The sequence below is a fragment of the Cervus canadensis genome, chromosome 1 (genome assembly GCF_019320065.1).
Source record: "Cervus canadensis isolate Bull #8, Minnesota chromosome 1, ASM1932006v1, whole genome shotgun sequence".
Taxonomy (NCBI): domain Eukaryota; kingdom Metazoa; phylum Chordata; class Mammalia; order Artiodactyla; family Cervidae; genus Cervus; species Cervus canadensis.
The window spans coordinates 41,957,790-42,029,337 of record NC_057386.1 but is presented as its reverse complement, the minus strand read 5'-3'; the positions used below and the strand labels follow the sequence as shown (position 1 = coordinate 42,029,337).

The 71,548-nt window shown below is 44.7% G+C and overlaps 1 protein-coding gene, 1 long non-coding RNA gene and 1 other non-coding gene across 4 annotated transcripts; 1 reads left to right on the top strand and 2 right to left on the bottom strand.

Annotated features, from left to right (window-relative positions):
• Positions 1–12,287: 12,287 nt before the first annotated feature.
• TRNAG-CCC lies at positions 12,288–12,360 on the bottom strand. The gene has a single exon. It is a non-coding gene; the product is annotated as a tRNA-Gly (tRNA).
• Positions 12,361–17,407: 5,047 nt separating this feature from the next.
• LOC122448810 lies at positions 17,408–28,814 on the top strand. Of its 2 annotated transcripts, XR_006271767.1 has the most exons (4): positions 17,408–17,581; positions 21,884–21,989; positions 26,158–26,862; positions 28,507–28,814. It is a non-coding gene; the product is annotated as an uncharacterized LOC122448810 (long non-coding RNA). The 2 variants fall into 2 exon arrangements; XR_006271765.1 differs by lacking the exon at positions 28,507–28,814 and having other exon boundaries at positions 26,158–27,604.
• Positions 28,815–57,410: 28,596 nt separating this feature from the next.
• Positions 57,411–59,192, bottom strand: LOC122448790 (ADP-ribosylation factor 1). Its single transcript, XM_043480407.1, has one exon. It carries the CDS (start codon positions 59,102–59,104, stop codon positions 58,559–58,561), a length of 546 nt encoding a protein of 181 aa, XP_043336342.1. The 5' UTR covers positions 59,105–59,192; the 3' UTR covers positions 57,411–58,558.
• Between the last annotated feature and the right edge of the window lie 12,356 nt (positions 59,193–71,548).

Below are 71,548 nucleotides of genomic sequence, written 5' to 3'. Positions count from 1 at the left end.
CCCCCCAGGCTGATCTGAACTTCCTGTTTCCCAGAGAGTTAGAGCCCTGGCTCCTTTTGTTGGCTCAGCCTCTGGGTGGAGGCACATGGCTTCAGCCTTGTCCTGGACCCTGAGCCCCACAGGGCCCTCTGGCTCCTGGGGGTCAAGGAGGTTAGACATCCCTTTCTCTTGCCAAGCCAGGTGGCACTGGAATTTTCCACCGTGGAAGAGGCAGTGCATTGTCTCTCCACGCCTCCCAGAACCAGGAATCCTTACAGAGAGCTTTAAGGGCTTTACTGGAGGCCTTTTGGCAGATTAGCACCAGCATTGTCAGTTCTGGCAGGAGGACGTGACATCTGTGCTGGCCGCGGGCCAGGCCACATGGATGTCTGTGCGCAGCACCAGCTGAGCCGGCCCGGGCCTCAGGTGTGCGGTGAGCGCAGGCCGCAGAGCTGGGCAGCCCACCTCCTCCTGCTGTCTGCCACCTTCCTGCCAGGTGCTTCCTTTTCGATAGTGGCTGCACCAGAGATGATGATGCCCTGCGCCCCAGGCTCGGAGGCTCTGGGTTTTTCCTTGTTGTGGGAAGGCACCACACAGCGTTGTGGTTCCCAACACGGGTTCTGGGCCTTTCCTGACGGTCCAGTGGTTAAGACTCCAAGCTTCTGCTGCAGGGGGCACAGGTTCAACTCCTGGTCGGGGAACTAAAATCCCGCATACCCTGCAGAGCTGCACCCTCCCCCCCACCTCCACCCCCCGCAAAAAAAGAATCCCGGTTCTCTCTCTTACCAGCTGTACTGATGACTTAACCTCCCCCAGCCACTATTTCCTCATTTTATAAAATGAAGGCACCACCTACATCTGCAAGGTTATTAAATGAAAGAATGTGTGTAATGCACTAGCACCCTCCCTTGCACACACCCTGAACCCTGAGAACTGCTTTGGGTCTTTGTTGTGACGTGGTAGAAAGAACTGGATTGGAAGCTAGAATAACCTGGGTTTGAGTCCTGGTGTTGGTTGTGCCATCTAGCCAGCCTGAGCCTCACTTTTCCACATCTGCATGGTAATAAGAATTTCTTCATTGAATTCATGGAACCGAAAATGTAAAGAGCTTGGCAGAAAGTTGTTGCTTAATAAATATCAGTGACTTGTTATGTGAGATGAAGGAATTTTATTTTCAGTTAATGGAACTAGAGACATGGTGACTTAGAGAGTAATTATTTCCTGTGGAACAGCCAAGACTTCAAATTTTTAAGTGTTTATAAACATATACTATTTAAAAATATACTATAAACATTTTGGAAAAGAGAAAAGGAGAAAAATACCAAGAATTCCCCCAGGAGTCCACCACCTGAACACAAGCACTGTGAGCATGCTGGTGTAAAGCTCTTCTGGGATTTTTCCATGTGCATTTTATGAAGTGGTTGTAAATTGTAGGATATACACTTTTCTGTATTCTTTTTGTTTATTCAACACTGTATCATAAATTTCCCCCATGTTGCTACATGTTATTCATCATTATAATTTCTTATGGTTGCATACCACTCTTAATTAAGACCTTTATGTGTAAACTTCACCAGTATTTCAGGTTTTTTTTTTTTCTTTAAGATTCCGAAAGTCAAATTACTGGATGATGGGGCCTAAACACTTTTTATAGCTTCAGATTCATATAGCCAGGTTGTTTTGGTGTGGTATCAATTTGCCTACAGTAAAAAAAAAAAAAAAAAGTGGTATCAATTTGCCTGCAGTTAATGTCTGATAAAATTCATCCATCTCCATATCCACTGATATTGGGTATTATAAATACAGTTTGCTCATGACTGATTTATGAACTAGGTCTTGTGTTTATTGGTAGCAGTTGCCAAGCTGGAAAAGTGAAAAGGAGTTAAGAAACCACAACAAACTTCTTTAATGCAGAATCATGGAATTGAAAAGTTAATACTTCTTGTCTCACCTGATTTTACCTGCTGCATTTGGATTATGAAGATGGATGGATACTATATTTTAATTTAACATAGTTTTTTTAAAGTTTATTTTTTTCTTTTGTAAGAGTAAAATGTGATTATTAAATACATTTTGGAAGCTACAGAAAAAGTTGAAAGATAAGTCAGTCACTCTTAGTTTGAAGGGTAACATTTTAGGACAGTATTTTCTTCTAATTTTTTTCTGACCATTTTTCTCTTTTCACATAACTGAATATACTATATGAATAATTTTAATTTATTTTTTTGCTTGTTACAATATAGATATTTATATAACTAAATATATGTAGACATCCTTTTTATAGCTTATGTATTTTATTGTTTTTATTGTCTTTTATTTTGAAATGGGCATACATACTTATGATTTAAAAATTTTTGAATAGTGCAGGGTGTACAATAAAAAATCTCTTTCCCACCCTTGACCTCAGGTATTCTTTCCAGAGGAAACATTGTCACAATTTTCTTGTATATCCAGAGAAATTTTATGCTTATTCAAATATAAACAGGCTTTTCAACACAAAAGGTAGAATACCAGTTATATTGGTTTGCACCTGCTTTCTTGTCTGTTTCACTTAATGTATCTTGGAAATCATCTCACAAAAGCACATATGATCTTGACATGGTCTTTTTAACGGCTGATAAAATATATTGCCTGGATGTACCACAGTGTATTATCTAGTCTCCTATTGAAGACTATTCTTTTCTTTTGTTCCTATAAACAGTGTTTCAAGCAGTAGTGCTGCCCTTCACGCACATGTGTCAGTAGCATCTGTAGGATAAATTTGTAGAGGAGAAATTTTCCTAGGGCAGCTGATGTATTTTAAAATGTGCACCATTAAATTTTGATCGACACCATCAGATTGCCTTCTACAGGGCTTGTACTGAACTAAACTCTACCCGACAAGATATAAAATTTCCTGTTTCTCCATACTACTTCCAGCACAGTGTCCACAATGTTTTTGACCTTTGACAAACTGAAAGGTAAAAATAGTATTTCATTTTTAATACAAATTTTTCTTACGAGAAAGACTAATCTTTCCAAGCCACTTATATTTTGTTCTCTGTGGACTGACTAGACTTTACTTTTTTAAAAAATTAGGTGTTTTATTTTTGACTGTGCTGGAGTGTTGCTTTCTCTGGTTGCGACGAGGAGGGGCTCCTGTCTAATTGCAGCGCTTAGGCTTCTCATTAGGGTGGCTGCTCTTGTTGCAAAGCGTAGGCTCTAGGTTCGAGGGATTCATTAGTTGTTGCTTATGGGTTTAGCTGTCCCGCAGCATGTGGGATCTTCCTGGACCAGGGATGGAACTGGTGTCCTTTGTATTTCAAGGTAGATTCTTAACCACTGGACCACCAGGGAAGCCCTAGACTTCTTTTTTTAGTTACTGAAAAATATCCCATGGGGAGGATTCCCCATAATGTATCTTACTATTCTTTTATGTTGTTTATAAACTTTCACTGTTATAAATAATGAGCATAGTGGACATCTTTTTTGGTCTAAAACATATTCAGCACTTTGTATTGTTTTCTTGGAGTGGCTTCTCAGAAATGAAATTTGTGGATTCAAGGGTATTGGCATTTTAGAGACAGGATTGCCAAACTGCTCTTGGAAAGGCTTATAGTAGCTTACAACCCACCAACAACATACACATGTGCCCAATTCACTTTTCCATTGCCAGCCTTGGCTCATTGTATTTAAAGGGATCCCCCAGGATGCAGCTTCTGCAGACTGACTTTGTGCTCTATACCAGTGTTAACCTAACCTTTAAAACCAACAGACTTTCCTCCTTTGCGTCACAGCCCCCAATCCTTCCTGTCCAACTGAGGCTCAACTTTGTTCTGAGAGGACTCACAGTTCTGCATCAGAGATGCCAATGTGTATTTTCCTTTCTCTGTAAAAACCCTACGGCCAAATTTATGTGAATCACTGTACAAGAAAAACATTCCTGTTGTTCCAAGAAGCGCTCAAATGCTTCTCTCCTGGATTAGCAATCAGAATAGGTTACCTATGGCCCCAAAGGTGTGGGGCAGCGCAGGATGCCAGGCTCTGTCTGGTGGGGGTGGGTGCCGTCTGATTCATTTCTGCTGGGATGTGGCAAAGTCAGTAAGCATGACCCTGGGAAAGGTGCTCTGTGTGCTGGGTTGCATCAGCTCAGGTGTCACCTGGATGGGTAAACATTTTTTTTTAACTTTTGATTTTGTATTGGGGTATAGCTGTTTAACAAACAATGTGATGATAGTTTCAGATGAACAGCAAAGGGACTCAGCCACACATATACAGGTATCCATTCTCCCCTAGAGGCTTCCAGGTGGCGCTAGTGGTAAAGAACCTGCAGGAGACATAAGAGACATGGGTTTGATCCCTGGATTGGGAAGATCCCCTGGAGAACGGAAAGGCAACCCGCTCCAGTATTCTTGCCTGGGAAATCCCATGGACAAAGGAGGCTGGCGGGCTACAGTCCATGGGGTTGCACAGAGTTGGACAATGAAGTGACTTAGCTCAGTACAGCATTCTCTCCCAAACTCCCCTCGCATCCAGGCTGCCACATAACATTGAGCAGAGCTCCCTGTGCTATACAGTAGGTCCTTGTTGGTTATCCATTTAAAATATAGCATGGAGTAGACATTTGTTTTTATCTGCTCAATATCTCTTTCCTCTTCTGGTAGTAGGGACTTCTCTTGCTCTTGCAAACAATAGTGTGAAGACCTAGTTCTGGCCTAGAGGAATCTTCTTTCTTCTTGGCCAGACTCAGGAGCAGACCCTTGACCCAAGAAACACCAGTCACAGCCCTTCCTGGAATTTGACTTATGGATGGTGAGAGAAAGACACTTCGCTTTCCTATGAAGTTTGCTGGATAGGTTGGGATGATTTAGGGTTATGGCTGCTGGTGGTCCTCTTTCCTTCCATGTGGAAAATTCTGTCTGAAATAGAAGTCTGGGAATGTGGAATGAAGGAAAGACCACAGAGATGAGGCAGGAAAGGTGGAAAGAGACTGTCTTCATGCCAGCTATTTGAGTGCTTGCCTGAACTGGATGACTCAGCCTTTGTCATTTATATTTATAAATGATTTATATTGAAACAAAAGCAGAATACTATTTTTACCTTTTGGTTTGTCAGAGATCAAAGACATGGGAAAGACTGCTGGTGACGGTTATGGGGAAACAGGCTCTTTTATATGTTATTGGGTAGAGTTTAATTTGGTACAAGTCCTGTAGAAGGCAATCTGGTGTCTATCAAAATTTAAAGTGTACATTTGAAAGAACATCAGTTGCCCTAGCAAAATGTCATTGCTAAGAACAGATCCTTCTGATATTACTGACACATATGCATGTAGGGCACACTTAAAATGCAAAAACTCCCTGGTGATCCAGTGGTTATACTCTGCACTTTCCCTGCCTGGGGCATGGGATCGACCCCTGGTCAGGAACTAAGATCCCCGCATGCCACGTGGTGTGGCCAAAAAAAAAAAAAAGAAGCAAAAACTCTAGTTCATCTGGAGAGGCCAGAGAACTTGCCCCTGAGAGGTGAGTGCAGGGAGGCCAAATGTTGGTTCTCGAGGCAAATACTAGGGGTCAGATTGAAACATTTCAAATGTTTGAAATGATAGGCAAGGTAGGGATCAGTGGCTGGGAATATGATAAGCAAGTCATTGTATTTATGTTGTATATACACACAATGGGATATTATTCAGCCATTAAAAAGAGTGAGATGATGCTATTTGCAGCAGCATGGATGGGCCTGGAGATTATTCTACTACATGAAGTCAGACAAATACCATATGATGTCACTTATATGTGGAATCTAAAAAAATGAGACAAATGAGCTTATTTGTAAAACAGACGTAGACTCACAGATTTAGAGAATGAATTTATAGTTACTAGGGGGAAAGGGTGAGAGGGAGGGGTAGATTAAGAGTTTGGGATTGCCATGTACACACTGTCTTATTGAAAATAGATAACCAACAAGAACTTACTGTAAAGAAAATAAATCAGAAAAGGAACCGAAGATGAGGAAAAGGTCTTTGAAATAAATAAAAATTGACGTAGAAGAGTATTAGAGTCTAACCATTTGTGACTGGAAACAAGGATGTTGTCATATTTTTAAACAAGACATAGATGGAGAAAAGTCTTATGTAAACTCTAATCTATACCGGTAAAGCCAGACTCGGAGACTCACTGATTTGTAACTGCCATAATTTAAGATTGTCTTTGCCAATCCAAAGCACATATTAATAAAAAGGAGAACAGATTGGATCATTAAAGAGATTCAAAATGCTTTAGATGTAAAATAACTGATATGATTGAGGCTATTTAGAAAAATACTAATGTGAACAATCTAATCTGGAAGAAAAATTATATAAACATTATCTGGTTGTCTTTGTCTTTTGGAGCCAGTCCCTCAGTGGTTGTTGCTGTAATAATACATACCTGTCTTTGGGATGGGACAGGGGAGGCCCCCTGGTGCTGCCATGTCTCAGGCCCTATGGGTACCAGTCTATGCTGGGCCCCTTTTTCCCCAGAACCTCTGCTCTCATCTCCCTGCCCACTGGCCTTGTGTTCCCAGCTGGCATCAAGGGCCTCTTGTCCCACTGGGTCAGAGGGGACAAGCACAGAAGGTCTATCCTGGTCAGGTGGGTACCCCAGAAGAGCTTCCTTTTCCCATGATCCTGATCCATCCACTTCTCCACTCTTTTGGATTAATGAAGTACGGGTCAGTTGGACCCTCAGGAGTCAACCTTTGTTCACGCTCAGGACTTGTGAGAGATGTGAGCAAATCCATCTCTTCGAAAGTCAGTGTCCCTGCTGGCTCATTGGCAAAGAACCCACCTGCCAATGCAGGAGACTCGGATTCAGTTTCTGCTTCGGGAAAATGCCCTGGAGAAGGAAATGGCAACCCACTCCAGTATTCTTTCCTGGGAGACCCCCATGGACAGAGGAGACTGCCAGGCTACAGTTCATGGGGTCTCAAAAGAGTCAGACACGACTTAGTGATTGAGCACGCAAGGCTTTAGAAAAGGAGAGCTCAAGAAAGCAATTACAACTGTTTTAAAAGTTCTTGAGTAACTAACTGTGATGAACAATAGGGATGCTTGTCAACTTCTGAGGAAAAAGTGGATTAAACTAGGACCAAAGGGTGAATGTGGGGGAAAAAAAAAGAAGCAAGTCAGAAAATGCAAAGCCAGAGAAGATAACGGAGTTGACTGCATTCATCCGGGCATAAGATGATCTTGAGCTATGCTGACAGTAGACACAGTGAAGAAGAAAGCAAGACTTACAGGGACTTCCCTGGTGGTCCAGTGGTTAAGAATCTGCCTTCCAATGCAGAGGACCCAGGTTTGATACCTGATCAGGGAACTAAGATCTCACACGTTGCCTAGGAACTAGAGAGCCTGGACATTCTAGAGCCTGTGTGTTCCACAACAAGAAAAGCCTGCATGTGCTACAGTGAAGACCTAGCGCAGCCAAAATAAAAGTAAATAAATAAAATTAATAAAAGAAAAAGAAAGTATTATTTAAAAATTCAGCAGTAGTTTTTTTTTTTTTTTTTTAAAGTGAGTATTGCAAAGAAAGAGTGGACAGGACTTGGTGGCTGGCTGGTTAACTATATTAGCCTGCTTGGGCTGTCATAACAAAATACCACAGACTTGGTGGCTTTAACAATGCACACCTATCTCCTCAGAGCTCTGGAGGTGGAAGTCCAAGATCAAGGAGCTGGTGGTATTAGTTTCTGGTGAGGTCTCTCTTCTTAATTTGTAGATGGTGACTTCCTGCTCTGTGCTCACATGGCCTTTACTTTATGTGCACAGAGAGGACTCTGGTGTTTTTCCTCTCCTTACAAGGTCAGCAGTCCTATTGGATCAGGGCCCCACCCTTCTAACTTTATCTAACCTTAATTGTATTTACCTCCTTAAAGGCCCTGTCTCCAAATATAGCTATACTGGGGGTTAGGGCTTCAACCTACAAATTTTAGGTAGGCATTTGTTTTTGTTTGTGCCTAGTCACAAACCCTTTGGACTGTAGTGCCCCCCCCCCCCCCGCCCCCAGGCTTCTCTTTCCATGGGATTCTCCAGGCAAGAATACTGGAGTGGGTTGCCATTTCCTCCTCCAGAGGATCTTCCCAACCCAGGGGTTGAGCCTGCATCTCCTGTACGTCCATCATTGCAGGTGGATTCTTTACCTGCTGAGCCACCGGGGAAGTCCAATGGTGGGGTGGGTACACAATTCATTCCATAACACTAATGAACTAAAAATAGGATTTTGGGATAGGCTAATTCACTTAATTTGTTTGGGTATTTTTTGGGGGGGGGCTTTAAAGAGAGATTTGTATTCTTGTGTACATGTGAATTTAAAAATTCTGGTCTTTTCACTTATCCTTACAAGCATTCCTTTATTGCTATGTAGTGTTCATAACTCATTTTTCAAGATTATGTCTCATTCCTGATAGTACCTTCTTATTATTCCTGGTCTTTATCTTAACTAGTTTCCCTTGGCTAGATAAACAGCTGCAAGCCCTACCCACAATCCAATATTAAGCTAACTTGGTTGCTACTTATTCATGCTGTTTCTATGTCCGCCCCCCCCCACCCCCCACCCCCCCGCCGAATCTGATATGTCCCTCACTGTACTTCTAGCATGATCTGTCACTCTTAACCGCTGGACCATGAGGGAAGTTCCTATACGTCCCTCCTGATCATCTAGTTTTATCCAAGTTGGGTTATCAGAACACTTCCGTGTGCATATTTGACTGCCACTAGACCATGACTATGGTTTTTCCAGTGGTTACGTATGGACGTGAGAGTTGGACTGTGAAGAAAGCTGAGCGCCGAAAAATTGATGCTTTTGAACTGTGGTGTTGGAGAAGACTCGAGAGTCTCTTGGACTGCAAGGAGATCCAACCAGTCCATCCTAAAGGAGATAAGTCCTGGGTGATCATTGGAAGGACTGATGCTGAAGCTCAAACTCTAGTACTTTGGCCACCTCATGCGAAGAATTGACTCAATGGAAAAGACCCTGATGCTGGGAGGGATTGGGGGCAGGAGGAGAAGGGGACGACAGAGGATGAGATGGCTGGATGGCATCACCAACTCGATGGACATGAGTTTGAGTAAACTCCAGGAGTTGGTGATGGGCAGGGAGGCCTGGCATGCTGCGATTCATGGGGTCGCAAAGAGTTGGACACGACTGAGCAACTGAACTGAACTGAACTGAACTGAACTGAGACCATGACTCATTTCTATAGCTTCTTCACTGGCTCATGGCCCGATGTGTAGACCCAGGCACACATCCAAGTTTCTCCAGATTCAAATCCTGGCTCTGTCATGTCCAAATTCTAGGGTCCAAATGTCCAAATGTCATGTCCAAATGTCCAGGGTCCATGACCCTGGATGAGTCATTTAACCACCAGCCTCTGTTTCCTCAGACATAAAATTGAGAAAATAATAGTATTATATCTAGTTCAACTGACTATCCTTTATAACATGTATTACGCATGATTTTGTGTAAAAGTCGCTTCACCAGGTCCCAGGACATAAGTGCTTGATAAATTTTAGCCATTTTGATGATGGTGACCATGACTAGCACTCTGGAAATGTTTGTTGAATGAATTGCAGCTTTGCTCATGCACAGACAGAAAGGGGCAATGGCTTTTCTTTCTCCTCTTGTGATCCCCAGCCTCCTGTCTAGAACTTCTTACCACACATGCCTGTCTCCCAGCCCTGACTCAACATAGCCCCAGAGTGAGAAGCTTTGAAATGCTTAAGTTTCCCTCTTGGCAGCTTGAATAGGTTTGCCCTGAAGGTGCTCTAGCTTCCTCCCAAGAACCAACTTCATGGGGTTTGACTGACGTTTCCAAGTACAACATGTCCTGACTCACCTGGGTTGGCACCTGCTGAGGGAGTCTATAGGAGCCAGAAATGTGTTCCTTGCCCATAGCCAGGACCTCTGCAATGCCTTCAGGCCTGCCCCTAATGTCAGAGGATCCCATGACAAGAAGACAAAATACCAAGGCTCAAATACCCTCTGTCCAAATATTTAAAAGTTGTGAATCAGGCTAACAAAGTGCTAAATGTATTCCATCCTCCTACCCTGACAAATGCACCCTCCTAATAGCAAGGTCAAAAAATAGATATGCATACCTATGCATAAAAATACATGGACAACGATGTAATTACTATTATTGAAATTTGCAAAACAGTAGATATGACTGAATTTAACTGTAATTGTTTCTGTCTGGATGCTCTGTAGTTTGGCCAGAGATGTTTGAGTGAATATAATAAAATATTTAAAATTAAAATTGTTTTTATATATGTTTCCCAAGAATTGATTTTGAGCTTTTAGAAGAAAAATATATTAAAATGAAAAAGTAGCCACAACCCCCCATTTATTTAGATCTTTAGTGTTTTCCAAAAGTTTCATTATTTTCTCTGTAAAGCATTTACATAGTTTTTGTTAGATTTATTCATTTCATTTAATATTTTTGGCATGATTATCTTGTTAATAATTACCTTTTCATTTGTTACTGATAGTAGAAAGTCATTGACTTTTGTATATTAACTTTTTATTCATTCACCTTGCTAAACTTTTATTACTATTATTAATCATTTCTCTATAGATTTTTGTGTTTTCTGCATAGCAATAATATATAAGAATAATAAATGTTTGATTCATTTTTTCCAATCCTTATACCTTTAGTTCTCTTCTCTTACTCCAATATAATGTTGAATTCAGATATTAGCAGGTATTCTCTTTTTGTCTTTTTTTTTTTTTGTCTTTTTGTCTTTAAAGAGAAAACATTCAGTGTTTCACAGTAAATAGGATTTTTGTTGTCAACTTTAGGAGGTTGAGGAGATTCTACTAGCTTTCTAAGGCTTTTTAAAATATTTTTTTTTAAATCATGAATGAATATTTAAACTTATCAAAACTTTCCGTTTACTGAGATGATCATATTTTTTTCCTTTAAATCTTTGAATTATATGAATTGGCCTTTTAACATTAAATAGTCTTGGATTCCTGCAAAAACAAACTTGGTCAAGCTTGTTTTATACATTGCTGGAACTAGCTTGGTAATTTTTAAAGAAGAGTTTTGTGTCTGTGTTCATCTGTGAAATTGTCTTGTAAGTTTTGTGCAGTGTTCTTATCAGTTTTGGTATTAATTTTGTTATAAGTCTTATTTATTTTTGGCTGTGCTGGGTCTTCGATGCTCTGCGGGCTTTTCTGAGTCGCAGTGAGTGGGACTCCTCTCTAGTTGCGGTGCATGGGCTTCTCATTGCGGTGGCTCCTCTTGTTGTAGAGCACAGGCTCTAGCATGTGCAGGATTTCGTGGTTTGTGGCTCCCGGGGCTCTAGAGCATGGGCTCAATAGTTGTGGCGTAAGGGCTTAGTTGCTCCTTGCTATGTGGGATCTTCCCAGGTCAGGGATCGAACCGTGTCTCCTGAATTGGCAGGCAGATTGTTTAGCACTGAGCCACCAGGGAAACCCTGGTGTGAATTATAATACCAAAAAAAAAAAAAAAAATCCAGAAGTGTTTCTTCATTTACTATAATTTAAAGAATTAATATTGGAGTTTAAATATTGGAGTTATTTGATCCTTGAATGATAGAAGTTAGTAGTAAAACCATCTGAACCTGTTTTTTTTTTTGTTTTGAGATGTTAATCTACTATTATGATTTCTTCAGTGGTTATAGGGTTATTCAGATTTTAAATTTCTTCTTCTTGAGTCAGCTCGTTTTCTTAGGAATTTGTACATTTGCTTTTAAGTTTTCAAATTTATTAGCATAAAATTGTGCATAATATTCTCCATCTTTTCAATCTATGTGGCACCTGCAGTTATATGCTATTTTTCATTCCTAATATTATGCCTTATGTTATTTTTTTCTTGATTTATGTTGCCAGAGGTTTGTTAGTGTTATTAATCTTTTAAAATAGCATAATTTTTGTTTTGTTGATTCTTCGGTATATATTTATTTTATTTTTCATCATTCTGTGTTCTTATTTGTATTATTCCCTTTCTTACAACTTTCTTTGGGTTTGTTCTACTATTAGTTTTCCAGTCTTTTTTAAAAAACTTATTATGTAATAAAAACGTAAAAGTGTACATTCCTACTACCACCGTAATGCTTTAGGTTAAAAAAAAAGTTTTTTTTGTTTTTTTTTTTTCTTTTTTTTTTTAAAAAAAAAAAAAAGTTTTAACATGTAGTATTATTGTTACTGTAGAGTTCTAAGTATTTTTAAAATTCCTGGTTTATTTTATTTAAAAAATTGTTTATCTATTTGGCTGTACTGGGTCTTTAGTTGCGTCATGAGAACTCTTAGTTGTGGAATGTGGGATCTAGTTTCCCTGACCAGGGATTGAACCTGGGTCCCCTGCATTGGGAATGCAGAGTCTTGGCCACTGGACCACCAGGGAGGTCCTTCCACTGATTTATTATTTAACCCATGACTTTTGAAAATGTGCTCCTTAATTTCCAAACACATTTCCCCCCTAGTTTTGTAACTGATTTCAAATTTAATTATATCATTAGAAAAAGTGACAGGAAGCCAAACGTTTGAAATTTGTTAAGGTTTGAATATAATTAAATTTCCTAAGTGTTCCATGTATTTCTGAAAATACTTAAGTAAACCTTTTATTATGTTTTTCCAGTGTTTTTACAATGTTAAAATAATTTTGGTGAGTTCTTCACTTGAGTTCACAACCATGTCCCTAGTGGAAAGGTTTTCAGTTATTTGTTGGGTCAGTGGAGTTGCTTCTGGGGCTTTAGGAGGGCTGTATCTGCTATAGCCTCCACTTAGCGAGGGCTCCCTGCCAAGCACTTTGCATGGTTTCTCTTTCAGGCCTCATAATACCATCAGGAGGTAGGAAATATGACTCCTATTTTAAAGCTAAGGAAATTGAGGTTCGGATGAAAGCAAATCACATCCTTAAGGCTGTACTGAGACTCGAACCTGGGTGTGTCCAGTCCTAGACTTGTATTCTGCTGTCCTGGTGTGAATCAAACTGAATAGGAGGCCATAGTTCCACTTCATTTTCCCCAGGGTACCCTGTCCTGGGCTCCTTGCAGAGGGTCTCAGCCATCAACTAGGTTGTCCTTGTGTTCAGGGTCTGGGGCTACCTCAACATTCTTTTTGGATTTTAACCCAAAACAGAGCCTTGGGTATGTTATAGACCCTCATCCTGAGGAGAACCCACGTGCATGCGTGTACTTGTACACATACATGCACACATGTGCCAATGACCCGGTGACAGTATAAAGGGATCATAGAGGGCCATCAGCCTTCTCTCTTCCTACTCTCCTTCAGCCCTCCACATCCACCAGAGAATGGATGCTTCCTACTCTGGGAGAAGCACGGCTAAGCATCACAAGAGAAATCATAGTGATTATCTTGCTCTGGGCCAAGGCGATTTCCGGAAGTCACTTTTGGGACTTGTCCCAACAGTATGATTACAACTAGGTCTAAAAAAAAAATTCCTGTAAAGAAGAAAAGAAAGGGGATTATGAATTTTTTCTTTACTTTCAAATCTTTCTGTGATGTGGTTTTCTTGTGTTTATAATTAAAAGTGATGAAAAATACAATGAATTGCAGAAAGTGTGTGTTGCTTTTCTACCTGAGAAACTCCTGCAGGCAGCTCAGCTTTGCTTCCTGTAAGTAGTAACACTGCATCGACAAAAGAGTTTTTTTTGGGTGGGTTGTAGTTATTTTGTTTCATTATTTTAAAATTCATTTATTTTTAGCTATGCTGGGTCTTTGTTGCTGTGCTTGGGCTTTCTTTAGTTGCAGGGAGCAGAGGGCTACCCTTCCTTGTGGTGTGTGGGCTTCTCATTGCCGTGACCTCTCTTGTTGCAGAGCACAGGTTCTAGGGTGTGTGGGCTTCAGCAGTTGTGGTAGATGGGCTTAGTTGCTCCACGGCATGTGAAATCTTCCTGGACCAGGGATTGAACCCATGTCTTCTGCATCAGCAGGCAGACCCCTATCCACACTGTTCCTCTGGGGGAAGTTTAACACAGTTTTAAAAATTCTTTTTTTATTGTGGTGAAATCTACAAAACCATTGTAACATTTTTAAGTGTTCAATTCAGTGGCATTAAGTACATTCGCACTGTTGTGCAACCATCACCACCATCCATTTCCCAAACTTTTTCTCATCCCAAACTGAAGCTCAGTACTCATTAAATACTAACTCCCCATTCTCTCCTCCCTCCAGCCCTTGGTAACCTCTATTCTACTTTTGGTCCTTATGAACTTGACTATTCCAGGTACTTCATATAAGTGGAATCATACAGTATGTACCCTTTTGTATCTGGCTTATTTCACTTAGCATGATGTCTTCAAAGTTCACCTGTGTTACAGTGTGCATTGGAATTTCCTTCTTTTTTTTTTTTAAAGCCTGAATAATATTCAATAGTATGAATATGCCACCCTTTGTTTATCCATTCATCTGTCAGTGAACTTTTGGATTGTTTCTACCTTCCAGCTATTGAGAATAATGCTGCTCTATGAATACATGGATGTACAAATACATGTTTGAGTCTCTACTTTCAATTCTTTGGCCTGTATACCTAGAAGAGCAATTGCTACCAAGGCGGTTTTTAGAACTCCTTTTTGGGACTTTCCCAGAAATTATTTTGGATTTCCTAAGCTATGGCCACTTTTTGTCCTTTGAATGTGATTTTTTAGAAATTGCTAGCAGTTGTATTGCTTTGTTGTTTGGTTGCCCAGTTGTGTTTGACTGTTTTGCGACCCCATGGTCTGTATGTAGCTCGCCGGGATCCTCTGTTCATGGGATTTCCCAGGCAAGAATACTGGAGAAATTAGCCATTTCCTACTCCAGGGGATCTTCCCGATCCAAGGATGGAACCCGTGTCTCCTGCAAGTCTTCTGCATTGGTGGGCATATCCTTTACCTCTGAGCTATTAGGGAAGCCACTAGCAGTTTTGAAAGCCTTAAAAATCAATTTAAAAATGTTTTATTAAAGCAAAGCTGAGAAGTAAGGACATGAATCTCCCTTTCCTGATGAAAGGTCTGCCCGGAGTATAGAAGAGTAGTCCCAGGGCCAGGATTCAAGCTCAAATCTGTCTGAGCTCAAAGCCATGCTTGGTCAAATACCATGTTCTCTTTGTTGAAAGCAATTTGTTGGGCTATCAAATTGGGAAATGCCATTTTGGATCAAAAAGGTATGATATGAAGACTGATTTTAAAATGTTCATTATAAAGGTTTTCCATCAAGGACTGGGGTGGAGTAAGTGGGAGGGAGGCTCTAAAGGGAGGAGATATAGTTCCTCTGTTCATGGAAGTCTCCAGGCAAGAATACTGGAGTGGGTAGCTGTTGTTTTCTCCAGGGACATATATATTAGTGAGTGAAAGTTGTTCAGTCGTGTCCGACTCTTTGTGATACCATGGACTGTAGTCCATGGAATTCTCCAGGCCAGATTACTGGAGTGGGTAGCTGTTCCCTTCTCCAGGGCATCTTCCCAACCCAGGGATCCAACCCAGGTCTCCCGCATAGCAGGCAGATTCTTTACCAGCTGAGCCACCAGGGAAGCCTGATAAATAAGACTGGTAAATATATAATTATGACTGATTCTAGTTGTATGGCAGAAACCAACACTACATTGTAAAGCAATAATCCTCTAATTAAAAAAAATTAATTGAAAAATGTTTTCCAATCAAGAAGAAAATAAATAATCAAGGTCTAAAATTTGGAACGTAGAGAAAAGCAGAAAGAAAAGTTACCCAGGGCCCTACCACTGACTGTCAATCAATTGTATACCTCTGTACAACGTTTAATTGCATTTTTCCTACAGTGCAGTTTACTTGATCTTGCCAGGCCGGGAAAAGACAGGCATTTAGTAACCTTGGCGAATGCCGAGCCTTTCATTTATAAAGGTTTATACTGTCAGGAGATGGGAGGGGGCGCGGCCGCCGCAGATCCGCAGCGCTCGGATCTCCCTTCAAGAAAGAACTTGTGTTCCTTTCAGCTGCGAAGAACGCGGTTAGCTGATCGCCTCCAGCAGCAGCTCCTCAGCCAGCTTCAGGCTCCTCCCCGACAGCCCCCAAACCAATGTCTGAGCGTGGTGGAGTTGCCAGCACCTACCATGCCCCTTGGCAGACCCTTCAATAGGCAACTTTTTCTCCTCCCATTGCGTTGCCCAAGACTTTGCGTGATCTGCGCTGTGGTCTGAGAAGATCCCGGCCTTTTTTTCTTTCTCTCTGTCTTTTGTTACACAAGATAGGGTCTGCATGGCCTCTGGAAAGCTTTCCCTGCTCCGTCTTGCCTCCTCACCCTTTATCTTTCACAGTTATGGCTCTCCAACAAATCTTTCACTTCTAACTCCAGCCTGTACCTGTGTGTTTTTTTGTGTGCTCAGTCGCTAAGCCGTGTCAGATTCTTTGCGACCCCACTGACTGTAGCCCACCAGGCTCCTTTGTCCATGGACTTTCAAGGCAAGAATACTGAAGTGGGTTGCCATTTCCTTCTCCAGGGGATCTTCCCCACCCAGGGATCAAACCCTCGTCTCCTGCATCTCCTCCTGCATTAGCAGGCGGATTTACGACTGTGCCACCTGGGAAGCCCAGCTCTGGGTCTGCTAATTCCAGTCCATCATCTGCTTCCTGGAGGACCCAGATGGACAGAGGTGGTGACTACTGATGAAAAGGTCTATGCCTGTTTCTGAACTTTTATTCCTTTTTTGGAAAGCTAAGCATAGAATTTCTACACCAGGCAATGTTCAACATACCATCAATTCTGGGCTTTACTCAGTTCAGTTCAGTTCAGTTGCTCAGTCGTGTCCGACTCTTTGTGACCCCCATGGACTACAGCACTCCTGGCCTCCCTGTCCATCACCAACTCCCAGAGTTTACCCAAACTCATGCCCATTGAGTCGGTGATGCCACCCAACCATCTCATCCTCTGGGCTTTATATAGAGCATGAAAGGTTTTTTGTTTTTTTTTTTAAGTAAGAATTGAGTTTTCGACCAGTGGCCAGAGCCCCCGGAGGCCTGGGCCCGAAGTCTGAGTTCAGTGCCCCCGGAGGCCTGGGAGCCATGATTCTGGAACCTTCGGACCTGCTGTCGGAGCGAAAGGGGCCAGGACTTAGGGCTCAGGCTCTGAGGGCGGTGCTTCTCGGGTTGAGGGGCGGGGATTAGGGAGGAGCCTATGCTGGTGGGGGCGGGGCCTGGGTGGAGGAGGAGCCTGAGGAGGGGTTTGGGTGGAACAGCTGAACCAGAGATGGGTCCAAGGAGAGGAACCTGGGGTTGAGTTTGTCCAATGAGCAACGAGGGAGCAGAAGGCGGGGCCTCAGAAATTCTAGAACCAGTGAAGCTGGGTGGAAGATGGGGAAGATGACACTGAAAGACAGGGGTGTGGGTTTATGGTTGGGGCCCTGCCGTTGGGGTGGGGGGATAAGAAAAAAGTTTCCTGAGTATTTTCCTCAATCAAATCTTATGTCTTAGTATTTTAAGAAGCACAAAATGGTGGACTAATGGTAAGAACTCTGAGAAACCATAGAAGAAAGACTAATGAAAGAAAGCAACGTGGAGAGCAGATTCTATGGTAACAAAGATGACAGATTAAGACCGACACAAGAAGGGGATGATTAGGAACAAGGCAGCTGCTTTCCAGAAGTCCTGACGGTGAGTAATCAATAAAGTCTGATGAATGTAGAAGAACAGAACATAGTAAAAATGTGTTATAGTTGAGTGTTTTGCAATGCAAGTGAGTGTGAATTAAGCACTAAACACATAAAATGAATATATGAAAGTAGTGGTATCTGTTGTAACTCACGCCACTGCAGGAGCTTTTAAGAGTCGCTAATAAAATAATAATGCATTTTATTTATCTGACTCTGGAAACACAACAGACCATTTCCAGGCGGCCATGCAGCTCTCCTCCCATGGTCAGGCAGGCCAGATACAGAGCTGGAGTTATAACCTTCCTTTTCATGTAGCCTGGTGAGCAGCTCTTGCAATAAGCTGTGTCTCGGTGGTAAAGAATCTGCCTGCCAATGTGGGAGATGCAGGAGATGAACGTTGGATTCATGGGTTGGGAAGATCCCCTGGAGTAGGAAATGGCAACCTACTCCTGCATTCTTGCCTGGAGAATCCCATGGACAGAGGAGCCTGGTGGGCTACAGCCCATGGGGTCACTAAGAGTTGGACACAGTTAACACCCATGCAGGCTGATGGAGGCATGTACCTCGTGTCTGCGGCTCTGAAGTCTTGCCCGTGACACCTGCAGCTGCCCTCTGGGAAGCAGGGGCTCTGTTCTGCTCTTGTCATGAATGCCCAGCGCTTGTGTCTAGGGCCTCAGCGATATTCTCCTCACTGGTCCTTTTACTTCCTTGATACAAAAAACCGTGTTCATGCTCCCTCCTTCTCCTGCACCCCAGTTAGCCCAAGAACTGCATCTTTGCCTGGCTTAGGGGTTCTCATGCCTGACCATTGAACATAGAACATCTGGAGGTGGGGCCAGGTGGCAGCATTTTAAAAAAACTGCCCATGTGATAACAATGTGTGGCCAAAGTTAAGAATCTCTGGCTTAGCTAAACCCATTTCCTTGATGGAAGGAGATAGGAGGGTACCCTTCCTACAGATTTTGCCCCAGGCCCATTCACTGGCCACATCACTGCCCTTGAAGACAGAGCCAGGTCACCCTCATCTTGCCCCGCTATCTTGTCCTCGATGAAATAAAATTAATTTTTTTTTTGGTGGAAGATCCTTAGATTTCGTACTTTCTGCATTCCCATGTGTGTGTGTGCTAAGTCGCTTCAGTCATGTTCCACTCTTTGCTGTCGCTCTGGACTGTAGCCCTCCAGACTCCTCTGTCCATGGAATTTTCCCAGCAAGAATACTGAAGTGGGTTGCTTTCCCCTCCTCTAGGGGATCTTCCCAGTGGATTCTTTACCACTAGCATCACCTGGGTCATGGGCCTCCCATGGTAAAGAATGGTAAAGAATTCAGCTCAGATGGTAAAGAATTCTACAGCGCAGGAAACTCGAGTTTGATCCCTGTTTTGGGAAGATTCCCCTGGAGAAGGGAATGGCAGCCCACTCCAGTATTCTTACCTGGAGAATTGCATGGACAGAGGAGCCTGGCAGGCTACAGTCTGTGGTATCGCAAAGAGAGGGACACGACTGAGTGTGACTAACTCACTTTTTTACTTCCAGCTGGGTTGTAGTAGGGGGTTAAGAGAGCAGTGTAGGTAGAGGGCGGCTGCAGCGGCTCAGTTTCAAACTAGGGAGTGAACTTCTACACTTTTCCAGCCTGGAGTTCCTTCCAGGCAGAGATGCCAGGGAGGAACATCCAGTGAGACCATTTGGATGAGCACACGCACAGTCGACTCATCTCACAGACTTGGATCAAACTCTGTGGCAGAAGCAACAGCTACAGCCTGGACCAATAGGTTCCCTTGAGTGTGTAGTTCAAGTTAATTTTTTTTTTTAAGAGTCTGATGGGTGTTTTTCAGACCCTTGTATATTTATTTATGTAGGCTGCTCTGGTTCTTCGTTGCTGTGCTTAGGCTTTCTCTAGTGGCAGCGAGCAGGGGCTCCTCTCTAGTTGCGGTGCGCTGGCTTCTCTTGTTGCAGAGCACAGACCCAAAGGCTTGTGGGCTCCGTAGTTGCAGCTTGAGGGCTCACCAGTGCAGACTCAGTAGTTGTGGCGCAGGGGCATGTGGGCTTTTTCAAGACCAGGTATCGAACCGGTGACCCCAACATTGCAAGGCAGTTTCTTAACTGCTGGATCACCAGGGAAGCCCCAGGTTAATTCTTTATAATGCACGGTTCAGATGATATCTCTCTTGACCTCCAGTTGTGGCACAAACTCCTCTCAAACTCCTCCCAGAACTTTCCTTAGTGTAGTACCAGCTGGACTCTATGTGGCCCCGTCTGGGTTGACTGCTTTCTTTGTATGTGGCTTTTCTCATTATAATATCAGACTGTAGAGTGAGGGCTTGTTGCCAGGGCTACTGGATATAGGGCATATGCTGTTTTAGCCTGACCTTATTTAGTTACACTTCCCCTTTGTTCCAGCCTCTTCCAGGCCCCTTGCTATTGTGGTCCCCCCAAAACAGGCTGATGTTTCTCTTTTTATAATCACTGCTTCTCCACAGGTTCTTCTGGATGTTTGCCCTGAGTTCACTTTCTATTTCTGTTGACTGATACCGTCTTCCTCCTCCAGTATGAATTACTGCCTCTGAGCAATGAGGTCACCCATCACCCACCTCCCAGGTTATTGCGAGGAGTAATTGAGATAACGTGTGTAAGCACCAGGCACATTGTAAACACTTATACAAATTAGCTGTAATTATGTAAACAACAGTCATCCTGTGTGGTATGAGCTCTGATAGCAGGAAGTACGAAGTATACCAGGAATTGTTCAGTACACTGAGAAATGTTAAACAGTGGCTGGTGACAACTGCTGTGTGTCTGGGAGTCCGGCACCCCCACCCATTCCCTTTATTTACTTATTCACTAAACGTTCGTTGAGATCAGCAGTGGTCATTTGATATATTCACAGCTGCCTAGTGTCTTTTTTTTTTTTTAATTGTGGCCAAATACATATAAGATTTACCATCTTAACCATTTTTAAGCATGAGTTCAGTGGTATCAAGTACATTCACATTATTGTGTAACCATCGCCACCAGCCATCCACAGAACTCTTTTCATCTAGTGCTGCCCAGTGTCCTTGTGTATCTGGGGAAATTCCTCCTCTGTCTTCCCAGTGAGGAAGTCAGAAGCCACACTCCCACCTGCCCTGGGACTGGGATGCAGGCCTGTGACCCGGCTCCACCTGTCAGATGCATCCATGCGGACCTTGCTTCAGATGGGAGCCACAGGAAGAAGCAGGCTTGGGTGAGGCTGCCATGTTTGCTGGTGTGGATGGCAGCACAGGTGCCCAGCTTTTGGTGGTGGCGGCTGCCATGATGGTGCGTCCCAGAGGTGGCAAAGTCAAGCTCCTGATGCAGAAGTGAAAACAGTGCTGGCTATGGTAGTGACTGCAGCTGGGCTGGTTCCTGAAGCTTATAGAGCTTGGCATGGCTGGTAGTTTCCTTTTGGGCCGTGGTTTTGGGTGTTACTTCTAGGTGTTTCGTCTCAAATCTCCTCCTGAATAAATTTTCTTTTTTTGTTTAGTCAGCTGGGTAGTAGAACCATACCAGTCCCCAGCAACCTCAGTCTTGAATGGCATCATGAGGTGGACGTTAACAGTCTGGCCCAGGTTCCTTTTACAGTCTCTTCTCCAGCTCTCTCACACGGTAAAGTGTCTACCTACAATGCAGGAGACCTGGGTTCAATCCTTGGGTTGGGAAGATCTCCTGGAGGAGGAAATGGCAACCCATTCCAGTATTCTTGCCCGAAAAATCCCATGGACGGACGAACCTGGTAGGCTACAGTCCATGGGGTTGCAAAGAGTTGGACATGACTGAGCGACTTCACTTTCTTTCTCCAGCTCTCAGTGAAGACCAGGCCTCAGTTTCTCATCTTCTGCGAGTATTGCCTGAATAAGACCACAGAGCTTCCTAAGGATAAATTTTTTTTTCTTTGTACAGGATAGTGACATCCTTGACTAGTGCAAGAAGCTTTTCTCTCCCACTCTGCAGGGTACCACTTACTCACACAGATGACCTTTCCCTGCATCTCATGGATTCATCTGGTTCCTCGGAGCCACAGCTGTCTCTACCATCTCCATAGCTACAGGAATGTTTGCTTTATGTCTTCACAACTGTGAGACATACAGTGTAGATTTGTCATCAAATAAAAGGCTGTCTTCCCTAGAGGCAAATTCAACTCTGGTGACATGGAGACCTGCTTGAAGCTTTGAAAATATAGGCTCCTTCCTGTTCTTAGCTTCTGCCTCTCCTATTGAAATTTCAAGGATCTTGGGACTTGTAGCTAACATTTAATCTCAGAGTATCCCTGTGTTTTTCTCTGTTACAGGTTGAATTGTCTTCCCCAAGATTCAGATGTTGAAGTCCCAACTCAGAGTGGATATTTGAAGACAGGGTCTTTAAAGAGGCGATTAAGTTAATATGAGGTCACACAGGTGAGCCCTACGCCCTGTAATTGTTCTGATAAGACGAGGTGATCAGGACACAGACACATACAGAGGGAAGAGCTTGTGAAGACACAGGGAGAAGATTCCCATCCACAAGCCAAGCAGAGAGGCTTCAGAAGGAAGTTAACCCTGCTAACAGCTTGATCTGGGACTTCCAGCCTCTGCAATTGTAAGAAAACAAATTTCTGTTGTTTAAGCTACCCAGGCTGTGGTGCTTTGTTACATCAGCTGGAGCAGACTAATACCCCTCCCCCTCAGCAAGCTTTGCCTGAAGCCTTGCCATTCCTTTTCTTAAAGTTTGGGTTTTTTATTTAAATGTCTTTGCCCATTTTTAAAATTGCCTCAGGAGGGGCATTGAAGGGCAGTGAGGACAGAAGGAACACCATTCTAGCCAGCCACTCTGGCCACAGATTAATGCGTGTGCGCTCAGGCTCTCGGTCTTGTCTGACTCTCTGTGACCCCATGAACTGTAGTCTGCCAGGCTCCTCTGTCCATAGGGTTCTCCAGGCAAAAATACTGGAATGGATTGCCATCTCCTCCTCCAGGGGATCTTTTCAACCCAGGGAACAAACCTGTATCTCCTGCATTGTGGTCAGATTCTCTACCTGAGCCACCAGGGAATCCCCAGCCAAGAATGAAGCAGAGATATTCTTCTCTTTCACGTCTGATTTCACTAAATCAACTTAAAGCTACCCTGTCCAGTGTGGGTGCCACTAAGCCACATGTGGCTCTTCTTGGGCACCTGAAATGTGGTTTGTCCGAATTGGGACGAAATTCCCAATGTAAGTGTGAAAGTGTGTATGTAAGTGTGAAATACATAAAGATTTAGCTGAAAAAAATGCAAAAATCTAATTAGTAATTTTTACATAGATTACATATTAAAATATATTTTGGATCAATTGCATTAAATATAGCTATAAAATAAATTTCTCCTGTTTCTTTTTACTTTGAAAGTGGTTACTAGAAAATTCAAGATTACATAGTTAGCTCATATCATATTCCATGCATAACCTGCAGAGGAGCCTGGTGTGCTATATACAGTCCATGGGTTTGCAAAGAATCAGACACGGCTTAGCGACTGAACAACAATAACAAATTGTATTTCTAATGGATAATGCTGCTCTAAAGAGGGTCTGGGCCTTGCCACCCAGCTACTAGCCAGCTCTCTTGTGTTTAATCAGCAGTCACAACATACTTAGGCCATAAAGTAAAGATGAGGCTTGGCCTGGGCCCTTGAGAAGAATCTCAGTCTCTAACCCTGGTTGCAGAAACACCCTAGTGAGTGCCCAGTTTGTATTCTTATCCTCATTGAATGATGACCTCTAAGTCCGGACCTTTATACTTTTGTCCTTTTGCGTGGTGGTGATCATTAGCTACTTTCAGACCTCTAACCCCTGCTCCATGGCTGGTAATGTCCATCTTAACTTCTCTTTCCCTTGGCTCAGGATTTCCTAGAACAGACATTTAAAAAAAAGTTAAAATATAGTTGATTTATAATGTTGTGTTAATTACTTCTGTATAGTAAAGCGACTCATTTATACACATATATACGTTCTTTTTCATATTTTCTATTATGATTTCTCACAGGATATTGAATATAATTCCCCACACTATACAGTAGGACCTTGTTGCTTATCCATTCTATATATACTAGTTTACATCTGCTAATCGCAAATTCCCAATCCATCCTTCTCCTACCCCACTCCCCCTTGGCAATCACCAGTCTCTTCTCTATGCCCACGGTTGTGTTTCTGTTTCATATATAGGTTTATTTGTGTTATGTTGTAGATTCCACATATAAATGATATCATGTGGTGTTTGTCTCTTTTTGACTTACTTCACTTAGTAGGATAATCTCTAGTTGCATCCCTGTTGCTACAAACGGCATTATTTCATTCTGTTTTATGGCTGAGTAGTATTCCATTGTCGGAGAAGGCGATGGCACCCCACTCCAGTACTCTTGCTGGAAAATCCCATGGACGGAGGAGCCTGGTAGGCTGCAGTCCATGGGATCGCGAAGAGTCGGGCATGACTGAGAGACTCCACTTTCACTTTTCACTTTTATGCATTGGAGAAGGAAATGGAAACCCACTCCAGTCTTCTTGCCTGGAGAATCCCAGGGATGGGGTCGCACAGAGTTGGACACGACTGAAGTGACTTAGCAGTAGCAGCATCAGCAGCAGTATTCCATTGTATATACATGCCACATCTTCTTTATCCATTCATCTGTTGATGGACATTTGAATTGTTTCCATCTTTTGGCTACTATTAATAGTGCTGCTATGAAGATAGGGGTGTGTGTATCTTTTTGAATTATAGTTTTGTTTACATATATGCCCAGGAGTGGGATTGCTGGATCATGTGATAATTTTATTTTTAGTTTTCTAAGGAACCATCATACTGTTTTCCACAGTGGGCGCACCAACTTAAATTCCCACCAACAGCGTAGGAGGCAAGAACAGACTTCTCATGCCCTCTCCCCAGGCTCTGCTGAGTGTCTGCTGACACTCATGGCCCTCCCTGTCTGCCTCCACGAGACTTCACCCAGAACTGATCGTGGGGATCTGGCTACAGGTTGCCTGGTCTTCGTTGAGCTCTTGTTCAGAGCACTTGACACTGGCCTCAGCCCTTGGGATCAGGAGAGAAGGCCAGGAAAAATGAAATCCCCTTCCTCGAAGGAACCACACTTCATTTTGAATTCATCTCTTGGACAAACCAATGCAGAGTCCAGCCTCCCCAACTAGACCCGGTGTGACCAACTTCTGACCTTGCCTGTGAAGTTCTTCCAAACTGTTGTTCAACACAGATAACTCAGCTTTCACGTGATGCATTTTTGAGGCCCAGGGGAAATGTTGCAAGTACTGGGAATGTGTGAACTGAGGAAATCGAATTAATTAAGAAATATAAATCTAGAAAATGTGGAAATAGCAGATAAAGGGAGGCCAGACTCTTCTGGTGGCCCCTCCGGAGAGCCTGACAATACGGGAGGCCTTGTGTCCCTTCAGATTCCTGTCTGTGACTTTCCAGCCCCCAGACACTCTGCTCTGAGGCTCTGGGTCATGACGTTTCATCTCTAGACCTTCCTAAACACGTCTTCCTATTCCTGCCTTTGTACCTTTGCTTACACCATTTTTTCTTCCCAGGATGCCTGACCATCCCACGTCTGCTCATTGAAATATACAAGTCTGTCCTTTCCATCTGAGTTCAAATACTACTTCTCCTTGAAATATTTACTCAGGATTAATAGCTGGAAATGATGTGTCCCTTTTGGGGACACCTTGTTTCTGATTACCTAATGTCCCTTCCCTTCGGCTTTATGTCATGGTTTTTGTTTTCCACATTTCTTCTAAGACTGGCGGTGGGGTGGGGGGCAGTCCTGGGGGTTAGAATTGTGCTCTATCGCTCTCTCTGTCTTCAGTTGGGCCAAGCACTCTGTCTGGCCCTGATGCCTGCATCTTTGTTATTTTAAAAAAATATTTAACTGTACTGGGTCTTAGTTGCAGCATGTGGGATCTAGTTCCCTGACCAGGGATTGAACCTTGGTGCTCTGCATTGGAAGCATGGACTCTTAGCCACTGGACCACTAGGGAACCACTGATTTTCGTTACAGTTATCTCCATCCTAGCAATTCCTGCTCTGTTTTATGTGTATGTGTCTCTCTGCCTTGATAAACTATAAATATCCATTGAATGTTTACCAGCTACAAGCTACCAGGGTGGCAGATAAGCCAGCCAGAGTCCCAGTCCTTTTGGTGAGCTCAGACTAGGGGTGCAGACAAGTCATGGGTAGCATTGTTGTAAATGGGCTGGCAGATGTGTGTCCAGGGATCGGGGTGGAACAAAGGGCAGAGGTCAGTCTGCTCTTCAGCAGAATTAGCTCAGAGCAGGTCTGGAAGCATAAGGAGAGTCAGGGGAGGGTTGGATTCTTGGGGGAGGAACTGGAGATAGTCTGCAGGGTGAGACAGACCACTCCACATAGCTTGGGAAAAAAAAAAAGTGGGGATGGCTGTCTTATCAGCTTGTATCCCAGTCCTTGCTGCAGAGCAGATGTGTAGAAAGGGTTGATGCCCTGGTGGTCTGACCGACTGAATGAATGAACTCAGGGTTCTTGTGGGTGGGGAACCACACTCATTTATCTCTGTTGTTTTTCTTTTTAGTGAAGGACGGAGGAGCCTGGCATGCTACAGTCCGTGGGGAGTCGGGCACGATTTGGAAACTGAACAGCAACAGATGAGTCTCAGTCTCACACACACTGGAGGATGCACTGCTTTAGCCCAGTGGGTCTCAACCCTAGCTGCTTCATAGAATCACCTGGGAGCTTTTCAAAGGCCTGGGGCAGGGCCTCTTATCCATTCTTCTTAAGAACACTTAGGATAATACTGGTATGTACTTTGGATGGAGAGCTGCTCTGAGGACCTCTGATTATGGCCCTCTGGTACCTAGTTGGTATGTCACCCCTGGTGAGATTCTCAGCATCCCTCACGTCACCTCTTGTGGGTCAGTGTTTCTCACATCTTGCTGTGCATTTAGTCACCTGTGTGTGGGGGTGAGTTTAAACTTTCAATACCCAACTGCCCACCAAGATCGACTAAATCAGAAGCTAACTGGGAGAGGAAGGGAGTGGAGAAGCTGAAACTGATTGTTTTAAAGTCTTCTTTAAAAAAAAAAATTATTTTTGGCTGTGCTGGGCTGTGTGTGGGTTTTCTCTAGTTGTGGACGGTGGGGGCTCCTCTCTAGTTGCGGTGTGAAAGCTTCTCATTGCAGTGACTTCTCTCGTTGTTAAGGCCCCTGGAACTCGTGTGGACAGGAAGCCCAGCAGTACTGATGCACTTAGAGCTGAAGCAGTCATAAACCTCTGGTTGGTATGTGGAAGGACAGAATTTTTTGCAGCCTCAGCTCTGAGAGTCAGGATTGAGCACACCTGCCAGGTTCAGTAAACCTGTGTTTCTGCCTTTAAAAATGGCTGCATGAGCCCTTCTTGTCAGATGCTCTCCCTGGGCCATCATTTCATTATTTATTCAGTATTTTCATAACTGAGCCATCAGCCCAACTGTAAAAGTGCCAAGGAGAAAACTTTGTTTTTAATGATTATGCATCTCTTTGGCTTTGTTACCATAATTTCTGGGGGAGCAACAATTACCTTGTGTCTGGCTGATCTGCCTCTGAGTGCAGCGTCCTTCCAGTTGGTTTAAAAAGACCATCATTCTCTGGGACCGTTGCCTACTGCATGCTAATGTGTGGCCTCCAGCTGGGACTTGGGAATCTCAGGCAGGATGTCCGGTTTAGGAATTGCTTCATCTATGCATGTGTGTATTTGGTGAATCTTTGAGGATCTTCTGTGTGCCCGGCCCTGTGCTGGGAGCTGGAGATGGTGTGGCAAGTTGCCTCTTGGGAAATATGTTCAAAAGCTAAAGAACTGAGAAATAAGTGATTAATCCTGGGGGGTGTGTGTGTCAGCCTGGACAGCCTTCTCTAAGGAGGTGACATTTGCCCTGGTTTCTTTTTTTGAATTTTATTTTTGGCAGCAATGGGTCTTTGTTGCTGCACATAGGCTTTCTCTAGTTGCGGTGAGTGGGGGCTACTCTTCATTGTCACATGTAGGCTTTTCACTGCGGTGGCTTCTTGTTGCAGAGCATGGGCTCCAGGCTCACGGGCTTCAGTAGTTGGGGCACACAGATTTAGTTGCTCTGTAGCATATGGGATCTTTCCAGAGCAGATATTGAACATGTGTCTCCTATATTGGCAGGTAGATTCTTAACCGCAGGACCAGGGCAGTCCTGCTGTGGGTTTTAAAAAGTAAATAGGAGTCTTGCTGAAAAGGTTGTATGGCCTTGTGTGTGCTTAGTCGCTCAGTCGCGTCTGACTCTTTGCAGCCCCCTGGACTGTAGCCCACCAAGATCCTCTGCCCATGGGGATTCTCCAGGCAAGAATACTGGAATGGGTTGCTATGCCCTCCTCCAGGGGATCTTCCCAACCCAGGGATCGAACCCAGGTCTTCCGTATTGCAGGCAGATCCTTTGCCATCTGAACCACCAGGAAAGCCCTGTATGGCCTTAGGGGCAGGCTTCAACCTGGCCAAATGGTTAGAATCCCAAGCTACATTCCAGACCGTCAAATAAGAACCTTTGGGGGGTGAGACCCAGGTGTCAGTAATTTTTAAAGCTCCCCAAATGGTTTCAAAGTGCAGACAAGGTTGGAAGCCATGCATTAAGGCAGCAGTCCCTAAACTTTTTGGCACCAGGGACTGGTTTCATGGAAGACAGTTTTTTCATGGATTGGAGTGGGGGATGGTTTCGGGATGATTCAGGCACATTACATTTGTTGTGCACTTTATTTCTAATCTAATGCCACTGCTGATCTGACAGGAGGTACCAGTCCATGGCCCAGAGGTTGGGAACCCCTTCATTAAGAAGATGGATTGGAGGCCACCTAGAAATTAAAAAGAGAATTAACATAGTCTTGAAGTTCACCCTCCACAGGTTATCAGTTCAGAAACTTCTCTCCAGCTCTTCCCAAGTGTTCCAGAGAAGTGAGAGGATGGGGGCCTTGGAGGCAGACAGATGGTATGCTGACTGCTGTAACACAACGGGGTGATTGTCAGTCATTTATTCCTGCAGTTGAAAATTCTGTAAGTATTTACTGATTGCTTACTTTGTGTTAGGTTCTGGGAAGCCAGCAGGGAATAAGATGAAGTTCTTCACCTTAGGGAGCTCATTGCCTGGTAGGGGAGAAGGACAGACACATTTCTTAATACAGTGTTAAGAGTTAGGGACAGGAAGTTTGGGGAGCCCTTGATAGGAGTACCTAGTGCAGACTCATGGGGTTAAGGAGAGTTTCCCAGAGGAAATGGCCTTAAGGAGAGATCTGAAAATTTTGGCAAGGGGAAAAGGAGGAGGGAAGAGATGGAGCCAGAGGTTAAGGAAGCTGCATGTGCAAAAAGCCAGAGGCAAGAATGAATATGGTACATTCAGGGGATTTGCAGGTATTCACTCTGGCTGGAGTATGGAATGTCATGTGGGAGAGGGATGAGAGAGAAGCTGAAAAAAATAGGTTGGGGCCAGATTATAAGAGGTCTTACTAGCTGAATTGTGGAGTCTGTCTGATGTCCTGGTGGTGATGGGGAGCTACTGAAGGGTTTGCCTATGAGACGTGTGTGTTGCAGGAGGGCTCACAGGGATCTTTGTGAGAGGTGATAGTGGTCTGAACTCTGGTGGTGTCAGTGAGGATGGGGAGAGACAGAGTCAGAGGATGCTTTGATCTCTGGAGTCCTCTCTCTGGATAGCTCTGTCCTCTCTGGTCCTCTGTCCTGTGAAATCTAGCCGCCTTGGTCTCCTCAACTCAAGGAACCTGCCTGGCTCTCCTTGGGACCCCCTCCCTGTTACTGCAGCCTGAAAACTACTTGGGGATCACTGTCCTTTGTTACTAATGTCCAGTGTCTTGAATTTTTTTTTTTTCTTTATGTCTGGTTTTTGTTTGCTTCAGGCAAGAGGTACATCTAATCTCTATTAGGCCATCTTGGCTGGAAGCAAAAGTCAGTTTTATTTTTTTTCTCTCCAAATATTATTTAAGAAAGTTTTAAAAATTTCTGTATGACAAGATCCTTTTGTTTTCTGTTGTTATACTCCATTTATAGTTATTATAAAATATTGGCTTTGTTTCCTGTGCTGTACAATATATTTATGTAGCTTATTTAATTTAGACGTAGTAGTTTGTACCTCTTAATCACCTACCCCTCTCGTGTCCTTCCCCCTTCCCTCTCTGCCCTGGTAACTACTGGTTTGTTCTTTATGTCTTTATATATGGTTGGGGAATCTGCATGCCCTGTGGTGTGCCGAAGAAAAACCAAGCCAAACAAACAAAAACATGGCGTGCATGCTTCTTTTTTTTTTAAATTATGAAAATGTAACACATTTACAGGAGACTTGGGAAATACAGGACAAAGTTGCATATAATTCCACTATATACATATATTACAATTATTTTTTTAGGTAGATAAATTAAGATTTTTAGTTGGAGTTTCAATGTCAAACTCTCAAAAATTAATAGAATTAATATACGAGAAGTAGAAGGATATAGTAGACCTGAAAAGCGCCACGAACCAATTCAACATAATTAAGATTTATACGTTTTCACACAACAGTAGGATACAAATTTTGTTCAAGTTCCCAAAGACTATAAACTTGGAGACACTGGAGCATATCCAGGGACTTAAGACTAGGTGCAAAAATCTGATGGTCTAAAGGTATTGAAATCATACAGAGTCTGTTCTCCTATCACTGTGGAATTATGTTAGCAATTTAATATCAGGAGATATTTGAAAGTAACCCACATATTTTCAAGTGTAGTGTGACATTTACCAAGAGAAGTCTTTGACTTAGCCATTGAAAGCTTCAGTGCATGTACCTTTTTGAATTAGTATTTTCATTTTTTTTAGATATATTATCCAGGAGTGGAACTGCTGGGCCATATGATAGTTCTGTTTTTAGTTTTTTGAAAAAGCCCCACACTCTTTTCCACAGTGGCTGCACCAATTTACATTCCCATCAACAGTATACGAGAGTTCCCTTTTCTCCACATCCTCGCCAACATTTGTTATTTGTGGTCTTTTTGATGCTAGCCATTCTGACAGGTGACATCTCATTGTGGTTTTAATTTACATTTCTCTGCTGATTAATGGCATTGAGCATCTTTCCATGTGCCTGTTGGCCATATGTATGTCTTCTTTAGAAAGAACATTATTCCTTAAAATGTGGGGATATATGTTATCTATCATTCTGCTTTTAGTCTTTAACTGAAAAATTGAGACAACACGAGAGTTCTATGTAACTTCCTATTATAGCTGTAGAGCGAAGCAAATTGTGCTTCCAGCCCTATCTGAGGCAGGAGGAGATTGGATACTAAGAGTTGGTACTAGTCATCTAGAGAGAAATAACCCAGGAAAGTGGCTTCCCTCGTGGCTCAGATGGTAAAGAATCTGCCTGTAGTGCAGGAGACCCAGGTTCGACCCCTGGGTCAGGAAGATTCCCTGGAGAAGGGAGTGGCAACCCCACTCCAGTATTCTTGCCTGGAGAGTCCACAGAACGAGCCCCCATGCACTGTTGGTTTTGGTGTGAGAAGCTGCCTGGGAGCGGACAAACTGCAGTGAGGACCAGAGAAGGGACGGATGCCTGGGGTGGAGGGTGGGGCTGGGCAGGCTGGTGGTTCCGGTTAGGAAGGGCAGGGTGAGGGCTGGCTCTCCACGAGACATGTGTGCGTCCTGTTCCGCAGGGTAAAGCCCAGGGCTGCCGTTTCCTCCTGGCATCCCAAGTGGCCACCCCATTGCTTTTGCCAGTGAAACGTGAAGCAATTCCAGGCTGGAGCTTTATTTATTTGTTTATTTAAATTATTTATTTTTGGCTACACTGAGTCATCATTGCCGCACACGGGCTTGCTCTAGTTGTGGCAAGCGGGGGGCTTCTCATTGCGCTGGCTTCTCTTGGTGTGGGGCACTGGCTCTAAAGCGTGGCTCAGTTGCTGGGGCATGTGGGCTGAGTTGCCCTGCAACATGTGGAATCTTCTTGGACCAGGGATCTGACCCACATCCCCTGCCTTGGCAGGCAGATTCTTAACCACTGGACCACCAGGGAAGTCCCAGTCTGGAGTTTTTTTTTAAGGATGAGTGTGGCTTCTCTCCTTGGTCCTTTCTTGGATGGAAGAAGAGGATGCCGAGGCAGAATCTCCAGACGGCAGGAAGTTCTTTCCAAGGAGGAAAGGCGCCTGCCAACCAAGAATACCTATCTCGGTCTGTTACTTGAGCAAAAAGTAGACTTCTATTACAATAAGTCACTGATGGTTTGGGATTATTAAGAGTTACCCTAATTAATATGGAAGACTTCACGGAAGAGGCAACATTTGAACTGGGCCCTGAATAACATGTAGGATTTGACACTGAATCTGCTGGAGCCTTGATCTTGGACTTGCCAGCGTCTAGAACTATGAGAAATACATTTCTGTTGTTTAAGTCATACAGTCTATGGTATTTTTGTTATAGCAGCCCGTATGGACTGAGTACTTTTTAACCTTATTGTACAGATAGAGAAACTGAGGCTCAGCTCATGATTTAGATCAAAATAGTTTATTGGATATTTCCTGGGGAGATTTGGCTTTGATTTTTAGTTCAGGAAAAAAAAAAAGGATTTTCATTTCAGGATTCAGAGAATCAGCTTGGTTCTTTCTTTTTTTAAAAGTAATTTTACTTAATTATTTCTTTTTGGCAGTGCTGGGTCTTCGTTGCTGCTCGAGCTGCTCATTGTGGAGGCTTCTCTTGTTGTGAAGCACAGTTGTTGCAGTTTCTGGGCTCTGGAGTACAGGGTCAGTAGTTGTGGCTTAGTTGCCCCGTGGTATGTGGGATCTTTCCGGACCAGGGATCAAACCTGCGTCTCCTGCATTGGCAGGCAGATTCTTTACCTCTGAGCCACCAGGAAAGCCCCTTGATTCTTTCTTGTTTGGGGTCCAAAACTTAGTTTGAATTCTTGGCTCTAGGAGTCTCTGATTCTTCATAGGTATTTAAATAAGGTAAATACCTTCATAGGTATTTAAAAGCCATAGAATGGTTGTGATGGCTGTACTCGGGCATCCAGAGGTGGTGAGCTCTTACTCTGACCTGTGGTTCTGGCAGGTAATAGCTTGTGTCCGCTGAGATGGATGATGGCTGTGGGGTGTCAAAGCTGAGCGATGACTAATGTTAAAGTGGATATGGGTAAACAGAAATAAATTTGCTTGGACTCCCTTTTATCAGGCATGATCCCGGGCAGGGTGATGGTCTGCAGACATAGGCAGACCGAGCCCCAGCTGGTGCTGGGTGGCTGGCAGCTGAGTCTTTGCTCTTTCCAGTCCCAGGGCGAGGGCTGTGCCAGGCGAGGGTTCCTTGGCCAGCCCCAGTTAGGCACCTCCAAAGGTCTGACTCAGAAAGTGGGGATAAATGCCAGAGGCGGAGCTGGGCACAGGCCTGGGCAAAAAACCTGTGAGGCTGAGTGTTTATAACAGTGAGAAACTGGAAATGACCCAAATGCCCAACGGTCAGAGGGGAGAGAAAGGGTGAAAGTGTTCTAGCACATACCCTGTGTCTGTGCAATCGCAAGGCTCCTGGTCTCTAATTTATGGATGAAAAACATAGCTGGGGGAGGGGGGCGATGGGACCTCTCCAAAAGTCGGTCGAGCCCTCTTTCTAATGCAGCTTTGGCTCAAACACATCTCCAAAGGGGCTCACCCTGCTCTCCTTCATCAGCCAGGACTGCCCTGAGAATCTCCAGGGTATTTTATTTAATCTCCAACCACCTCTAGAGAGGTGAATTTTTAACACCCTCCCCCCCATTTTAGGAGAAACTGAGGCTTACTTTTTAGGGAGATGTTGAGGTTCAAAGATAAGAAGTGATAAGTGATTAATGTCGTGTATGAGGAGGGCATGGCAAACCACTCCAGTGTTCTTGCCTGGAGCCTGGGCCGGCTACAGTCCATGGGGCCGCAAAGAGTCAGACACGACTAAAGCGACTTAGTCTAAACACGACTAAAACAACATGCATGTGTGAAGTGGCAGAGCCAGAATTTAAACTTAAATTTTGTAAAACTCCCAACCCTGGGTCTGGCACCAGAATGTATAGGTTCAGATCCTAGCTTTTCCACTGACTAGTTGTGTGTACCTAGGGAAATTCCTAAATCTCTTACAAATGGGGGTGATAAAAATTCTTTCCTTTCTGGGCTGTTGGGAGGACTTAAAGGAGTTAAGTAAACAGTCTGTGCCGGGCACACTCAATAAATGTTGGCTGTTGTTCTTTTTATCATCACTGGGGCTACCACTTCCCTAAGACACATGACTCTAGGAATAATCTTTAACATTGATGGAAACAGACCAGGATTGAATGCCTCCTTGTCTTGGACGCCTTGGGCCAGTGTGGTAACAACAGCCTTTGCATATTCCACACAGGGAGAAGTATCTAGAATAAAACTGCAGAACAGGACAGTGGAGACTGTTTACCCAGGCCAAGGTTGACTTCTGGAGCAGCACAAAGGTGAGATGAGGATGTTTGTTGGTGAAGTGACTGGTTCACATAGGTGTTGCGTCATCTGTGAAAGAAATGAAAGGGAAGTTGGCCTTGACCTGGTGGGTCTTGAGAAGGAGCTCTGCTTGTGGTTTAAAATCATGTCTCGTTTTTCTTCTGTTGCGTTGTGCTCCTTGTGGCTGATTTGATGAGGTCCTACTGAGAGGCGGGGAAATGGATTAGGTAGTTGAGCCCTGCATCCTTTCTCCTCCATTTCCCTAGTGCTTCAAAAGAATAACCCATTTCATGGAATAGGAGTTTCAGATGCAGATTACAGACTCCGTATTGTAGACTACCAATAAGTGCATCCTTAGCTTGACGCTGGTATAAGGCTGTCACTCTGATTGCAAAGCCTGGAGCTGCCACCCCGGTCAGGGGGGCCCCACTTCCCCCCAACTCCTCTAAAATTTCCCTGGTGACAGGAAATTACGATGCATGTAGACACAACTAGCGTGTACCAGTGTCCAGTGTCCTCCCCTCTGGGCACTCAGAAGACTATGTATCAGTTGGGTGGGGCCGTGTGGTTCTGGCCAATGGGCTGTGAGAGGGAAGGACACGTGTCCTTCTTGGGGGAGGCATCCATCGGCAGGTGCATGGCAGCTGAGGAGACCGTGTGGCCTGTGGAGAAGCTCCAGAGTAGGGCAGCCTCCTTGCTTGATTCCCGAGTGCCTGAAGGGAGCAGGGCCCTGCCACTCCCCAGGCCTCATGGGTTACGAACGTGAGTGAGAAAGAAACTTGTGTGAAGCCATTGTGATTTTGGGGGTGTTTCGATAGCCTAACTCAGCCCACAATCAATGCAGGGTCCCTGCCCTGGAGGACAGCCTACGGTGCTCCAGCCATGTCCAGCCCAAGCATGCTTCTCCAAGGTGTGGCGGGACTGAGACACTGTGCATTTTGCTAGGCCCATGCCTCTGGGTTTCTGCTTTGTGTCTCCCCTGTGTGTCATACCTGGCGTTTGTCCTTGCCCTCTACTCTCTAGAGAAGCAATAGCATTACCTTTCTTTGTTTTTTCCTTCCCCCCAAAATTATTATTATTTTTTTGGCTGTAGTTCGCAGCTTGCAACACCTTAGTGTGGCATGTGGGATCCCCAACCAGTGATTGAACCCATACCCTGCACAGCAGAAATGCGGAGTCTTAACCACTGGGAAGTCGTTAAAAATTAATTTTTTATTTTTTATCAAGGTAACATGAGTATGTGGTTAAAAAATTAAAATTGGAAAGTATCACACCCAGTGCCAGAATCCAACTCTCTAGAGTCAAACATCGTAAACTCTAAGTCTTCCTTTGGGCATTTTCTACTGTATTTTTAAAAAAGCTGTTTATAATGCTGTTTCTTCGCCCCCCCCCACCCCCGCAGGTTTATTGTGATCTATTGACATACATCGCTTTATAAGTTTCAAGTGTACACCACGATGGTTTGACTTACATGTATTATGAAATATATTCTCAATTAAAATTTTTTTTCAACATTATCTACTGACCTCCTACTTAAATAGATTTTGCTCCCCTTTTTCAGCCTGGCAGCTCCCTCTCCAACCACCGCTCTCTTCATGTTCTTAATTCAGTTATATTGTGATTTTTGGTTGAACCAATATCTGATGTTTGCCTTACTGTGACTGTGTAAATACTTTCCATGATTGAGTTACACAAGGTGCAATTATTACATCTTATTTCTTATATGATATGGATATATCTATAGATATATCTATTGTAGAAACAATGTTATGTGTTCATCCCCTGTTTCCTTTTCCCAGGAAAACAGGAGATGACATCTCCCAGCCTCCTTTGTGGTTCAGCTGGGACCATGTGACTAAGTTCTGGCCAATGGAAATGCAAGGGGAGGTGATACAGTCCTTATCAGTCCTAGACCTTCTCCACTCCCTGACCCTCCCCTCCAGGAAGCTGGAGTGAAGGGCACTGAAGTGGTGACATTGCAAGGTGGAAGGAGGCTGGGTTCCGGAGTCACCACCTGGAGGAGAGCTGCCAACCAGTTTTAGCCTGTGACATGGATGAGATATAAACCTTTGTGTGTTAAGCCACTGAGATTTTAAGATGTGTCTGTTATGGCAGCTCCCATTTAATACCTAATACTCCCAGCTTTTTAAAAAAATTGTTCTCCAGTTTGCTTAATATCCTTTCAATCATCCTAATTCATCCCCAAACTCTCCCACAGAATGGTAAACCTCCTCTCAGTAAGGGTGAGCTCCCGGTCTCTTCAGCTGTGCTCTCTGCCCTTCCCCTCCCCACCCCTCAACTAACCCTTTGCCTAGCTGGTGGAACTTCAGGCTTTTCTCTGCCTCACACAGAGGCAGGAGGCTGGTTGGAAGGGGATACCGGTTAGATTTAAGGAGAGGTGGCCTCACGTAATGGTTAAGACGGCAAGCATTTCCAATTTAGTAGCTCTATGACTTTGGGTAATTTTCTTATCTTAGCATCCTCATCTGAAAAATAGGGATAATAATGACCTCAACTCCAGAGAACTGTTGTGTGGATTAAAGAATATATTTTTGTAAAGTGCTCTCAGCACTGTTTCTGGCATATTGCATGTGCTGGTAAATGTTAGTTATTATTAAGTTGAAAAAGTCATGGGGAATGGCTGCACTTCCCAAGCACTAGGGAATTTAACCTGGGAGTGAGTTTTCTGCCTTGTTTCTAACCATAGGCCAGCTGCTCCCCAACGCTAGAGACCAGGGGAAGAAGGACCGACTTGGGGAGGTCTGTCCCAGGGTGTGACCGCAGCAGCCTCCCCAGGGACGGGGGCCACTGGCCAGGACTCTTCCTTTATCTCCTCTGTGTGGGCTGAGCTGGCCTGAGCTGGGACCCTCTGAAGGTCCTTGATTCCCCCATTTCAGGTATTCCCTCCCTTCGCCCTCGGGTTGGGGATGGTGTTTCTCAGTCTGCTTCCTTCAAGTGGGAAGTGAAAGTGTTAGTCGCTCAGTCCTGTCTGACTCTTTGGGACACCGCGGTGACTGTAGCCCACCAGGCTCCTCCGTCCATGGAATTCTCCTGGCAAGGCGCCAGGGAAGCCTTTGAGTGGAGATGCGTGTCAGTCAGCTTAATAGCAGTTATTTGTTGAGTACCTATTACATGCCAGGTACTGTGCTAGACAATGGATTGTTAGAGTTAACAAATAGACTTTGGCATTAAAGAGTTTATAATCAAGTGGGAGAGGCAGATGGTGAACAAATGAATATATCATTATACACTATAGGCTGGGCTGGAGTGGAAAACCTTGAGTCCTGGGAGGGAGTATCAGGGTGACTGGTTTCACCTGGGGGACAGTGAGCTGTCGCTGTCATCAGGGAAACTTACGCAGAGTCTCACAGACCACAGGAGTTTTGGATTTTATTTTAATTGAAAAGCAGAGGAGCCCCTGACTGGTTTAGATCAGGGGACCAACGTGATTAGATTTGTGTTTTGAAGAGGTCACTTTATCAACCACTTGCTCTCTGCCTCAACTGTCATGGGAAACCATGGTTGGAAGAGCAGAGAGGGGAAGGGAAGGACCATGAAGGATGAGACCTTAGTAATCTGACTGCGGTCCGTTTCAGTTGCTACATCTCTTGGTCCCATCCTGGATAGGGGGTGTCACCATGACAACCTGTGTCTGAACGTTTCGGGCTTTAACAAATGATGTATCAGCTGTCATCCAAGCAGATCTGTGTCAACGCAAATACAAATGTCTTCCCCAGCAAACCTCCTCTCCCCATACATCTGGAGGCATTTCTGATTTTGAAGCTTAGCTGATTTCTGTTCATGACAGAACTACAGTGTGTGAGGACAAGCAATAATTAGGCCTTGAAACTGCTTTTCCACTTAGCACCCAGAAAAATGGCCACACCAGACTGAACCAAGCCCAACATGGTCCTGGGATAAGCAAAGCCAGAAGTTCAAAGCCAAAGGCCCTTGGTTAGTCAATCTAGTTCTCTTTTATCAGAGGTAAGAAACACCTTTGTCAGTAAGGTGTTGGTAAGAATCAACTTCCCAGACCAACTTCCAGCCCCTACAGGGTTCATGGTCCCTTCTTGGAGTTTCCATTATACTGTGAACCCATCTGTATTATGGTATTTATCACACTTCATTCACCAAATATTAAATGTCCAATGGTCAGATATTGTGCCAGGTGCTAGAGATGGAGTGTTGAACAAGACAAGACCCCTTTCACATAGACTTCTATTATAGTTGAAATATTAATAGATGGACAGTAGTCCAGTCAACAAAGTGCTAAGATCACTGCAGACAGTAATAGGTTCTCAAACAAGTAGAGGTAGCGTTAGTGGTAGCTCCTAATCTGGTTAGTAGTGAGAGACTCTTGCTCTTTCTTGGATATGCTACCTTCATTCCACATCAAGGCTTTTTCTACTTGCTGTTCCCTCTCTGGAAATTTCTCCTGCACTTTCCCATGGTGGCTTCCTTCAGCTCATTTTTGGCCTCAACTCAAAAGTCAATCCCTCCAGAAGGGCCCCTCTGAGTACCCTAACCTACCCTTATTTTTGCCTTTCATTGTTTGTGACCTGACTCTGCCCACTAGAAGTACAAGTTCTCCTGAGGACAGGTTCTTTGATTTGTGGGCTGTTGTTTTTCAGCTGTGGTTTGGTCAGGAAAATAAACACTATTCTATGGATTCCACTTTTGAAGGGTTTTAATCCATGGAATTGGAGACTCACAATTATTGGAAGGGTGATGGGAGTTAAGATGGGGTGGGAAGCCACAGGTGGGGAGAGGAAATGTGGATGGTTTTCAAGAGCTCTCCAAGAGGCCACTGTGAATTTTGAGAAATACTGGAATTGGTTGTCAATGACTTCAGTCTGTTGCAACAAGGAAAGTAGTTCAAGAGTCTTTCCAGAAGCTGCTGTGAATCTTAAAGAACTTCCAGGAAGCCGCTGCTGGCTAGCACACTTCCCTACAAGTAGGTTTCCCTGGTGGCTCAGATGGTAAAGAATCTGCCCACAATGTAGGAGACCTGGGTTCAATCCCTGGGTCAGGAAGATCCACTGGATAAAGGAATGGCAACCCACTCCAGTATTCTTACTTGGAGAATTTCATGCACAGAGGAGCCTGATGGGCTAAAGTCCCTGGGGTCCCAGAGAATTGGAAAGGACTGAGTGACTAACACCTGGAAGTTGCTACAAGCTTCACATCCACCACTCTGAATCTGTCTCATTGACAGCCTCGGACCCAGAAACATACAGGGGAGGCGATTACAAGCTTCACATCCACCACTTTGAATCTGTCTCATTGACAGCCTCGAACCCAGAAACATACAGGGGAGGAGAGTCTGGGAAATATGGTTCTTGTCTTTCCCTTTGTAGAGCAGGCTACAGAAGGAGATGGCAATTATGCCAAGTTGAAAACATACAATCCAACATGCCGTTGTATCACCAGTATCTAGAACAGCTCTTGACATATAGCAGGTGCTTTGGTGGTAGTTAAATGACTGCAAGAATCATTCCTGGTCCTTGGTGGGGTCAAAATTTGAACCCTCAACTATCTGACTCCAAAGCCCATGCAATCTCATTCCAATACCAGCTGGACAAACTATGACCTTGACCCTGGAGCTCAGGCTGGAACTGCTGACAAATAAGTCCCAGACAGGGTCTGTGCCCCACGTATGCCCACAGCGCTGTGCATATTAGGGACAGGAGCAGTGAGGGAGGCTGGAGAGCCCAGGCAGGTTTGAGAGGGTAGGCTGAGAAACGGATCTCTAACCCACTGTGATCGGTGCTCGGAAACTTCCTAGAGGTGGTGCATTGTAGAGTGCACCGGGTTGAGGGAGAGATACTGGGGCTGCTCTGGGGTGGCCATCCCTGGCAGCCAAGGAGATAGCTTAGACCTTGAGAGCCTGAGCATTTGGCCAGGAGTAACCTTGCCAATGGACTTCCCCGGTGGCTCAGTGGTGAAGAATCCGCCTATACTGCAGGAGCCACAGGAGACGTGGGTTCGATCCTTGGGTTGGGAAGATCTCCTGGAGGAGGGCATGGCAACCCACTCCAGTATTCTTGCCTGGAGAATGCCATGGACAAAGGAGTCTGGCAGCCTACAGTCCATAGGGTTGCAAACAGTCAGACACAACTGAAGCGACTTAGCGCACACACACGCTCGTGTGCAAACTTCCTGACGTTAAAAAAAATTTGAGAGTCTCTCATTTTACCTTTTAAACTTATGTGACTTTCTCATGCTCTCCTATAATGTGTATGATTGCTTTGATATGAAAATAAGGCTGTTCTGCCCCAATCTGGAGTCACACTGATGTTCCAGATGGTGTGTTGGGTTTAGTGGGGGTTAAGGGTGGAAGCTGCAGGTGTACCAGGCCCCAGGACCAGCTACTGCGGGGCCTGGTGCAAAATGAAAATGCAAATGCGGGCCCCTTGTTCAAAAACTAGAATTTCAAGACTGCACCAGCAGAGCATTAAATCAAGCGTGGGGCCCTTCTGAGCATGAACCCTGTGGAGCTGGTGACAAATTACTATACACTAAATGGCTTAAAACAATACAAATTAACCTTCTCACGGTTCTGGAGCCCAGAAAGCTGAAATGGTCTCACTGAGCTAGATTCAGTTTGTTTCTCCCTTCCTCCTGAGACTTTAGCGGAGGATGGGTTTCCTTGCTGCCTCTAGCCTGTGGAAGCCTCTTGCATGCCTTGGTTTGTGACCCCTTCCTTGCATCACTCCAATTTCTTGCTTCTGTTTGTGGTCACACCTCCTACTTGCTCTGTCGTCAAGTCTTTGCTACTCTCTTATATGAGGACTGCATTTGGAGTCCATGCTGGATAATGATGATCTCAAAATTCTTAATCACATCTGCAAAGTCTCTTGTGCCAGTGGTCCCCAACCTTTTTGGCCCAGGGACCAGTTTCATGGAAGACAATTTTTCTGTGGGCCCAGGGAGAGGGGACATGGTTTTGAGATGATTCAAGCACAGTACATTTATTGTGTACTTTATTTCTATTATTATTACATCAGTAGAATATTATTTTATAAGTATATTTATGTTATACAATTATCTAAATATATTTTTATATTATGTAAATATTATATATATATTTGTTGTTGTTGTTCAGTTGCTAAGTCATGTCCAATTCTTTGCAACCCCATGGACTGCAGCATGTCATTCACTATCTCCCTGAGTTTGTGCAAGCTTGTGTCCGTTGAATCGGTGATGCCATCCAACCATCTCATCCTCTGTCGCCCGTTTCTCCTCTTGCCCTCAGTCTTTCCCAGCATCAGGGAATATAACATTTCCTGCTGCACCTCAGATCATCAGGTATGAGATTTGGAGGTTGTGGACCCCTGCCTTAAGCCTTAGAAGGTAACATTCACAGGTACTGGGGATCAGGACCTGCTTGTCTTTCAGGGCTATTATTCTGCCAACCTGTTGCCCTTGAACTAGGCCCTGCCAGGCTCACAGCTGAATCCTTAGGTTTGAAAGAGCAGCTTTTGAGGCTCAGAGGAGAAAGGCGAATGGGACAGATGTGTGAAGGAGCTGGAGAAAAACTGCCTCCCTCACCTGGAGCCTCTGTGCTGGCCACAGAGGTCCAGGGGTTCATGGCTTTTGTGTTGCCCCTGCACTTTCGTGGTGGTTCAGACAGTAAAGAATCTGCCTGCAGTGCAGGAGACCTGGTTTGATCCCTGGATTGGCAAGATCCCCTGGAGAAGGGAATGGTTACCCACTCCAGTATTCTTGCCTGGAGAATCCCATGGACAGAGGAGCCTGGTGGGCTACAGTCCATGGGGTCCCAAAGAGTAGGATACCACTGAACAACTTACACTTTCACTTTTTCACTTCATTAGGGTTGCCAGATTTCGCAAATCAAATTGTAGGACACCCAGTGATTTTATTAGGCTACTCTGTCCCTGATTCTTTATATATATATTTAAATATATTTTATTTTTTTTAATTAGTGTATAATCACTTTACAATATTGTGATGGTTTTTGCCATACATCAACATGCAACAACCTAGAGGGGTGGGATGAGAAGGGAAGGGGGAGGGGACGTATGTCCCTGATACTTAAGCCACACCACGCTGCCTGCTGCCAAGGGCTGGGCTCAGCTGTAGTCTCCTGGGCCTTAATGAGATCCCGGTTGTTTTCCTCCCAGTGGGGTCTCAGGTGTGCGGCCAGAATAAGAGAAGCTGGGCCCCAGGGTTCAACAGCAGGCAGAGGGTTGACAGGGCGGGAGCCCCAAGGCACCTGGGGAAGGAGCCTGGATTTGCTGACCTGAAGGAAAAATAGCACTTCCTTCCCGGGAGGGCAGAGCATTTCCAAGGTGATTGCTAACTGCCCCCCCTCAACACACACGCAAAGACGTTATGTCCCAGCCCTGGAGGAGCCTTAAGTCTGGTGTGGCCCTCCAAGGGTCACGGGCACCTCCTAATTGCAGGATGCAGGGCTCATGGAATAAACACCATGTTTCACTTCCTCTGCAAACATCGCACATCTGAGAAACTCATTTCCGTTTCTGAGACACGTCTTTCCCAGCTGTGCAGGCCGGGGTCAGACTTAATAAAATAGAAGCGGTGGGACAGCAGGCTGATGGAGTTGATGCCCCCCAGTATTACAGTCACTCTGTCCCTGTGCTCTGTGAGGATGTGGATCTGTCCAAGTTCACTTCCCTGAAACAGACCACAGAGAAAGCAGACCACGTTCCTCTTATTGACAGGATTCCACAGAACCCAAGATCCGATGATGATTGTAAGAAGCATTGTCATTTTACGTACTGACAAGAAAACAATGCTGCCAGCTATGCCGTGCACCCCGATTGTAAGGTGCACCCCGATTTCAGAGTTGTGAAATCGTGAAAAGGTGAGCATCTGGGTATCAATAAGTTATGCTATTAGGTTTACCGTCAGCTCAAAGCTAGTGGAATGGAGCCATGTGACAGCGCCCTTCTCCTTAGTTCAGAAAGCTGGTTGCAAGTCCAGTGTGTGCGTGGTGTGGATTCACTGAAGCCCCGTCCCATGTCTGGGTTTCTCTTACGGGACCTCTGGCTTTTTTTGTTTTTAATTTTTATCGCTTTACAACATTGTGTTGGTTTCTGCTGTACAATGAAGTGAATCAGCTAAATATATATTTATATGTGTATACACACATCCCCTCGCTCTTGGGCCTCCCTCCCACCCCACCCCGTCCACCCCTCTGCATCATCCCAGAGCACAGAGCTGAGCTCCCTGTGTTACCCAGCGGCTCCCCACTGGCTGTCTGTTTTACACATGGTGGTGTATATATATTAGTCCTAATCTCGCAATTCATCCCACCCTCTCCTTCCCCACACTGTGTCCACATGCTGTGTCTAGCTTTGGCTTCCTCTGTCTACTGAATTCTCCTCTGCTCCATCTCCCTGCCCCCGACCATGTAGTCAGGGGCCTCCCAACTTCTGGGATCTAATGCCTGATGATCTGAGGTGGAGCTGATGTTATGTTAGAAATAAAGTGCACAATAAATGTAATACACTTGAATCATCCCCAAACCACCCCTTCTTCCAGGTCCGTGGAAAAATTGTCTCCCATGAAACCAGTCCTTGGTGCCAAAAAGGTTGGGTACCACTGATGTAGATCATTGCCATTTTTAAAAAAGACTGTGATGATCTAAAGGGGTGGGACTGGGGAGGGGAGGGAGATTCAAGAGGGAGGTGATTCAGTTCAGTTCAGTCGCTCAGTCGTGTCCGACTCTTTGCGACCCCATGGACTGCAGCAGGCCAGGCCTCACTGTCCATCATCAACTCCCAGAGTTTACTCAAACTCATGTCTATTGAGTCGGTGATGCCATCCAACCATCTCATCCTCTGTCATCCCCTTCTCCTCCCGCCTTCAGTCTTTCCCAACATCAGTGTGTTTTCAAATGAGTCAGTTCTCATTTGAAATTATATCAGGGTGATATAATTATACAGTTATGACTGATTTGTGTAGTTGTATGGCAGAAACCATCACAACATTGTAAAGCAATTTTCCTCCAATTAAAAAATAAAAGAGATTGTGATAAAATACACATAAAATTTACCATTCTAACCATTTTAAGGTGTGTAATTCAGTGGCATTTAGAACATTTCCACGGAAGTCTTGCTTTTGCTACATCTCTCCTCCAAGGCCTGGTTTCTTTTCTCTACCCTGTATGGAGGCTGCCAAAGAATCTGGAATTTTCTCTTGATTCATCAGCCGCCAGCACAGGCTGTGGGATATTAGCAGATGATTACTGAAAACCTAGCTCAGTTGGTAAAGAATCCACCTGCAATGTAGGAGACCCTGGTTTGATTCCTGGGTTGGGAAGATACCTTGGAGAAGGGAAAGGCTACCCACTCCAGTATTCTGGCCTGGAGGATTCCCTGGGGTCCCCAAAACTCAGATATGACTGAGCAAATTTCACTTTCAATGAAAATCTGAAGGGGTCAGAAGGGGGATAGCCTGCCCAGCCCAGCCTTAACTCTTAACGCTCTGTCTTCTTCCAGCCTCTGGGAGGAGACACTGGCTGCCTCGGGGCCTTGAGTCTGCCTCCCAAGGTGTTCCCCAGCTTTCTCTCCTCCCCTCCATCTCAGGCCTTCCCACCAACTCCTTACTGGGCTGCCAAATTCCTGATTTTATCCAAAGGAGTTATTTTGCTCTCTCTTCTCCCTGACTTCCTTCCCACCATCCAGAGCGTCCACCGTTCCCAGGTGTTCTCTATACAGAGTCCGTCTGGCCCCAGAGAGCTTAATTCCCCAGTCAAGGAGAAACCTGCTCAGCTGTCAGAGACTTGCCGTCTCACTGGCTGCTTTAGACATGTCTAGGCTGCCGCCTCTGCCTCATGGAGCTCCGTTCTGCAGCCTGGGTTGCAAAGCCAAGTCAGTCCACGCGGTGACTGTTGTGCTCTGCTGAGGGGGCGCTCGGAGCCTTCCGGAGTGGAGAGGAGGGCTCCTGACCCTGGCAGGCCGGAGGCTGCAAGTTGATTTTACCAAGTTCCCGAGTTCCCGTTCTTCCATCTGGTATTTGCTCCCAGAATCCCTTTGGGAATCACAGCTCCTGCTCTCCCTCCATTTGGTTGCAGGTGGGCCCCACCCATCCTCAGGCTCCGAGGCTGAGCACACACCTGTTCGGCCACCAGAACATTTCTGATACCAGTGACTGGGTTCAGAGAGAAGCGTGCGACCCAAGCCAGGCTAGTGAAAGCAACCTCGGGTCTGGGCCTGAAACTGCTACTGGGTCAGAGATGCTGCCATGCTGCTGGGGCTGCTCACTGGTAGGCTGTGAGGCTGGAGATGCTGCTGGCCACCTGGTCACCTCGTGGAGTGAGCCCGCTGGAGAATGAAGACAAGGCAGGAGCTGGCATGGAGAGCAGGAGAGTGATGACTGGATACCAGGTGGGAAAGCCAAAAACATCACTTTTCTGCGTCGTGAAGCCTGAATTGGGCTTCTGTGGTCTCTGAGAACCCTGATTTACAGGAGGTGGCCAAGCGGGGGGTAACAGCTGAGTAGGGCTTTGAGGTATGAGTAGTTTTCAGGCAGCAAAGGTGAGGAGCACGTTCTAGGCAGAGTGGGTAGCGTGTGTGCAGGTGGGAAGGCAGGAGACTGGAGATGCGGGAGGCGGCTGAGTGATGGAAAGCCTTCAGCTTTAGACGTGGTCCTGGAGCTGGGAGCTGTGCTGGGGTTTTTCTCCTGTGAGTTTATGCTTCCCCACCTTGCAGATGAAGGAACTGAATCTGGGAGGCATCAGGCAGGTTTGCCGTTCAATATCTCCACTAGGAGTGCCACCCAGGTCATGAGGCTCAGCCCCTCCAGGGACTCAGAGGGGGAGAATTTCGCCTTGGCAGTCACAGGACAGAGAGGTCAGGCCATGAAGGGATAGGGAGCTGCCTTTGATTGGGCCCATGCCGAGCCCCAGGCTCCCTTATGAGTCCTTCCAACTTAGTTTTCTGGGAGCACGAAGTGTGAGAAATTCTAGTGATTGCATAGAGGTTCTCACCCTGACTGCACTTGAGTATCCTCCTTGGGGGATAAGGGGTTAAAAACTAGAGGCGCTGGATCAGCGCGGACCAGACCTTGGTATGTTTCAAAGCCTTTTCAGGTGATTTTAATGGACTTAATGGATTTTCACCACTGCCCCAGGTCAATGGTTCTCAATCACCTGGTGAGATTAAGGGAGAATTAATAGAGTAGGAGCTTCTCTGTGGCTCAGTGGCAGAGAATCTGCCTGCAATGCAAGAGACCTGGGTTTGCTCTCTGGGTTGGAAAGATCCCCTTGAGAAGGAAATGGCAACCCACTCCAGTATTCTTGCCTGGGAAATCCCATGAAAAGAGGAGCCTGGCAGGCTACAGTCCATGGTGTCGGACACAATATAGTGGCTAAATAACAACAATACAACAGAGCAGGGGAGAGAAAGAGCACTCCCTGGGCTTCACTGATGAACTAGGCCCTGTGCTGGGTACTGGCCTACCAGTGACTTGTTTAATCCTCCAACAGCTTTGTGGTGATATGATTCCCATTTTCCAGAGGTGCTCACCGAGGCTCGGAGAGGTGTGGCAAAGTGCTGAGGCCACAGAGCTAGTCTGAAGAGGAGCTGGATTTTCAACCCAGGTCTTTGTGACTCTGCGCACGCTTGCTCCATCCTGCCGTCTGCCTGGCGTCCTGAGTGGATGTTCAGTCCGTTTGGGCAGGACCCACCTTGGCTGAAGCCACTAGGGGGTGCTGTTCCGGAAAGAGGGTCCCAGTCCTTGTGAATTGGTTCAAGGGGGAATAGGAGGCTGTGCTTGGAAGCTGGGCATCTGTGTCTTCCTCTGCAATGCTGAGGAGCTTGGGTCAAGTCACTGCCTCTCTCTGGGCCACTGTACTAGTCAGGGTTTTCCAGAGAAATAGAAGCAATAGGGGGTGTGTGTGTGTGTGTGCAGATAAAGTGATTCATTACTAAGAGTTGGCTTATGTGATTATGGAAGCTGAGAAGTCTTAAGATCTTCAGGTGAGTCAGTGAGATTAAGAACCCAGGAGATCTCTTGATGTCATTCCCTCTGAGTCTGAAGGTCAGAGAGAGCCAGTAGTGTTGATTCCCTGAGAAAGCTGGCAGGCTTGAGACCCAAACTGATGCTTCAGTGTTTTGTTTTTATTTTATTGAAGTATAGTTGACCTACAATGTTGTGTTAATTTCTGCTGTACCACCAAGGGACTTAGTTATGCACATGGATATATTCTTTTTCATATTCTTTTCCATTATGGTTTATCCCAGGATATTGACTATAGTTCTCTGTGCTATACAATAGGACCTTGTTTATCTGTTCTGTGTATACTAGTTTGCATCTGCTATTTCCAAGTTCCCAATTTTTCCCTCCTCTACCCCACCTCCCCCTTGGCAACCACAAGTTTTTTGTCTACATCTGTGAGTCTTTTTTGTTTTGTAGATGTGTTGATTTGTGTCATATTTTAGATTCCATATATAAGTGATATCGTATGGTATTTTTCTTCCTCTTTCTAACTTAACTTCACTTATGATAATCTTGAGGTCCTTCCATGTTGGTGCAGATGGCATTATTTCATTCTTTTTTGTGGTTGAGTAATATTCCATGTAGGGGCTTCCCAGGTGCTGCGGTGGTTAAGAATCTGCCTACCAATGCAGATGACTCGGGAGACTCTGACTTCCCTTCCTGACTGAGTGTGGCTGGGAGACGCTGTGGGGGCCGGGGCTGGATCCGCCTGCAGGGTTTCCTGAACAGAGGATGGTCTTGCGCTGCCTATGTGCTCTCGCTCTAGCCAGGAACAGTGGACCGGGGCCCAGTATATCCGGAGGACTGGAGGACGCCTGTGGTCCTGCCCTGGAGTGGGGGAGGCAGGTCCTGCCTGGAGGGTGACTTCTGCTTGCAGGGCAGCTTGTCGGGGAATTAGGGACCCCTCTGGCTATTCTGTGTACAGTGTCCCAACGTGCCTACGCCTGCCCTTAGATTCTGACTGCAGAACCCTCCATCTCTTGCTTTTGCTGCTGCCATCTTCCTGAAGCTTTCATCGCATTCCTAAGCAACACTTTGACTTTCAGGCTGTCTGAGGAAGGAGCCCCTTTGGTCAAGGCAGATCGGCGTGTCCTTTATGCTTGCTCCCACGCTCTTCTGGGTTTGACGTAGTTTGCTTCTTCAATGCTGGGCCTATGAGGATGACGAAGAGGAGGAGTGGGTAGTGGGGATCACCCTCCAGGTTGATGGAGAAGGACCCAAGAGGGGTGAGCTGTGAAAGGCCTCAGGGTCCCTGCAAGGGGGCTGGTTGGCTCTCAAGAGGCAGAGAGGCCCTTAGAAGGGCCCCATCCCTGGAAGCTGCTGCCTAGGGTCGGGGGAGGTACAGAGGGAGTGTGGGTGGGGGAGAAAAAGAGGCCTGTGGGGGTGCTCCATACACTTGATAGCATCTGGAATGCAAGTGATGACCATGGGGAGACGCTGGTACTCAGCCACCTCAGGAAAGCAGGTAGTTCATCTTAGGTGGCATTCACATTAAAACATCAATTAAAAGGAAAAAAGGTGGGGCTTGATAATACATAAAAACAGTGTTTTTCAGAAGTATAGGCATGCCTGGTGTTTGAAGAAGTGGGGTGTGTGGAGGGCTTCGCAGAGGTGTTGGTGTGCCCGGTGGCTGAGGAGGTGGGGTGCGTGCAGGGGCAGTGGGCAGAGAAGGCAGCTGGTGTGGTTGAGAGACTGATTACCTTGAGTAAATGAATGAATAAATTGAGGCTAATCTCAGTCAAGTTTCTTACAATTAAAGAAGTGATTTGCAAACATGGAAAGGGGGACATCTAGAAAGAACCTTCAACGGGCTGCATAGGAATAACCTCACTGACACATACATATTTATACACACATTAACACTTATGAATTTTGTGTATATGTATGTGTGCCAAGGCGCTTCAGTCGTGTCCAACTCTTTGTGACCTTATGGACTGTAGCCCTCCAGACTCCTCTGTGCATGGGATTCTTCAGGTGAGAATACTGGAGTGGGTTGCCATGCCCTCCTCCAGAGGATCTTCTCAACCCAGGGATCAAACCCTCATCTCCTGCAGCTCCTGAACTGAAGGTGGATTCTTTACCCCTGAACCACTGGGAAGCCTCTGTGTGTGTGTGTGTATGTATATATATGCAAACATTCACATATACACAGAGATAGATGTTTGTACATATACTTATATATGTGCATGAATTTCCTATTAAATAATTTGTAGAGGACCTAGAAACAATAACATTCTAGGTGTGGTGAACACACCAAGCTCCCAGATCTTGATCTCTTTCTTCTTTTGTAATAAATTTTTTATTTATCTCCTTATGTATTTTTGTCTGTGCTGGGTCTTCATTGCTGCACACAGACTTCCTCTAGTTGCAGTGTGCGGGCTTCTCACTGCAGTGGCTTTTCTTATTGCCGAGTGGGGGTCAGTAGTTGTGGTGCACAGGCTTAGCTGCCCACACCAGGGATCGAACTCGTGTTCCCTGTGCTACTGGTAGGCAGTTTCTTAACTATTGGACCACCAGGGAAGTCCTGACCATAAGGATATAGTTAAGTAGATAAGAAAAATTAATAGGAGAGAAAGGTCAGCTCTTTCTTGCAAGAGATTGTCAGTTACTGATGGGAATAGGAAAAATCCACATTAGGCAACTATCACAGGATAGTGGAAAACAGAGGAGCCTGGCACGCTGCAGTCCACGGGGTGGCAAAGAGTCAGACACAACTTAGCAATTGAGCAACAACAGCAGTGCTGGTTGATTCAGGCTGGACTTGTCAACAGTGCTAAGACTGGCAGGTGAATGTTTGAAGAACAGTTTATGAGTGTGATGCTGGGATGTATCTCCAGAAAATATTTATCAACTACAAAGGGAAAAACCTGGCAGACACCAATCTGAGCAAGTGTTCACAATGAACCAGGGCCTGATAGGTTGGCGTCATGGGCCTCCTTAGGTGATAAAGCCTCGTTTATGTGCTTTTCTTGCCAAGAAGGCATGGCCTAAGTCTCAGAGAGAGGAAACAGCAGTCAGCCTCAGGTCGGGGATACCCGATAAAATGAAAGATCTACACTTTAAAAAAAAAAAAAACAACAACACAACAGCTGTCAAAGACATGAAAGATGGGGAAAAAGAGAGGAAATGTTGCAGTTTGAGGGAGAATGGAGTGACATGACACCTAAAGGCAAAGTGTATTCCTAGATTGGATCCTGGACCAGGAAGGAAAAAGACACCAGGATAGCTGGTGATGTGTGAATGGGGCAGAGGTTAGAGGGTGGTGCTGTGCCAGTGTTGATTTTTCAACTGGGAAGGTTATGTTGGAGAGTATTATTATTTTTAGGATACTCAAGTGGTTCAGAGAAAGACTAAGGATTGTAGATATTGTATGTGTGTACAGTGACACTGTGTGGGGAATTCCCTGGTGGCCCAGTGGTTAAGACTCTGTGCTTTCACTGCTGAGGGTCTGGGTTCAGTTCCTGGTTGGGGGACTAAGATCCCACAGGCTGTGTGGTGTGGCCAAAAAAAAAGATCAAAAAAAAAAAAAAAAAAAGATCGTGTGCACACATGCATGCAATGAAGCAAATGTAGAATAATGGTAACATTGGGAAACCTGAGTAAGAGGAATATGACAGTTTTTATTTTTCTTACATATTTTCTACAAGCCTGAAATTATTTCAAAATAAATTATTCTTTAAAAGATAAACCCATTCATAACCCAACCAATCTACAGGGAACTGTATAAAGTTTTAGAACATTTCTTCCTGGTTTATGTGAACTTTTATGTAGTTAAAATAGTGTTCTATATACAATTTTATATCCTACTGTATCATTTAACATGGTAACATAAACATTCCCCTGTGTGTTTATTATAAAGGCTCCATAAACCTTGTTTTTAATGGCTCCATAATGCCCACTGAGAGGTTATATTGAAAATTACCATTCTAACTATTGGACAGTATTCAGGTTATTTCCTTTTTAAAAAATTATAAATCATACTGCAGTGACTGTCTTTGACAAGAAAGCATTTTATGTGTGTCTAGGGTAGATTTCTAGAGAGGGAATTATGAAAGGATGTATCTTTCAACGATTGGTACAGTTGCTTTTCAAGAGCACATAGTCATATAATAATTCCCAACAGCAGTGAGTGAATACTAGTCTCCACAAACCCTCACCAGCCTTTTAAAATTCTTTGTTTTTTTCTTAGGTGGAGGGCAATGACACTGTCTCATTGTTTTTTCCTTCTAATTTCTAGGAGATGTTGCGAATTGTGCTAGTGGTTTGTTCTTCACTGATGTCACCATGCTTTTCTTTGGCTCTTCTAGACTGGATTCTTCTCCAGGGACTGGATCCAAGTGATCTTTGTGTCCAGTGCAGGGCCCTCTTCCTAGGACCGCGGGTCCCCGGTGCACATGTCTGGCTCTTTCTGGAGCCATGTGACTCCAAGGTTGCTTGTGTGCCTGGCTCTTCCTTCTCCTCAGAGACTGTTTGAGGAGCCGTGACTGTCTGGGTCAGCCCGTGCTGTTTCCCAATTAGTCCTTCTGGTTCCTTCCAGCTCCCAGGCCTGTGGGCAACTCTCACCCACTTTCATTAGACATTTCCCCTCCTTGAGCATTTTTGAAAATAAAAATTGGATTATTGATTTTTTTCCTCCCGATTGTAAGAGCAATATAGAATCACTATAAAAGTTTAAGTGCTACAGAAAGGTGTAAAAAAGACCATGCCCTCCAGGCTCATATACCCCAGAGCTATTTGGCATTAATAGTTGCCAAATTTTTTTCTATGTGTATAGGTATAGATTAACTTTTGCGAAAGCGGTCTCACTTTTTTAACACTTGATTTTTTAAAAGAACCCTTTAAAAGCTTATTTTTAAAAGTTGGCAATAGATCTCAGATTTACATATACAATTTGCATTCAGTACTTTTTTGGGTAAAACAAACCTGAACAGAGCCAAGTATCTGTTAGCTTTCATGTGAAAAGCAAATTTCTGTTTGTAATGGGCAACATTCCTGAACCATTGCAGAGATTTTACTTGGAAGTTGCGTGTGTACGTATGTTTAAGAAAATGTGGTTTAACAAGTGCTTTCTTAAGCCTCAAAAACATGTTCTGAAAAAGTAAGAAAGTTGGGAAGAAAACTTCAGGTCATATATAGTCCATAAAACTTTTAGGGATCGTGGGACTTCCCTGGCAGTCCAGGGGTTTAGACTTTACCCTCCAATGCAGGGGGGTTGGGTTCGATCCCTGGTGGGGAAGCTAAGATCCCACATACCTTGCTGCCAAAGAACCAAAACATAAAACAGGCAATATTGTAACAAATTCAATAAAGACTTAAAAAAACAGTTTAGGGATCAGCCTCCAAATACTACTGTGCCATGTTGATTACCAGTCCATTTACTTAACTAAGCACTTGCATATGGCTTGAGCTATCTTTTCCTTTGTAAAATTATTTTAACTGTACTTGTAGGTTTTGATTAATTTTAACATGACAACATAATAACAAATCATTAGCGGTAACAGGCTTTTCAGTTTGCTTAAGATTATAAATTGTAATTAAAATGAAAACTGTATCTCCAGATGACAGATGGGTCCCCAGGTCACACAGTGTTTCTTAAAGTAAGCTTGTGACACTCCAACCGGGGAGCTGTAGCAATGAGAAAACTGTTGACAAAGGACGACCAGGGAACATTTATCTCAGTACAGGCTGGAATCTGTACTTAAGAAATTGGATGATTATATTTGAAGTAGTACAAATTGCAACCAGTAAGAATCCACTATGAATGTTTTCTCAGAACTCACAATAGAGTTAAAGTCAGTCAGATGAAGAGTCAAGTATGGAATGGCCTCCTTCATTTAGGAAATTGTCCGAAGAGTCAGCACAAAGGTAGCAACTTCTGATCAAGAGATTATGGGTCATATCAGTTGTTAGCTTATAATGCTGACTTATAAGGACATCGATGAGGATAAAAGTTCTGTGTGTTTAGGCTGGATCTCTAAAACATAAGAACTGAAATTCAAATTACCCTTACCATGAGTAAATACATTCATATTGGGCACATATGTAAGCTGGGGGGCGTTTAGAGAAATTCAGGTAATTTGAATAAGCTCTTCTGAAAATTGGACAATGGAAAAAAACCTGTGAATAAAAAAATTTGAGAAAAGACATGTAGTATTTATTAAATCAAATGCCCCAAATCTCAAAATCCCTGAAATAGGATATAATGTTTACCAAAAGGTAAAGATTGATAGATGGTAGCAGCAGCAGCAGTGAAATATAAAATATTTTGTAAAATGGTGATAGTTTTTTTTTTTGCCTCATTCGTTGTGTAAAGATACTTAATAATCTTTTCCTGATTATGCTCCAGCAAAGCAGATAGCTACCATCTGGGAACTGGTCTGTTTGTGGTGACTGGGACCACAGAAGCCAGTTCTATGATGGATGAGTGACCATATTTTATAGTTAATTTCAGACGATTTGCCCAAACACATCTGAGAAAGCTGTGCTTCATCTGATTTCCTGTCCCCTGCCTTTTCCAGGGGCTTCTCTGGTGGCTCAGACGGTGAAAGCGTCTGCCTACAATGCGGGAGACCCGGGTTCGATCCCTGGGTTGGGAAGATCCCCTGGGGAAGGAAATGGCAACCCACTCCAGTATTCTTGCCTGGAAAATCCCATGGACGGAGAGCCTGGTGGACTGCAGTCCTTGGGGTCGCAAAGTGTTTGTTTCTTGGCTGATTGTTGTCTTTTTAGTTTGTTTTGCTTTATAGCCTCCAATTATCTTCTTACTGATTCCTTTTCACACTTGACTGGCACAAACGTGGGCCCAGCCTGGACTGTATCTTGCCTGTAGGACTCCCCCTATAGACATCTTCAGTGTGGTCGCCCCCAGGTTGCAGGTGCAGTTTGGCGGCCACTACCACAGGTCACCAGAAGGGCTTGGCCTCAGCTATTGCTCAGCCTTCTTGGTGAGCCGATGGGACCACTGGTCTCATTTTGTAGCTTGGGTGCATATGTGAGTTTTTTTTTTCCCCCCTTCATCCACTGTTTGTGCAAAGTAATGAACGGGAAAGGATTCCAACCAGGGGCTTTATGGTTCTTTGTTTTTCCTGAAGTTGATTTTCCTCCAATTACTATGGAAATGAAAATCATTATAGAAAACAAGAAAAGCAAAGGGGAAAAAAAAAACCCCAAGGCACCCATGCCCTTCAACAGCTGCCAACAGTTCATCTCTGATGGCTAGGTCCTAGACCACAGAGAAAGTGTACGTCATTTACTGCTCATTTCCCTATTGTTGATATGTCATTAGTTCCATCCTTCTATACCATGCTTTCTGTGCACAGAGGTTTTAATGGATTGTTTACTTACATATATTCTTAGAAGTGGAATTCTTAGAAGAGGATTCTTCTTAGAATTACTGGGTTAAGGGTTTTGAGACCTTCAACAAAGTGCAGTGTTTTGCTGTTGCATTTAAAGAAGACAAGCTTTATTTTTCAGAAGGGCAGCTACCAGGCAAAACAAGAGAAGATGATGTGTTTTGAGTTGTTTGTGATTTTTAGAAGAGTGGACCATCATTATGGAAAATCACAACCCAAATGGTGGTGGTATTTATGGTATTTGAGTCAACAGCACATGTATACCTGCCGATGTTTGTAGCTGTTGATTCATGGTGTGATATACACATGTATTGCGCGTCCCTTGTGGCTCTGCTGGTAAAGAATCCACCTGCAATGCCAGGCAATCCCTGGGTTGGGAAGATCCCCTGGAGAAGGGAAGGGCTACCCACTCGAGTATTCTGGCCTGGAGAATTCCATGGACTGTATAGTCCATGGGGTCGCAAAGAGTCGGACATGACTGAATGAATTTCACTCACACACATACACATGTATTAAACAAACACACACACAATAGTTGAATTTAGTTTGCTTGTATTTAGAATGTTAAACGTTAGGTTGAATCATATGAAATTCCATTTTCATAGGTCAAAAGCAGTTCCATTATCAGCAGTTTCACATGGTTCAACTTCATATTTAATATTGTCTAACTGTCTTTTTAAATCAGTTTTGCTTATTTATTTATTCATTTTTGGCCCTACAGTGGAGCATGTGGGATCTTAGTTCCCCAACTAGGGATCAAACCCATGGCCCCTAGTGGAAGCACAAGGTCTTAGCCACTTTACCTCCTGGAAAGTCCTCAAATATTGTCCAACTTCTTAATCCAAACTTATTTCTTCTTAGTCTTTGCAAGCATCTCCCTATCACATGCCCAAGCACTCATGTGTTGAAGTGTTGTTTTATTGCACTCCTTTTATTTTGCATTTAAATTGCAGGTCGAATATTAAGTCTTTTCAGTTTCTGTGTAAATGGATCATTTTTATCACTGAGTTTCATTTGAGAAAGGCAAAGGAGACATTGAAAATGTTTATGAAAAGGGAGTATTGGGTCTGATAAGGCTGAGAAATACCAAGTGAGGTGTTTGCCTTCTGCAGACAGGATCCATAACTTTGTATTTTGTCCAAGTGTGCTGCTTGGAAGAGTATCAACACTGTAGTTATCATGTTATCTTACAATTGGCAAGTCAGTCTCCCCACTGAGTTCCTCAATGGTGTCTTAAAAACAGGAGAGGAAAACCAGCATTGAAAGGGTCTACCCACCACGTGTTTTTGTAGTAAGAGACATTATTTCCTCTGATGCTCACAGTAAGTCCATGAGGAAGTAGGACTGGCCACAGTGTGCAAATGAGGAAATTGAAGTGTTGACTAGTAAGGATTCTTACCTACGATGGTCAATCAGAGAGCAGGCATTTGAACTCAGTTCCATGGAATTCTAAAGCAACATTGACAGATGAAATACAGGACGTTCAGATAAGTTTGAATTTCAGATGAATAGTGACTTTTTTTTGTTTGTTCTCAAATGTATTATACTTATTAAAATTTTTTTTCTTTTTTAAAGTCAGTTTATTTTTGTCTGTGCTGGGTCTTCGTTGCTGTGAGTGGGCTTTCTCTAGTTGCAGAGAGCGGGGGCTATCCTCTAGTTGCGGTGCTGGGACTTCTCAATGTGGGGGCTTCTCTTGTTGTGGCCCGTGGGCTTAGTTGCTCTAAGGCATGTGGGATCTTCTCAGGCCAGGGATCAGATCTGTGTCCTCTGCCTTGGCTGGTGGATTCTTAATCACCAGGGAAGTCCTGTATTTCTTTATTTAGATTTACAAAAGGTTTTTAAAAATCTCTATTTTTTGAAGTATAATTGATTTACAATGTTGTATTAATTTTTTCTGTACAGCAGAGTGACTCAGATATACACACCTGTATCTTCTTTTTCATATTCTTTTCCATTATGGTTTATCATAGGATGTAACAGTGACTCTTAATGTTACAGAAACATGCCCCAAACATTGCATGGGGCAGACTTTATACTAAAATAGGACTTGTTTCTCTTAAGTTTCAAAATCAACTGGTTGTCTTGCATTCTTTTTAAGTCTGGCAACCCTACTCTTTCCCCCTCTGCCACTTCCCTTGCTTTTCTTACTCACAGTGTTGCTCCCTAGATTTTTATTCCAAAAATGTCTCAGCGTGAGTCACCAGAGAGGCAGCGAGAAGTAAGAGAGCCTTTCACAGGAGCTGTGAGGCCCTGGGCCCAGTCCCGACCGTGGGAAAGATACACCTTCTGGAACAAGTTTTCTCATCTGTGAACTGGAGAGTTGAACCATACCATCTCAAGGGTCAAGGGATGTTTACTGGGTTCTGAGCATGTGCCAGGCACTGTTCTGGGCTCTGGGGCACCATCAACAACCAAAATTGACAAGGTTTGCTGTCCTCAGAGAGCTAACATTCTAGTGGGGGAGAGACAGACAAACAGGTAGTAATAATGCCCGCTACCCTCATGATGATGCCAGGTGCCGTGGGTCAGGCCTGCTGCTGGGGACTTCACACACAGGCTCCTCGGGTGCCCCTCTGTACCCACGCCACCCAGAGCAGGGCTTCCCAGGTGGCGCTAGTGGTAAAGAACCCGCCTTTCAATGCAGGAGACACAGGAGACCTGGGTTCGATCCCTGGGTTGGGAAGAGCCCCTGGAGGAGAGCATGGCAGCCCACTCCAGCCAGTATTCTTGCCTGGAGAATCCAGTGGAAATGGGAGCCTGGTGGACTGTAGTTCATAGGGTCACAAAGAGTCAGACACGACTGAAGTGACTTAGCACTCACGCACATCCAAGGCATGGTGCTGGCACACTCTGGCAGCAGGGCTTGGCTCAGGTTTTGTGAGCCTGAGGACTCTCTTTAAGAAAAGTGTATAACATTACCAGACCCTTCTCAGGATCCTAGAAAGAGCCTGTGCAGGAAGGGCTATGAAACTGGAGCCTCAATAGCGTCCCCGTAAATATGGCTCTGGGCTCAGTTGGTGATTTTTTTTTTTTTTTAATAAGAGATTTTATTCTAATAGCTGTAATTACAGTGCTTGTTTGTCGAAATGAAAACTGAAAACAAGTATACAAAACAGTTGATTACTAATTGTGTATTGAAAGCAGTAAGAGGTTCCACGACACCAAATAAACCAGTTCTGAGGTTTTCCCCAAGATAAAGTTTAACAGCTCCAGCTTCTTCAGTGTTTATCAAAATACAAAAGAAAAAAGTAGAGGTTATCATTTTCAATGGCAAATCTGACCCTTGCAGGCTGAGGGAGTGAAAGCACATGTAGACAGGGGCTCTGAGGGGCTGGGGCTCAAGGATGACCACCCGCACTCCTGCTGGTGAGACCCCAGAGAGCCCGGAGCAGGCAAGCAAGGGGACTGCAGGACTCCCGCTCCAGCCAGGGCGTTCCAACCAAAGTGCCCATGCTGACCCGAGAAAAGGCCGGGGTTCTTCCAAGGGGTCTGAGAACGGCGGCTGCAGCCTCCACCCCATCTCCTGGGTGGCCATGTATGCACAAATACAAGCACAAACGCTATGGGGTGTGGGATGACCCGAGACAGAGCAAATCACAGGGACCCTATTGTGACCATGCAGAATGGATATCATGGCTGGTTCTGCCCCGTTTCATGTTCCCAACGGGAAACAGACCACCGGTGGACTGGACTCAGGCCGTTACCGCAGAACCTACATTAGGCACATTTCTCCCTTCTGTGTGTTCAAGTGTTCTCCTTATTTTGTATTTGTAACTATTTAAAAAAATGCACTGAGTTTGGGTTAAAAACCAACCACCAAAATGGATCTCAACACAGATCTAAAGCCCAGAGGAGGAGTATTGGGCTCGTCTGACACACAACTCCTGGATGACCCGTGTGCCTAAAATCCCTTCTCAGTACTAAACAGTGGGTTGATTTTCTTTTTACAATAAAAAAAGCTGAGTAATATTGCATAGGAGTACCAGAAACTGCCTCATTGGAAACAAAAACTATTTACATTAAATAAAAACCCAGCTGCAGGCTGCGTCTGCACATTTACAGCATGGTGAAGCACACTGTGACCGGCCATGGAGACAGCTTCTGGCACTCACACCACAGGGGCACGTTTGCCACATGAGAGTAAAGCGAGGGTGGGAGGAGGGAGTGAGGGGGGGAGGACTGCAGCTCATTTCTGGTTCCGGAGCTGATTGGACAGCCAGTCCAGTCCCTCGTACAGCCCGTCCCCGCTGGTGGCACAGGTGGCCTGAATGTACCAGTTCCTGTGGCGCAGAGAGTGCAGGCCCAGCTTGTCCGTGATCTCGGCCGCGTTCATGGCATTGGGGAGGTCCTGTTTGTTAGCAAACACGAGCAGAACGGCGTCCCTGAGCTCGTCTTCTGCCAACATCCTCATGAGCTCCTCGCGGGCCTCATTCACACGCTCTCTGTCATTGCTGTCAACCACAAAGATGAGACCTTGTGTGTTTTGAAAATAGTGGCGCCACAGAGGCCGGATCTTGTCCTGGCCGCCCACGTCCCACACAGTGAAGCTGATGTTCTTGTACTCCACGGTCTCCACGTTGAAGCCGATAGTGGGAATGGTGGTCACAATTTCACCCAGCTTCAGTTTGTACAGGATGGTGGTCTTTCCTGCAGCATCTAGGCCCACCATGAGAATGCGCATTTCTTTTTTGCCAAAAAGGCCCTTGAAGAGGTTTGCAAAGATATTCCCCATGCTGCAGACTGGTGGGAGCAACACTGGCCAGAGAAACCCTCGGAGGCTGCGGCGCAGATGCTGCTCGGAGGCAGGCGTTGGTTTCGCTCCCTCAGTTGGTGATTTTTTAAATTTTATTTTATTTATTTGGCTGTGCTGGGTCTTAGTTATGGTTTGTGGGATCTTTAATTTGTGGCATGTAAACTCTTAGTTGTGACATGTGAGATCTAGTTCCCTGACCAGGGATTGAACTGGAGCCCTCTGCTTTGGGATTTCAGGGTTTTAGCCAAATACTGGACCACCAGGGAAGTCCCTCAGTCGGTGATTGTTGAATGAACTCACAATCTTGTCGGGTAGCTTGCCCATTTATGACTGTAGATACTGAGGTTCAGAGAAGTGTGAGGATTTACTCACGTTCATAGAGCCCTGAGTGGCAGCGCTGATGGTGGCATGGTTCAGCAGGGAGAGAATGTGGTGGTGGAAAGTTCCCAGTCTTTGAATCAAGAACGACCCGGATTTAAATCTGAGCCATGTGCGGCCTTGCTGGGTAACTTTGGCCAAGTGTCTTAACCTCTCTGTGCCTTTGTATCCTCATCAGTAAAGTGGAGAAAGCAATACTGCTCCAGTAGGGTAGCTGGGGATGAACAGTTAATGCTCATTTGGGGGAAGGATCGTTCCGGGCTGCAGGGAAGGCCTGGGTCTCCCCTAGTGCTCTCGGCTGCCTTGAGTCTTCGGAATCCACACGAAGGACCAGTGGGGTGGGACTGCCACAGGCGGCCAAGAAGCACATTTTTGTAATGACTCATCATTGACCTCCTTCCTGGAGGGTTCAGCCTAATGGGCTTCTCTCCAGGAGCCCCTGTCGGTGTGGGCAGAGGGGAAGCGCAGGAAAAGTCAGAGGTTCCTGCCAACACTGGCCATGTCCAACCCGGATATTCAGAGAAAAATCCAGGACAAATACACAGCAGCAGTTTCTTTGAGTCACACGCAGGAGGGGAACTGGATGGGCAAGGAAGGGAAAACTATCATTGGTGAGCCCCCTACCCCGTGCCAGGGTTTTATGTATATTTCCTAACAGTTACCAAAAATGTATATATATATTAAAAAAAAAAAAAAAAAAAAACCTTCTTGTGTGGACTGTGCTCAGCATATTACCTGTATTAACACACTGAAACCTTACAACAGCCCATTAAAGTAATGTCTACTCCCATTTTTTTGGATGAGGCAAACTGAGCCATAGAGAATTAAGGAACTTATTCTAGTTCATACACCTGATAAATGGTGGGGAAACTGGATTTAAACCCAGGTAGTTTGGCTCCACAGTTTGCATGGGGTGGCCCTTATAAAGCAGGTATGACATGCCCCTTTGACAGGTGAGAATACTGAGGCTTGTATGAGTTCAAGCCAAGATCACACCGTAAGTGTGTGATTAGTCACTCAGTCATGTCCAGTTCTTTGTGACCCCATGGACTGTAGCCCACCAGGCTCCTCTGTCCGTGAGACTTTTCAGGCGAGAATATTGGAGTGGATTGCCATTTCCTCCTCCAGGGGATCTTCCCAACCCAGGAATTGAACCTGTGTCTTCTGTGTCCCCTGCACAGCAGGCAGTTACTTTACCCACTGAGCTGTTGGGAAAGCCCCCACAGAGTAAGGAGCAGCGTTTGATTTCAAACCCAGGGCTCCAGACTCCAGTCAGTTCAGTCACTCAGTCGTGTCCAGCTCTTTGCGACCCCATGGACTACAGCATGCCAGGCTTCCCTGTCCATCACCAACTGCCAGAGCAAGCTCATGTCCATCGTGTCAGTGATGGCATCCAATCATCTCATCCTGTCGTCCCCTTTTCCTCCTGCCTTCAATCTTTCCCAGCATCAGGGTCTTTTCCAGTGAATAAGTTCTTCCCATAGGGTGGCCAAAGTATTGGAGTTTCAGCTTCAGCATCAGTCCTTCCAATGAATAGTCAGGACTGATTTCCTTTAGGATGGATTGGTTTGATCTCCTTGCAATCTAAGGGACTCTCAAGAGTCTTCTCCAACACCACAATTCTTGAGCATCAATTCTTCGGCACTCAGCCTTCTTTATGGTCCAACTCTCACATCCATACGTGACTACTGGAAAAACCATAGCTTTGACTAGATGGACCTTTGTCGGCAAAGTAATGTCTCTGCTTTTTAATATACTGCCTATGTTTGTCATAACTTTTCTTCCAAGGAGTAAGCATCTTTTAATTTCATGGCTGCAATCACCATCTGCAGTGATTTTGGAGCCCCCAAAAAGAAAGTCAGCCACTGTTTCCACTGTTTCTCCATCTATTTGCCATGAAGTGATGGGACTGATGCCATGATCTTAGTTTTCTGAATGTTGCGTTTTAAGCCAACTTTTTCACTTTCCCCCTTTCACTTTTACCAAGAGGCTCTTTAGTTCTTCTCTTTCTGCCATAAGGGTGGTGTCATTTGCATATCTGAGGTTATTGGTATTTCTCACGGCAATCTTGATACCAGCTTGTGCTTCATCCAGCCTGGCATTTCACATGATGTACTCTGCATATAAGTTAAATAAGCAGGGTGACAATATACAGCCTTGAAGTACTCCTTTCCCAATTTGAAACCAGTCTGTTGTTCCATGTCCAGTTCTAACTGTTGCTTCTTGACCTCCATACAGATTTGTCAGGAGCCTGGTAAGGTGGTCTGATATTCCCATCTCTTGAAGAATTTTCCACATTTTGTTGTATCCAGAATCCAGAGCCCATGCATTTTCTATTCCACCTGTATCCCTCAGCTCTTGCAGGATGTCTGGGATTCATTTCCTGAGATGCTTAGATTTCAATTCTGGTCTCATCTTGACTCTAGCCCTAGCTCATTGCAGGATCCAATATCAGTAAAAATCAGGCCAGGTAATGTCAGAGGCAGAATGCCCTTGCTCAGTGTTAAAATTCTGAGGATGGGAAGTAAGACGAGGAGTGGTCCCTCAGCTTCCAGCCGTGCTAATTGTCAGGGGCTGTGTCCCCTTTGCTGCCGTCTCTGCTGTCCAGTCCAGAGGAGGTGCTAGGGATGCTGAGAGAATGAGCCGTGGGGACAGGTCTCCCCAGTGCTTCTTGTCCGTGACAGTGTTTGGACGGCTGGTGCCTTGGAGGACGCGGACCTGGGTTTGAGTCCCCATCTACCCCGTCCGGCTTCGTGACACAAGGTGCTCTCTGAAGTTCAGTTCAATAACAATTCCTACTTGAAAGGGTCATTTTGAGAATCAAATGAAATGGGATATATAAAAAGTCCACCTAGCGCCAGGCTTAGCAGCTAATAGATGCTCAATGCATATTCCCCCTCCCCTGCCCAGGGCCTGAGGGGCTCTCCTTTCTTGCCCTAACTGTCCTCCTTTTTTTTCTTATTTTTTAAAAAACTGTGGTAAAATATATATTGGAGAAGGAATAGCAACCCACTCCAGTGTTCTTGCATGAGAAATCCCATATATATAAGTGTTACAAACTTAGCATTTTAACAACTTTAAAATGTACAATTCAGCAAAAACCACTACAATATTGAAAAGTAATTAGCCTCCAACTAATAAAAATAAATGGAAAAAAAGAATAAAATAAAATGTACAATTCAGTGGCATTAAGTACCTTCACTTGTCTAGGCAACATGTGAAGTGAGCCAGAGAAAGACAAATATCAAATGATATCACTTATGTGTGGAATTGAAAAATATGATACAAATGAACATATTTACAAAATAGAAATGGACTCACAAACATAGAAAGCAAATTTATGGTTACCAAAGGAGGAAGGGGCTGGGGGAGGGAAAAATTAGAAGTTTGGGATAACAGATACACACAACTATATATAAAATAAACAGTAAGGTCTTACTGTATAGCATAGGGAACTATATTAGTATCTGAGTGAATGAGCCATGGAGACCATCGTCATCATCCATCGCCAGAACTTTTTCATCATCTCAAACTGAAACTCTGGACCCATTAAACAAGCTCTCCCTGTTCCTCTCCCCGCTCAGCCCTCCGTAATCTCTCTTCTACTTTCTGTCTCCATGAATTTGCCTGTTCTAGGTACCTCGCAAGTGGAATTATACAGTATTTATCCTTTTTGTGTCTGGCTTATTTCACTTAGCATCATGTCTTCCAAGTTGTCTGTGTTGGAGCATGTGTCAGAATTCCCTTCTTTTTTAAGGCTAAATAATACTCTGTCATATGTTTATGCCACATTTTGTTTATCCATTCACGTGTCCATGGACCCTTGCGTTGCTTCCACCTTTTGGCTGTTGGGAATAATGCTGCAGTGGACAGGGGTGTACAAGTATCAGTTTTAATCCCTGCTCCGTTCTTTTCAATATATACTCAGAAGTGGGATTGCTGGACCATATGGTAGTTTTATGTTTAATTTTTTGATATCTCTCCATTTTATTTTCTCTTGTTAATTTCTTTTATTTTTAATTGAAGTATGGTTAATTTACAGTGTCATGTTAGCTTCAAGTGGACAGCAAAGTGATTCAGTTATACATATGTCCTTTTTCAGTTTCTTTTCTATTCTACTTTATTACAAGATACTGAATATAGTTCCCTGTGCTATACAGTAAGACCTTATTGCTTACTTTATATATAATAATGTGTGTCTGTTATCCCAAATTCCCAATTTATCCCTCCCCTGCCCCCTTCCTCCTTCGGTAACCATAAAATTTGTTTTCTGTGTCCCCCCTTCCTCCTTTGGTAACCATAAAATTTGTTTTCTGTGTCTGTGAGTCCATTTCTATTTTGTAAATATGTTCATTTGTATCAGTTTTTTTCAATTCCACATATAAGTGATACCATTCGATATTTGTCTTTCTCTGGTTTATTTCACTTAGTATGAAAATCCCTAGGTCCATCCATGTGGTTGCAACTGACATGAGTTCATTGTTTTTTTTATGGTTTAGTAGTATTCCATTGCATGTGTATTTATATTTATACCACATCTTCTTTATCCAGTCATCTGTCGATGGACATTAGGTTCCTTCTATGTCTTGGATGCTACTCCTTCTTACACACACACACACACACATGTACACGTACACAGTCTGTGTCTCTCCTACCTAGTTCTTACCATCTGACCTTCATCCAGGAAGTCTTCTCATGTGTTATTTCTTCTTGATCTGGTGCAGCTTTGGTAAGAGGCACCTTGGGAAGCCTTGAGATATCACTAGTGACTGAGACCTGCCTCCCTCTACAGGCCCCTCCTTGCCAGGAAGTGAAAATGAAAGTGTTAGTCAGTTGTGTCTGACTCTTTGCGACCCCATGGACTGTAGCCCACCAGGCTCCTCTGTCCGTGGAATTCTCCAAGCAAGAATACTGGAGTGGGGTAGCCATTCCCTTCTCCACGACATCTTCCCGACCCCGGGATTGCACCTGGGTCTCCTTCATTGCAGGCAGATTCTTTACTATCTGAGCTACCAGGGAAGCTCCTCCTTGCCCGAGCTGGTCAGCTACTCTAGGATCTGGAGCCTGCCTGGTTGGGACTGGTATCCGAGCAGCCACGTGGGCCCTGCAGAGACCCCTCTCTGGCAGTGGGGGAAGCAGGACTTTTTGTCTGACCCCGGGTGCTTGTTGCTCTGACTCAGGACAGGCTGTGGAGCTCAGGGCATCTCTGAGCAGACCTGCTCACACCTGACAAGATCACTCGGCAGCCGTCTCCTCTGCTCACCAGTTAGACTCAAAGGTGATTCTTCCAGGAGACAGACTGGTGTCTGGGAAGAAACTTGACCGTGGGAGTCAGCTACCTCATGTTGAGTCCCTGCTCTGCCTCTTCCTTGCGTCAGCCCTTGGTGAGCTACTCAGTCTCCCTGAGCCTCAGTGTCCACCTCTGTCAAATGGGAATATGAACAGTCCCCACCTCAGTGGACTGTTGTGCACACACATCGATGCATCATGTGCAGCTCTCGGCCCCGTGGAAAGGCCATGGTTGCCTTCTTTGTTGACTGCTTAGAAAGCTGACAGGGACTGCTGCAGGCCAGCGGCCCCTGCCCGAGTCCTGTTCACTGCTCTCCGTCTCTCTGCCCTTCTCATCCTACATCCGGTCTTTCCAGCTCTGAAATGGCTCTTCCAGATATTTGAATAAGAAATATATCTTCTGGGAAAACAGCAAAAGGATGGCCTTTGGAACACTCCTGGTGTTGCAGTTGTCCTTTCAAGCTTGACCCAAGAATAACAGCTACTCTGTGGAGGCTTTATGGGCTTCTGAGGTGGTGCTAGTGGTAAAGAACCCACCTGCAGATGCAGGAGACACAGGAGATGTGGATTCAACCTCTGGGTTGGGAAGATCCCCTGGAAGAGGGCGTGGCAACTCACTCCAGCACTCTTGCGTGGAGAATCCCATGGACAGAGGAGCCTGGTGGGCTTCGGTTCATGGGGTGGCAAAGAGTCGGACACGCCTGAAGGGACTTAGAACACATGTGGAGGCTTGACAGGCCTCTCTGGGCCTCTGGATGACACTCCTGCTGCTCCTCAGGTGTTTTCCAGCTCCTGATGTTTGCTCAAGCCTGGCCTCTGTGTGTGTGTGTGTGTGTGAGAGAGAGAGAGAGTGAGTGAGTGTGGTGGGGGTGGGCAGTGGTTTGCCCATCTATCTGTTTTAAGCCTCCATTTTGATCTGTGAGGAAGGCACGAATCTCTCTTGAAAGGTTGTTTTTTTTTTAGGTCTTTATTGAACTTGTTACAACATTGCTTCTGTTCTGATTTGGTTTCTTGACGCACATGGAATCTTAGCTTGCTGGCCAAGGATTGATCCCATGCCCCCTGCATTAGAAGGCAATGTCCTAGCCACTGGACCCCCAGGGAAGTCCCTTTGGAAGGTATTTTAAGTGTAATGAATTTACTGAAAAAGCCTGAGGAGGAGGGTGGTGGATGGAGGAGGGTTAACAGTCCAGGTAGACCAGCTCTGGCTTCTCAGACGTGAGGATGCACGCACATCGCCTGACGCAGGTGGTCTGGGGCGGGGCCTGAGGCTGTCCACTTCTGACCCGGGGTACCAGTGTGGCCGGGCTGGGGTCCATTCGGTGAGCAGCCTCACTAGAGCTCCTTGTGTTTTCTAAGTTCTGTGGCCCCTGCAGTTTTCCACAGGCTGCTCGCCTCTGCTTTGGGCCGGGTCTCACACCACACCCTGGCTTCTTTTTCCAAATTTCATTCCTCAACCTTTTCCTCACGCTACGCAGCCCAGTTCAGGTTTCTGTAGCAACTAGATCAAAGCCTGCCCCTGGCCCTCAGCTGGGTTTCCAAATTCAATTACTTTCTGAGAAATAAGGCTTTTTAATTGAACAATAATAAGAGCACTATTCACCCATTACAGGAAACTTGGAAATTGCTGAAAAGTAGATGGGAGCAAATGAAAAGTTATCCAGGATCCTGTAACCCTAAAAGAATTATTGATGAGATTTAAAAACAACAATAATAATTTTTTGGCTGTGCTGAGTCTTTGTCGCAGCACACACAGGCTTCTCTTGTTGCAGGGTATGGACTTAGTTTCCCATGTCATGTAGGATCTTAGTTCCCTGACCAGGGAGTGAATCCATGTCCCCTGCATTGGAAGGCAGATTCTTAACCACTGGACCACCAGGTAAATCCCTTACCCATTTTTAAAACTGAAGTATAGTTAATTTACAATGTTATGTTAGTTTCAGGGATATAGCACAGTTCAGTTCAGTTCAGTTGCTCAGTCGTGTCTGACTCTTTGCGACCCCATGGATCGCAGCACACCAGGCCTCCCTGTCCATCACCAAATCCCGGAGTTTACTCAAACTCATGCCCATCGAGTCGGTGATGCCATCCAGCCATCTCATCCTCTGTCGTCCCCTTCTCCTCCTGCCCCCAACCCCTCCCAGCATCAGGGTCTTTTCCAATGAGTCAACTCTTCACATGAGGTGGCCAAAGTATTGGAGTTTCAGCTTCGGCATCAGTCCTTCAATGAACACCCAGGACTGATCTCCTTTAGGATGGACTGGTTGGACCTCCTTGCAGTCCAAGGGACTCTCAAGAGTCTTCTCTAACACCATAGTTCAAAAGTATCAATTTTTCGGCGCTCAGCTTTCTTCACAGTCCAACTCTCACATCCCTACATGACCACTGGAAAAACTATAGCCTTGACCAGATGGACCTTTGTTGGCAAAGTAATGTCTCTGCTTTTTAATATGCTATCTAGGTTGGTCATAACTTTCCTTCCAAGCAGTAAGTGTCTTTTAATTTCATGGCTGCAGTCACCATCTGCAGTGATTTTGGAGCCCCAAAAATAAAGTCTGACACTGTTTCCACTGTATCCCCATCTATTTCCCATGAAGTGATGGCACAGGGATACAGTTATGTATAGAAAATCCCTTACATATGAACGAGTTCTGTTCTGAGAGTGTGTTCATCTGTCCAATTTGTTCATAAGCCCAACAAAGCTAGCCTAGGTACCAATGACCACAATTGGCTAGATAGCGCAGTACTATAATAGGTTTAAAATACTTTTCATACAAATAATACATTAAAAACAACCCCCCAAAATAAACATTTTAAATCTTACAGAACAGTGCCTTGAAAAGTACAGTAGTACAGTATAATAGCCAGCATACAGGGGTTAGGCATCAAGTGAACAGACAAGAAGAGTGACTGGAGGAGGGAGAGGAGGAGGGAGATGGTAGAGCTGGAGGACCGTCAGCCACAGGAGATGGAGGGCAAGCTGCAATGTCACTCATGCCTGACATTGATGGAAAGCATGTTCGCCTCTTTGAAAGCTCACAACTTGAAGGTTCTTGTAGGGGACTTATTGTATATGTATTGAATATATTCTTTTTCAGATTCTTTTCCATTATAGATGGTTACAAGATGTGGACTCTAGTTCCCTGTGCTGTATATTGATGAGGCTTTGATTCATTCTTCTCAGTTCCCTTTTTCCTTCTGCATCTCTATATTTTAAATTTTAATTGAAATAATACAAAAGAAACAAATTCAGGTATTGCTAAAGCCTGCTTTTCTGTTTTATGACTAGTTCTTTGAAAACACACAAAAATGACTCAATATACCATTGTTGTTCAGTTGCTCAGTCATGTCTGACTGTGACCCCATGGACTTCCTGTCCTTCACCATCTCCCAGAGTTTGCTCAAATTCATGTCCATTGAGTCAGTGATGCCATCCAACCATCTTGTCCTCTGTCACCCACTTCTCCTCCTGCCCTCAAGCTTTCCCAGCATCAAGGTCTCTTTCCAATGAGTTGGCTCTTTCGCATCAGGTAGCCAAAGTATTGGAGTTTCAGCTTCAGTCCTTTCAATGAATACTCAGTGTTGATTTCCTTTAGGATTGACTAGTTTGATCTTGCTGTTCAAGGGACTCTCAAGAGTCTTCTCCAGCACCACAATTTGAAAGCATCAATTCTTCCGCACTCAGCCTTCTTTATGGTCCAACACTCACATCTGTATATGGCTATTGGATAAACCATATCTTTGACTAGATGGATGTTTGTCAGCAAAGTGATATCTCTGCTTTTTAATATGCTGTCAAGGTTTGTCACAGCTTCCTTCCAAGGAGCAAGCGTCTTTTCATTTTGTGGCTGCAGTCACTGTCTACAGTGATTTTGGAGCCTAAGAAAATAGATACTGATAATTGCTATTGTTCATTGAGTCCTTAAGATGTGAGGCTATGAGGTAAATGCCTGCTCATTGTCTCAGTTAAATAATCCATCATTTGTTTAACTGGCCTTCTATAAGTAACACTGTGATGAACATCTCTGTGCATACATTTTAATCTAGCTTTCTAATTAGTTCTTTAGACCAGGAGTTGGCAGACTTTTGGTAAAGGGCCAGATGATAAATATTTTAAGTTTGGTGGGCCATAAAATCTCTGCCATAACGACTCAGCTCCCCATGATAGCACAAAAGCAGCCATTAGCTACAGACTAATGAGTATGGATGTGTTCCAATACAATTTTACTTATAAAAGCAGGTGGCTGATTGGACTTGACCCATGGGCCATAGTTTGCCAACCCTGCTTTAGACTAACCAGTCAGGGATGGGCACATTTTTTTCAATGAAAGGCAGATAGGAAATAGATTTAGCCATACGCAATACGGTCTCTGTCACTTGCTATTTCTTCTGTCCTTCCCCTCCCCCCCATCTTTTCCTTCTTCTCCTTCCTCTTTTTTTCTTCCTTCTCTTTCCTCATTCTTCTTCCGACCTTTTAAGAATGTAAAAACCATTCTTAGCTTGTAGACCATACAAAAACAGGCCTTTGCTGACCCCTGGATTAGATAAATTGACGTTGAATTCCTGATTTCAGACAGTATGAACATTGAACAATCTCTTGATGAATGTGGCCTGGTTGCTTTCCAGAATGGTGGCAGTTCCAATCTAAACACCCCCGCTGGCTGTGCAGGAAAGTCTTCATCCTATTCTTCCCTCACCTCATCAAGAGGTTCCTCTTATTCAATCTTTGCTAATTCAATGGATCAGACTATCTCATGCTAATTCACATTTACTTTGATTACTAAGAGGCTGAGCATTTTTCCTCTTAATTATCCATTTGTATTTCCCATTCTGTAAAAAATTTTTTTGTGTTTTTTGTCTTTTTATTTAGGATCTTATTGTTTTCCTTTGTACTTTTTGCATTTTGTCCTTTTGACAAAGCGAGGATTTGGAGAGTTGTCCTTTTTGTTGCAATGATTCTCCCCAGTGTTTTCTTTTGCCTTTTAATTGTATTTGTGATTATTTTGATGGCTAGAAGTGCTTAATTTGTATTTATCTTTTCCTTTTGTGAGTTCCATTTCCCCTTTGAAACTCTCTCTCTTGATTTTCTGAATGTCAGCCACCCCACTTTGCCCTCAGCCTCCTGATATCCCATAAGCAGTTCAGGAATGCTGTGAAGAAATGTGTCAATTGTAAATGCTTTCAGCTGAGTCTCAGAAAAGCTGCTAAACAGTGGTTTAAGCCAGGGGTTCTCAAACTGTAGCACACGTCAGAATCACCAAGGGGTTTCGTAAAACTCAGATTGCAGAGCCCTCTTACAGAATTTCAAGTTCTTATAGGTCTGGTTGGGGCCTGAGAATGTGCTTTTGTAACATATTCCTGTATGGTGCTGGCGCTGCTGGCCTGGGAACATACTTTGAGAACCACTGGCTTAAACGCCTGAGAGATTCAGTTACCTCACAGAACAAAGCGTTCAGGAGAGGTGGTCCCAGGGCCAGTTTAATAGCTCCAGTGATATCAGGTTCTAGACCATGTCTTTACTTTCTATTGGCTGTTTTCTCAGGATTGCAAGATGGCTGCCATAGCTCTGGGCCTTTCCCACGTACACCAGCATTCCAAACAGGAAGAAGGGGGAACATGGGAAAAAAACTTTTCCTTTTGACAGTGTTTGGTACATTGGCACTTTGACCAAAGATTATAGGTAAATATTTAGTAAGAAGAGAGGGTAGATTTGGGGTAGGAGAGAGTCTCTGTTTTAAATGCTTTCTTGCTCTGAGTAGAAAAGCATATAGTTCAGGTCCTTGGAGGCTTCCCTGGTGGCTTAGTGATAAAGATCCACCTGTGATGCAGGAGACCTGGGTTAGAAAGATCCCCCGGAGGAGGGCATGGCAACCCATTCCAGTATTCTTGCCTGGAAAATCCCACAGACAGAGGAGCCTGGCGGGCTACCATGCACAGGGCCGCAAAGGGCTGGACATGACTGAGCATGCACACAGCTGTCCTGTCAGGTCCTCGGACCCTCAGCTGCAGCACCAGTGACCTATGCCCTGTCTTGATGTCTTTAAGGACCCAGAGTCAGATCAGCTGGTCTCCAAGCTGGTTTCTGATATTTTCATCACTGAAGTCATTGGACTTCTGCCTGGTTTCTGATACAAAGACTGAACTGGCCCCTTCTTCTGGTATTTGGATGTTTTCTTGCCTGAATTCTTTGCTAAATAATTGGCCTGGCTCTTTCTAAGTTGGGAATCCTGCTTGCTTCTGCCAGTTCTTCTCCTAATCAGGAGTTCTAGCCCCAGACTCTAATCTGGTGCTGTGAAACCTTCTACCTGTTGACAGGCCTGCTAAGTACCACCTGCCTGGATTCCTGGAGACCCCTCTCAGTCCGGCTCTCAAAGCTCCTGAGAGCAGGCACCTCCAAAGGCTTGCTTGGATTGATTGGCTGCTGCACTTTGCCTATTGGTACAACTTTCTCTTATCATCTATACCTGATGTTGGAATTATTCCCAATCTTCTGTGGAGGCCAGGGCTTGCTCCACCAGCACCATCAAGAGTGGAAACTGGAAGTAGGAAGTTCCTACCTTCTGCTGTGCTGTGTTTAGTCGCTCAGTCGTGTCCAACTCTTTGCAGCCCCACGGACTGTAGCCCTCCAGGCTCCTCTGTCCATGGGGATTCTCCAGGCAAGTATACTGGAGTTGGTTGCCATACTCTCCTCCAGGGGATCTTTCTAATCCAGGTCTCCTGCATCGCAGGTGGATTCTTTACTGTCTGAGCCACCAG

What these genes read in the sequence shown, in the direction of transcription:
- LOC122448790 (XM_043480407.1), bottom strand. Translation starts at nt 59,104, where the DNA reads ATGGGGAATATCTTTGCAAACCTCTTCAAGGGCCTTTTTGGCAAAAAA.